Genomic DNA, 60948 nt, shown 5'->3' with positions numbered 1-60948 from the left:
TGGGTTCTTAGGAGAGTCGCATCTGTCGTGATATGTGGTATGGTCTATGTAGTCTTGTTTGTTGTGTATGATTAATACAATGCTCCATTTATCGTGCTATGTAATGGAGTCTGTATAGACATCACATATTCTTTGTGATTATTATGAGACTTTGCCTGCCTTTTATTGGGCTCATGTGAACGAGGTGATTTGTATGAACCCGTGAAATTTTTCAATCATATATCAAAACTTATTTTATTCAAAGAATGCTTATTTAAAAAATATATATTTTATTTTATTTTATTTCAACGTGTATAAACACACCACCATGCCCCATCATACGTGTGTTGCGTATAGCCATGCATTTTGTCGCGCGCCGCATTGGGCACGAACAGCCACCGCATCTGTGGGTTCTAGTTTCAATGCTTAAACAAGTAGAAAGTGTTGTTTATATATTACTTTTGAATAAAAATAAAAAATTAAAAATAAATATATATCTTTTGATGTATGATAAAAAAACATCTATCAAAAATTTAAAAAAATCTATAAGTCATTTTTAGGATAAAGAATGATATCGTACATAAAGATGGGGAGATCGAAATATTAAAAAGTTGAAAAATTTTAGTAATCTCTCAATAATTGAAGCTCGAGAGAGTATTACGATCTTTTAAAAATTGAAGGTCAAGAGATGATAACCTTGCACGTGAATATTTTGAATATTGTGAAAACTCATTTTATGAATGGGGTTTTATAATATTAAAATATTTTGATTAGTTGTATATTTATATTAATATTTAAGTGTAGATATAGAGATGTGTCTAATCATCTTTTATTTATAAAAGGAGGAAAACAAAGCAAGAAACACTTTATTTAGTCAAAACAAATAAATAAATATAAATATCTATGCATATATATATGTTTATTGGAATGATTCATGCATCATGCATGAGTATAGACTTTTATATATATATGTATATATATATATATGGTCATAGTAGACATGAACACATTTATTTTTATAATTAATAGAATAGTTTTATCATCATAATATAATATAATTTTTATACTATTTAGGATCATCTTAAGAATATTTGTGGGACTAAATAAAAATTATTTTAATAATCCCTTAATAATCTAAATAAATATTAAAAATTATTTAAAATTTACTTTCTGACATACAAAATCACTAATTAAACTTATATATTCAAATTTAAAAAGTAAATATTTTTTAATTGACAATATAGACAAAAGAAAAATATCTAAAAACATAAAAGTTGAATAAGTAAAAAAATGTAGAGAGTCCAAGTTAATCTTGTAAATTAAAAAATCATCGATTTATTTTTATTTTTTTTAATGCACATATCAGTGTAGATTCCCTAAATGAAATTTTCACCGTCTAAATAATTGTTTTATCAAATTGTCCTCTTAAAACAACGTCATTTTTTATTTTATTTTCGTTGCGTTACTAATTTAGATCTTACTATTTATTATCCAATATTAAAAAAAGATACATAGACTTGGGAGTCTCCTCGTTTAAATGACACTTCACTATTTATTATTTGATATTAAAAATAATCCATAAACTTAAGGAGTTAGGGAGATTCCTCGTCTTAATGACATTTTACTATTCATTGCTAACATTAGAAAACGATATGTTAACTTTGGGAATTCGGGAGCCTTCTCACTCAAATAGAACAAAATAAACAAAATATGAATTCAAACAAAAAACTATTATGAAATAAAATTAATAATTTTAAATATCCAAAAATAAAAAAAGTAAATTTTAAATAATTAATTATCAAAGTTAATGATTTTGGGCCCCTAGTTTTTGAGGGCCATAAGGCATGGCCTATGCCTTAAGCTGACACTAATACTATATTTAATTTTGGTGTTATAAAATTTTCTTAAAATGTAAATTGTAACAGTCAAATATCACATGATGAATTTTCATTTAAATTTTCATTATACGTGTAAAACACGGTCCATCTCTCTAGAGTAAATTATACTTAGGTTTCATGAAAATGAAAATAAAAAATTGATACGATACAAAACGCAAATGAGAAAATAATATTTTTCAAAAAAAAAAGTAGGAAACGAAAATGCAAGGGAAACTCCTAAATAAAAAGTTTTTTTTTGTAAATATAATTTTTAATATAAGAAAATTTTAAAAATAATTATTCGATCTAAAAATAAGCATAAATTTCATAATGCATTTAAACAAATTCTAATAATAAATTTTAAAAAAATTAAAATTTTTGAGTTAGAGATGAAAAAAAATCATGTCTCTAAAATTCCATCTCTAAGCTCTTTATGGATGGAAATTCGTTTTCGATACTTTCTTAATGTTACGAAAAAGTCCCAAAATATTTTCAAAATTGTAGTAACAGTTTGATTTTTTTTTTCTTTTTTGCTTTTTTGGCATTTTGAAACAGAAATGTCGAAATGGCACCCCCAATACGTTTCTAGCACCATAGAATTACACCAATAGTTATTTAATTATATATTTCTAAATTTTTATCATAATAGCCACTAAATTTTAATTTTTCATTTTTGAGTTTTCATCAAATTTTGTTAAAAAGAACTCACATGGTATACATGAACTTTAAAATCTATTGATTGTGATGTTCATATTAATTTTAACATTAAGTGACTATTAAATTTATATTATTGTATATAACCTTTCGTTAACAAAATTTGTTAAAGAAACTTAAAAAAAGAGATTAAATTCTTGTAAGGCTAAACCCATATTTTTTCTCGTGAACTTTAAATGAAAAGCCTATCATCCACTTAAACTTCAAATCTAATATATTAAATACTTATTTTTTATAATTTACACCTATTGACTATCTTACCTGATTTAAAATAATGTATGAGTTACATAAGTTACAAGTGAGGTGAAATAGAAAGAAGAAAAATAGACGAAAGGAAAAACAGAAGAAAAACTGATTGAATCAATCATTTCTTTTATCTTTTGCCATCATCTTTGCTCTCATCTCTCATTGATCCGAACAGAAGAATCAAGTCTCCCATCAATTGTCGTTGCCTCAACTAATCTTGATAGTAACACATGAAGTGAGTTGGAAAGAAAATGAATCGACTAAACCGATCCTTCATTTAGCCTTCCCTTTCACTTTAGGTCATCGTCTTTGCTCGTATCTTCCATTTCTTGTTGACTTGAATGGAATAACCTAGTCTCTCGTCAAGTGTTGCAGTTTCTACCAAACCCGACCCTTCCTCCTTACTTCAACCAATGACCCAAGAGTCGTGACCAACCCACCATTCCCTTTCTCTGACCGACGACCCTTGATCAACCCACATTTCCCTTTCATTTTTCTTTTGACCGACTACCCATGACCAATCTACCATTCCTTGTCATCTTTGCTTCGATCAATGACTCGCAAGTCGTAATTGATCCACCATTCCCTATTCTCTTTGCTCTGATCGATTACTCGTGATTGTAATACGACAATCCCTAAGCATGAAATTTTGTTGCTTTGTTTTTCATGCTTAATGACATGTCTATTATAAAGATTAAGCTGAGCATATCTCACTTTTTCTTTGATATACTTAATGCGAATTAGATAATTAGGTATTCAATAAGTGTAAATTATAAATATTAAGTATTCAATAAGTAGGGTAATAGACTTTTGATGTAAAGTTCAAGAGAAAAATTATATGTTTGGCCTTATAATAAAAATCAAAGTATAATCATCACTATGATAACAAACATTAAAAACAGTTCAGATTTATAGTATAATTTACACTAATATATATTCACAATTCAAACTTATAATAAAAATTATTATAAAATATAATAGAAGACACAATATTCTTAATACCAACTAATAAAAGTGTTTGGAAGTTAAAAATACTATATAATAATTATGTCTTATCTTAAAACAAAGTATATTTAATCTGGTGAATGAGTGACATTTGGGCATTTGTTAAAAGAGTAATATTAACCATTGCATATTTATTGTACCTCCTTTATAAGCGTAAACATTTTTTATTGATTGGTTTCATTATAATAAATAATAATAAATGTATTTAATTTAGCACATACCAATAAAAAATATTTAGACTTAAAAATCCATTTTCTAAAAAACAAGTATATTGAATGATTTATAAAGTAACTTTTTTTTTTTTTTTGTAATGTGAGAAACTTGAGGGGTCCAATACACATATAACATTTGACCCGAACTATCTCATTTATTTTTAAAATTCACGATCTATTTGCGAGACTACCAAGAGAAAATAATTTGCACCTTGCCTTTTATATGTCTTGCTTAATAAAAAAATTAATTATATTAATAAAATTTAAAATTATAATCTCTAAATAATAATTAATTTTTTAAACTATTTTTCTTACGTGCATAACACGATTCACCCCTCTAGTAATTTACGAATGTAATCTTATCACGAACACATAACATTATGTAGTTGGTTTGGGGCCCAATTTTTTTATTTGAAAATCCTAAATTCATAAATAAATTTAATAAATAATTCTCATAAACTTATAAAATTTATAATAATTTTGTTAAAAATTAATAATAATTTTATCTAAAATTAATAATGGGTCATACAATGAATTATTATTAAATTTAAGTAAAATTATTTTAAATTTTTGACATGACATTAAATTGTGACGTTTATTTGTCAAGCTTATTGGTACACCAAGAGGGAGGGAGTAGGAGGGGATCAACCGCAGGGAATAATATCTCCCCAAAGTTAGTGATCTGTTGATAGCTGGCGCAAGGTTGATTCGCTACCAACCGGTGGTCACCCACACGTGTGACGAAGAGAAAGTGATATGCTGCTTCGCGCAAACCACTCTGTTGGGGGGCCTCCCAGATTGAAGGAAAATTTGGGCCCGCAAGTGTGGATCTATAAAATTAATAAACATTTATAAAATATTTTCCCTAAAAATCTTTTAAAATTGGATAATGGTACTTTCTATTTTTTTTATAAAATAAATATTAATTAAAAGATAAGATGAATATTTTAATAAGCATTTTACAAATTATGCGTATACAATATTATAAATAAATATCAGATTTTTGTATCATAAAATCGTGTCAATAAAATATTTTTTTAAAATATTTTAATAAGCATTTTTTTTAAAGATAAGATGAATTTTTAAAGTATTTCTTTACATCAAAGTTTATTTTATTTAAAAAAAATAAAATTTAAACAATTACTATCAAACATCACCCAATAAAATTTGGCTTAAAATGTCTTAATTCTTTTTTAAATGTGGGTGGTAGTACGGATCACCCACCCACCCCTGTTTGCAGTTATAGGTCTACTGGTAGAATGAGATAAAAAGAAAAAGGGAAATTATTAAAAAAAATTGACTCTTTAATGTTTTTAGATTTGAGTTTTTATTTTTTTCAATAACCACAATCAGTTTATTTTTTATTTGCGTAACGCACTAATGCTTGTCCTCTTAAATGATCTGATGGCGGGTTGATGAATTGTCTAAAAATTTTTGGTTTTTGTATAAATTCACAAAACTCTAATGAGAAATTTTAAATGTCATAAGAGGTTTGTGGTGCCAACATTGGATTTAGAGGCAAATTTTTATATGGATTTAGTCTCCTTAAATGAAAACGACTTTGTTTAATTTACAAAAACGACTTAAGTTTAAAAATGACTTAGTTTAATAAAAACCCTAATTTGCTAAAACATTTTGATTCCATGAATTTAACCAATTTCATTTTTTCTTACTCACCCCTAAAAGATATTTGACTCTCCATTTTGGCTTGTCAATCAAGCTCAACAAGTCCCGACCAACTTGTATAATTTTGCATCTAGTAAGCCCTTCCAACAATATTTTCAAAAACTAAGATCCTCGATCCTCAAATGTTGCAAAAAAAATTATATAATCAACCAAAATAACTCGAAAACATAAAACGGAGAGTCAAATTATATAATCAACCAAATTACATAATGTTCTAGAGATTATAAGCACCCTTCAAGCAAAGTCAAAATTGGCCTACACCCTAACTCAAAACATAAAACATAAGGAAGATCAAATTTCGACTAAAATTGGGTACCACAATAATCGAAAGCTTTAATTCGACTCTTTTTAAGTACACAAAATCCAAATTGGACATAATTTCTCTAAAAGGTTAATAATATTATACAATAACACTGCCCCAAATCAGAAATCTTCAAAAGAAATGAAATAAGGAAAAAAAATAGAGAATGGTAACTTATTGTCCATGTTTCCTGTGTTGTTGCCTTGAAATATAGAATGGGAAGAGAGTACAACCATTTCCTTCTTTTCTTGGCCAGGGCGTAGTCAACAACTACATATAGCCAAATCAGGTGACGACAGCCTACAATCAAACTACTGGCTAAAGAATTATGCTGAATTATATGAGGAAAACATATGTTAATGTACACTCTACCTCTGGTGGGAATCAATCCCCAGCGGTGGTGGCGGCAGCAGACGAGGATACAGTGCTCTGCTCCTACCGACCATACGAGCGTGATGGCGGTGGCGGATTCCTACCTGCGCCCCTATCTAATGCTGAAAATTGATTGCCAAACTGTTGGGGACGGCCATACCCTCTCCCAACACCCTGGTTACTACTTACCTGAGGAGTGTAGCCTCCTGCATTATGATTGTAATAACCGGTAGACCCATAAGGTTGGTAGCTCCCATAGTTGTTGTATCCATCCTGTTGCTGAAAATGGGCACCCCCTCCGGGAATGGGAGGAGTTTGAACCGTGTGACGAGGGGGGCCGTGGGCTGCGTACCTGTTTCCGCCATTTTGTTGGAATTCAGGTTGGTAGTAACCATGAGTGGTGTAGTCCCTATTACGGGCAGCATATTGGTCATTCCTGTCTTGCCGAGAATGGGGTCTATTGTAGGGATCCTGCTCGAGCCTAGGATCTGACCTACTGTATGAATCACGGCCAGCATATGAAGAATATGCTTGGTGGTAACTGTGGTCGTATTGGTTTTGAACAGCAACTGGATTTGATGGCTGGTGGTGACGTTGGCTAGTTTGAGCAGGATAGCCTGTTCTTGATAGCGATGCCATCCCGTTGCGGTCCTGCTCGTTGTATCTATTACTTTGCCCAGAGGGATGGCGATATGCAACACCATAGGAAGGGGGAGGTATGTGCATCTGCTCGGAAAAACTCTTTTGATCTGTCCTTGCATGCAAACTATTGATAACAAGTCGATGTGCAGCCTCGCCAAGCTGCCGACCAGAAATGGATCCCGAGGTGTCATGCCTGAAGGCAGAAACCACCAAGAAAAAAAAAAAAAATTGACATCAGAGTGAGGCACAACAATAATCGTCAAGAGTTTGACACGCAAAGGAAATTGAATTATTCTGCACACCTTCCGTTTTCCCATTGCCTCCTAGAAGAATCCTCGCGCCTTTCCCATGGCTTCCTTCCAGAATCCTCATGCCACAAAGGAGGATCAGGCTTCAGATCCCCAAGCGTGACAGACTGAAAGAAATAGGCAGTACATGAGTTCACATAGCTTAAGGTAGTTAAGTTGAAAAGAGGGTCGGCCCTTCATGAACTTCATGATAAAATACAAATAATAGCCTAGATTCCCACTTAACAACGTAACATACATATGCATGTTGTTTGCTAAAAGATTCTTCAGAGAGCTGGAACCCACATTTATACTTCTTCCATACACCGTGAATATGCCAAAAGAAGCAAACCTCAAGGCCCAGAAACAGAAAGCTGGGTGCGAGTTGCAAATTTTCGGAGTATGCTTACTTTTTTAGCTTATTTTAAATCTCAAACTAAATCCCAGTAAGTAATTTAAGTATTCAAGATGAAAGCCCACTACCAGCACCATATTACATCGCCTTGATGCCTTTTGTCATTGACACAACTAAAGCACTTTAAAAAAAGTAAAGAAGATTCACCCGTCTAAAAGTTCCCAGGTTGAAGGTCCGTTTGCTCCGTTCAAACCTGTCTTGACTTTATATCTTAGGTTATTGATTATCACTTCTCTTTTTCGTTGATAGGCATTCACTTTTTTTAAGTATTAGTATAACCGTGTCAACAATGTAACAATCAAAAAAGCATGCAACACTCTAAAGGCAAATATAGAGAAGGCATCTGGGAGTTAGCTGCCCTATAGATCCATTTGTGAACAAAAAGAATCCTTATGACAAGCCCAAAGGTCCAAGATTACCTTCTTTGGTAATATAACTCCTATTGGTGGTCGAGTGACATGTTTGTGAGGATCTGGAAGTCTGTATATAGCACATCTGCATATTGAGGAAAAAGTAAGCATGATGCAACAACTCTAAAATTAATGCCAAATTCAATATAACACTCAGTTATGTAAATTACATGTAAGCTTACATGACTTGGTTGTCCATAATATCATCCAATCCTGCAACTGGTGACCTGAAAACTGGCGGGCAAGGATCTCCAGCACAAAGGGATATATAACCATTCATCCCACCACTGCATGTAGACTTAAATAAAATCAGAAAATAGTTGAAACATATCTGAAATTTCTTATTATTAGCATGGAGAAGTTTCTGCACAAAAAAGATTCAAACTGCAACAGCTATAGTTTCTGGGAATAAGATTCAGCAATGGCATTATGGCAAAAGGAATCAAAATCTAGTAATAATGTTGAGAGGATACGGACTCAAACTCCATTATTGCCACAGAAAATGGTGAGATGCTAACATATAAGCTGGTTCGGAATTTAGCTTATGCCCACTAAATGAGGTCAACATTGGACATCGCGAGATGGAGTGCATGTAAAATGTTCAAGACTGTCAACTCTCTTCTTAGCACAATTACAAACCTATAAGCATAGAACAAACCATTGTCTGGGATAATTACAACCTTGATACTCGTTAAGATACTAGGACAATGACAACAAGCATTAATCCTACTAGATGGGGTCAGCTAACTCGTGAAGATGCTAGGATAAAAGAAAAAATAATTTTATAAACAAAATGAAGGCTATGATAACCAGAGAGAGAGAGTTAAATAATGCATTCTTGTCTAAGAACTCTGATAATTGAAGCTCATCTTCTAATGTTCAGAACTTTGCCAGTATGTTTATGTGCACCACTTCATAATCAAAAGTAAATAGTTAATTGCACTATCACCATAACCAGAAAGAAGTTACATAAACATTAACAATCAAAAGACACCCTCAAATGACAAAGCACCTAATTCTCAAGACTTCAATTAAGACTAACAAATGAGAACAACACAAACCTGGCCCTAGGATCAAGTTGCTCTTTGACTTCAGTGCGTTCAATACCTGTTAACTGCTTACACCTAGCATCAAGAGAAAATATATAGGGAGATAGAGGGTGAGACATTGCCACAAAAAGCATGTCAAACATCACGCTATTTCTTCGAGCTTGTTCCTCCTGCAGAAAAACAAGGCAATTAATAAGCAACTCATCATGCAAACGAAGTAAAAAGCAAGGCAAACCTCAGAGGCTAACTTCAATCTGGCATTACCGTTAAAGTATGTTCAATTTTTGCAACCTCTGCAAGAAGACGAGCTTCATCTATGAAAGGCAACTTGGCCACACCCTAGAAAAAATAATGTGCAGGAAAATATCAGAAGATAAAATAAATCAAGTAGTAGTTCCCCAAGGTGTTGTTTTCCACAAGGAAACAACACCCATATAACAACACAGACCTGCCAAGCAAACCGCTTTCCATTCATGTCCACCTCAAAATCTGCAAACAAGAAGGAAATTAGAACTAGAATGGTTCCAACTCAAGTATAAAGAACTCACTCCATCCACAATCATTATATTATACCAGTTGGATAAAAATCTATGATAGGTGAATTTGGATCGGTCATCAGTCTTCTATAATGCTCAGGAAGTGCATGAGAGCTGTGGTAAATAAGCCATGGTTAGAACCCCGCAGTATGTCAATAAGAACAATTTCTATCAGAATAAAGAGTGGGCAGTGAACCTCGCAGCTGGGAAAACCCCCAATAGCTGATTGAATGGTTTGAATGGAGAACCCAACTGAAAGCTTATGTCCAACTGGCCCAGATCTTTAAGATCAGAAGCAAATGGCGCATAGTGATAAGGATAAAACCTGTCCAAAGATTTTAAGGGAAAAGGAGCATCACGATGCAAGCCAAAAAAGAATAAAATCCAGCATGCTATGAAATAACCATGGTGCAATATTATAAGCACTAGATACTCTTTCTGTAAAAGAAAGCACCTTATTCCACCATAAGGCAACATTTAAGAGTATCATCTGCTTGTGAAGATAAAGAGTGAAAAGGTATTTTTTATTCACATGCAAAGTCCAATGAAAGAACACCTAAAAGTAGTATGTAATCACACATCCAAATAATGAACAGCAAGTAATAGAAATAAGCACACAGAAACCAATAAAGTAGAAAACAAGCTGAAGAGGATAACACCAACTAAAAGAATAGGAAAAGGGGAACAGGATAGCAGAACTGACAATGGAAACTCCAAAAGTGCATCATACAGTTAAAAGGATAAAAGAATACCATTGCCAGGAACAAACCCCTTCATAATAGTAGTGCATAACCCAACATAGGCCTTCTGTGTACCTCAAAACCTACAAAGGGAAGAAAATGGAACTTTTACAAGTCATTCACCAACTAAAAATGTTTCCAGGGAACAAGCTGCTTAATAAACAGATAGATAAGCATCAATATCAAACCCCTTCACAATTCCAGGTCACATCATTAACCTATTCGCCATCGAGGCCAAGTCAGTTGCAACCATTGTGAGAATCGCCTCAGCAAGGGAGATCTGGGTTATATATAAGGAGGAGGATCCCTCTACCTGTCAAGCTGGCTTTTCAAGTTGAAATTCTACCTCTGACTTGTTCACATGGTATCAGAGCCGACCCTACCCTGCCATCATATACGGTCATGTTGCCGTCTTATACAGGCATGTACCAGGTACTGGAAGATGCTTCGACGTTGAAAAGGGAAGGGGGGGGGGGATGTGTGTGAAAATCCCACATCGCCTCAGCAAGGGAGACCTAGGCTATATATAAAGAGGAGGATCCATCCACCTGTCAAACTGGCATTTCATGTTGGAGTTCTATCTCGGATTTGCTCGCACACAATATTTATAGTTTCTAGATAATATCATAAGCCTTCTAGAAAAGTAACTCTGATGCCAACATCCATGGAAAAGAGCTAAGGAGATGAGACTTCTCAACTGTATAAAACTACTACTTTTGTGGACAAAAGCAAATGCAAATTACTAGGAAATAGTGCTCAATTTGGCACTTCCACATGATTTTGGTAATGAGGAACCTCCCCAATGAAGGGTCATATTAGACCTAACCATATAGATTAAACCCTTAATATCTGCAATCACCTACAAGCCACAGCTATGCAGGGATATTATTCCTGGCAAATGCATCAATCCATGCTTGTCCTTGAAATACATTAGAATAAATACAAATGATATCAGAATCTCCCAAAGACCCCTTCCATCAAAGGGAATCAACTAAAGAAGGCACTGGGTAAATGTCCCTTAGCAAGGTGTCCGCCAACAAAACCATGAAACTGTTTGCCCCTTAATTCCCAGATCACATATCTTCCCCTATTTTTATGGCATAGATGTTAAATGAAGTATCAATACATGCAAAATGTAAGTGTAACTATGATCAGGATATCATGGTGAATGTGTGGCAATTCCAAAAAGGACAAAATTAGACTTCACAAACTGCTATGAGGTTTCAGCAAAGGCATCAAACTCAGTGTCATGTGGTCACACTGTACCCTCATATGCCATAAGTGGTAGGAGGTGCTTTGAGCTAGGCTACCATTTTGCATATAAGTTCATTATCTACCTCCCTGTTTCTGGGCTCTATCTTTATCTCTTCCAACTGGTGATGGTGAGGAATCAGAGGATACATTAGATAGAGGACCAAGTGCCATGGCCCTTGATGAAACTTTGATCTCTATCTCCAACTCACAAGTGTGTCACTATCCCAGGGATGGGATTCCTGGACCTGCTGCAGCCTGATCCAATGAAGAATGCCCTCCAAAGATTGATTAATGTTGGCCTTGAGCAAACTTGGTTGGGAGTTTTTGTGTATAGAGCTGATCTCTAGTGCATTGTGTGAATTTTGTCAAACAGATTATCCAAGAATGATTGACCCATTTCTAGGTTCAAGAAAGTAGGAAACTATTTGAGCTACCTCAAGACATGGATTATGCTTGGTTATCCAAATCACCTTGTGAACAGAAAGTATTTTTGGATGAAAGAATGCTTTCATTCAGACAAACTAATTTTCTGTACAGAAATATATAGACAAAAGATCTACAATCGTACCATCTAGAATGTACAACAATCCTAGAAATAGAAAGTTTTGACTTTGAACAATCCCTATAATTACATCTATCAATCCACAATTTACAGCAGCAATCTTGTTTAATATACACCATATCAATTATCCTTAATTCCTGGCATTTCAACACTCCCCCAAAAGCTGGTGAATAGATATCAATTATTCCTAACTTGCTAATCAATACTTCAAAACCTGATTTCAACATTACATTAGTTAGGATATCAGCCTCTTGAACTTGAGTAGGAATGTATGAGAGGGAACTGCTGCTTTTTAAATTTCAGTTTTGATGAAATTTCTGTCAATCCTTACATGTTTCATCCTATCACATTGAATTGGATTGTGAACTATACTGATAGCTAATTTCTGTTGGCCATTCATTCAATCAATTGAGGTATTTTTGTATCTCTTGTCTTTAACATGGTAACAGAGCACTAAGCTCTCATCTTTTCCGCTGTCTCGTTTTGATCTTGCCGGTAGGTTCTCAGTGAGCGAACGGATCGCACAGCACGCTTCTTTGTTCGAAGCGTGCCATTCCTCTTTCTATCAGTTCGCCCATTTTTGTTCAATGGCGACAGTAAATCTGAATTTATCCTCCTCGTCTGTTAGAATGTTGTCTTGAAAAAAAATCCAGAATATAGGCAGTAAGAATGCATCAAAATTAGAGGGTATAAATAGGCGGGTCCCTGCTTGTAATATTAGTTATTAGTGGAGGGGTAAAACCAGTAATATCCAGTTGTTTAAAAGCCTAGGAATTGCCGCCTTATATATTCTATAAATAAGGAGGAGGGCTAGGCATTAGGCGCATATAATTTCAGTTGTTTCTCGAGAAAGCTTTGAGAGAGGGGAAGTTGTGTTTTAGAATAGCTTTTGTAATCTTGAGAGAAGGCTTGTAATCGAGGGGGTGCAACTGATGTTCGATCATTCTTTATGAATCAAAGAAGGCTGCTCTTGGAGGGTTCTTAAGGCTGAATATAGTGCCAATTCAATTGACATGAACCAAGATAATCTCAGTGTCCTTGTGGATGTGTGGTTTGTGTTTCTTGTTTGTTTTAATTGTGTTTCTGTTTATATTTTCTGTTGATTCTATTAAATATGTTCCTAAGATCTAATCCGTGAGTGTGTGAGATCATGTGTGATAGAATTCCTATCCAAAAAAGTAGTTCCAGCGACCCTAGGTATAACATGGTCGATGAGCAATACCGAAGTCAACGATGGATCAAGTCCCTTCTTTTTGCATCATTCTGATAGTCCAGGCCTTCTTTTGGTCTCTTAGTCATTGACAGGGGATAATTACGCCTCTTGGAGCCATTCAATGATGATCGCCTTATCTGTCAAGAACAAGTAAGGGTTTATAGATGGCTCGATCTAGCATCTTTCAGGTGATGATTTCCTTCTCAATGCTTAGATTAGAAATAATAACATGGTTATTTCATAGATTTTTAATTATGTGTCTAAAAAGATCTCAACCAGTGTCATTTACTTTGAATCAGCATGAGACATATGGATTGAACTCAAGGAACGCTATTAGCAAAGCAATGGCCCTAGGATCTTCCAATTGAGGTGAGAATTGATGAACCTTACTCAAGGTTCTTTGTCTATAAATGCATATTTTACCAAGCTTAAGACTATTTGGGATGAACTTGGAAATTTAGGCCTACATGTAATTGTGGCAGTTGTACTTGTGGTGGTATTAGGGCTCTTGCAGACCACCACCAAATGGAATATGTCATGTCATTTTTAATGGGGTTAAATGATTCTTTTGCTCAAGTGAGAGGTCAGTTGTTATTGATAGAACCTCTTCCCCCCATTAACAAAGTTTTTGCCTTAATCTCGCAAGAGGAAAAACAACGAAATGTGGTGGTCAATACGGGAGATCTTGTTCTGTTCAATGTTAAGCATGGCATGAATAAGACTAGCCTCGATAGGTTTTAGAAAAGAGATAGGCAGGCCGATATGCACACACTGTGGATATCATGGTCATACTACTGAGAAATGCTATAAACTACATGGCTATCCCCTAGGGTAAAAGGTTAAACAGAAGAATCCTAATGGACTTAATCTCTTGAATTCTACTAATCACTTAAGCTCCAATATTGCGAGTCAAGTCTTTGAGGGTACTACAAGTACTCAAGGCATGGGGGAATTCATGCAATCCTTGAGCCCTACACAGTATCAATAGCTATTGAGTATGTTGCATAATCACACCTTGGTGCAGCAAAGGCTAGGGCAGAATCTAATGCTCCCATCAAGTATATGTTTTTCAGTTTCGATTAGTCCCTTACTTGGTCATTCAAAGTATTGGATAATAGATTCAGGAGCTACAAGCCATGTTTGCTTTAGTAAATCCTACTTTCATGAGCTGAGACCTGTTAAGGATGTCTTTGCTACTCTCCTAGACCAATCTCGGTTGTCTGTAACTTGTATAGGGATTGTGAGATTAAGTGATTATATGGTGTTAGAAAATGTTTTGTATGTGCCTCAATTCAAGTTTAATTTGATTTCTATGAGTGCACTAGTGAAAAGGAATAATCTAAGCCTCAGTATCTTCTCTAATTCATGTGATATCCAAGTTGTCTATCTTTCAAAGATGATTGGCAGGGTTAGTCTTCACGGAGGCTTGTAAGTGCTTTGACTTGTACTTCTAATTCTAATGCCATTGTGGCTCATGTTGTAAGTAAGCATACTTGGCATAGTAGGCTTGGTCATGTTTTCTTTCAAAAGCTGGACAAACTAAAAACTTTGTTGAGATATAAGGATGATGAAACTGTACCTTGTTCTATATGTCCCTTAGCTAAGCAAAGGAGATTGTCATTTGTCTCTGTTAAAACCGAGCACTAATATGTCTCAAGAATCACTCAATACTCACACCGAAATCAAATACAAGTCAAGTATAAAGCAGAAAACAGATAAGAAATAGAATTGAAAAGAGAACAGAAAGCAAACCACAATGCAATACACCAATTTTACCCTGGTTCATGCCATAAACATGGCACTACATCCAGCACTCCAAGAAGAGAACAATCCACTATGAACGTAGAAATACAGTACAAGAATATCCCTCTCTTGCCTCCTCTTGCCTCTCGAATACAATCCTCTAAATGAAGACTACAAGAACTATCTTATCACAACTCTCTCTCTCTCTCGCTTCTCATTGCATTTGAACACAAGGGAATGAGATGATAAATGATTGATGATCATATCTGGCCTCCACACCCTTCTATTTATAAACTAGAGAGGCGGAACTTTCTAAGGGAAATAACCGACTTACATAAAGTCTAAACTAGCCTTATTAATTATAATTAGTTACATTTAGATCCTGCAAACTAACTGCCACCGATCACCTCTATTCCTTCTTGATTTCTTCCAAAACTCCAGCACACTACAACTTGGGCAAAACAATAACAGTCTCTAATAACCATCTTTCTCAGCATGCTTTTGACTTAATTCACTTTGATAAGTGGGGCCCATATCATGTGCCTACTCATGTTGGTTATAAGTATTTTTTTACATTAGTTGATTGTACACGTTTTACTTGGGTATTCTTGATGAGGCAGAAGTCAAAAGCTAGGGACATTATTCCTAAATATTTCTCTATGGTTGAGACACAATTTAATACAAGGGTGAAGAAGTTTAGGTTAGACAATGCACCTGAATTGCATTTTCATGATTACTTTAGTGCCAAAAGGGTAGTTTATCAATTTTCTTGTGTAGAAAGGCCTTAACAAAATTCGGTGACAGAACGTAAGCATCAGCACCTCCTTACTGTAGCTATGGCATTGTTTTTCCAATCTCGAGTTGCTATTCAATTTTGGGGTGAATGCATCCTCACAGTAGCATTCTTAATAAATAGGACTCCTGCTTCTTTTTTGAAAAACCAATCTCCTTATCAGTTTCTCTACCATTCACTAGTGGATTACTCATCTTTTAGGGTGTTTAGTTGTCTTTGTTTTGCTTCTACCTTGCCTTCCTATAGATCCAAATTTTCTCCTAGAGCCACTGCTTGTGTATTTCTTGGTTATCCCCCTGGTGTGAAAGGCTACAAACTCTATGATATAGCCGCCAAGAAGTTCCTTATTTCTCGGGATATTGTATTTCATGAAGGTGTCTTTCCTTTTCATGCTATTGTTTCCTCCCATGAGGTTGTGGATCATTTTCTTGATTTGGTTATGCCCCAGCCCAATCTTGATGTGCCTTCCCCTACTCTAATTGCATCTGGCTCTACTTCTCTGCTTGAGCCTCTTACCAATTATGTTCCTGGCACTAATGTTTCTAAACCATCATTTCGCAGGTCCACTCGGGTCACTAGGCCTCCTCTTATCTTCAAGATTTTCATTGTCATTTGTTAACCCAAACACTAGCCCCTCCTACAACATCCTCCTATCCCTTGGACCATTATATTTCTTATTCTACATTATCTCCTTCTCACAGACATTTCCTTCTCAAAGTTTCTTCCAATTTTGAGCCTCAGTTCTATTATCATGCAGTGCACTATGCTCACAGGAGGGATTCCATGCACTTGAATAACATTTGGTCTGTCACTACTTTGCCTTGGGACAAGCATGCTATTGGATGGAAGTGAGTGTATAAGATCAAGTATAAGTTAGATGGTTTCATAGAGAGACATAAAGCTCGTATAATGGCTAAGGGGTACAAGATCAAGTATAAGTTAGATGGTTCCATAGAGAGACATAAAGCTCGTATAATGGCTAAGGGGTACACTCAACAAGAGGGCTTGGACTTCTTTTAACACTTTTTCCCCAGTAGCTAAGCTAGTTACAGTCAAGGTTCTCTTAGTTTTAGCTATTGTTCATAATTGGCCTCTTGTCCAACTTAATGTCAATAACGCTTTCCTCAATGGAGATATTTTTGAGGAAGTATATATGACCTTCCACTTGGGCATCAGCCTAGGGTTGCTGCTCCTTCTCAGGGGGAGAGAATGGTGTGCAAACTCCATAAATCTATCTATGGGTTGAAGCAGGCTTCCTAGCAATGGATTGCCAAGTTTTCTAATACCCTGCTTAAATATGGTTTTCTCCGGTCCAAATTTGACTATTCCCTCTTTACTAAGGGTAGTGGTTCCCCTTTTGTGGTTTTGCTTGTCTATGTTGATGACATCATTATCACAGGTTCAGATGTTGCTATTATAGCCTCTCTTAAAAGGTTTCTTCATGGTCAGTTCAAACTTAAAGACCTTGGGTGTCTAAGGTATTTCAATGGCCTTGAGATCGCTCACTCCTCTAAAAGTATTTTCTTGTCTCAACGACACTATACCTTACAGCCTCTTGAGGACACAGGTTTCTTATCTAGCAAACCAGCTATGGTTCCTATGATTCCCAATGTTAAATTGAGTTCCACTGAGGGTGTTTTGGTTGAGGATGTCTCTACCTATAGATGACTAATTAGTCGCTTGCTTTATCTTACTATCTCTCTCCCTAATATCACTTATGTTGTTCATAAGCTTAGCCAATATGTTTCTAAGCCTAGAAAGCCGCATCTTGATGCAATCCACCATTTATTGAGATATCTTAAAACTTCTCCTAGACAAGGATTGTTCTTCTCTGCTTCTTCTTTGCAAATCAAGGCATTCTCAAATGTTGATTAGGGCTCTTGTCTAGATACTAGGTGTTCTATCACTGGCTTTTGCGTATTCCTTGGTGATTCTTTGATTTCTTGGAGGGCTAAGAAGTAAAGTACCGTATCTCGTTCTTCTGCAGAGGCCGAGTACCGGGCCCTTGCTGCTACAACTAGTGAGACTGTATGGCTACATCAGCTTCTTGCCGATTTGCAAGTTTCTCCTATCATTCCTGCTCTCTTATTTTGTGATAATCAGGCTGCAATTCACATTGCATCCAACCCAATTTTTCATGAACGAACCAAGCACATCGAGTTGGATTGTCATTTTGTTCAAGATAAGCTAGAAGCTGGTGTCTTCAAGTTGCTGCCCATTCGTTCTATACATCAATTCGCCGACTTATTTACCAAGCCTTTACCAACTCCTCAAGTGTCTCATCTATTGTCCAAGATGGTTGTTTTGGATATTCACAATCCTTCTTGAGGGGGAGTATTAGCATATAGTGATTTTTATATTCTATTCTTGTATTGGTTTATATAGTATGGGTTGTTGGCATTATGTTCAGACTTGGTTATCCGAGCTTTAACTTTACTCTATTTTGTATTTATATTCTCTGCCTTCTCTGTTGGCAATTCATTGCCAACATTCAATCAATTGAGGTCATAGTTCTGAAAGGCGTGCCTTTGCGAAGCAAGGCGCACCTTTTAGGAAAAAAACTCAAAATCTTGTAAAATCATAAACAACTATCAAATTATCAATAATAACACATTCATATCATTCATGATTCATTATCTTCAAATTCTATAAACTAACAACATCAAAGTTACTTTACAACAAAATTTACATGTGGTGGTATTTCTATCATTAGGATCAGCTTCAAAATAATTCCATGCCGGGTGCGTTTTGGAAGTGGTTGACGACATTTATTGGGCTGTTGCAACACAGTTCCAATTTCCACAAAATTCTCCTAATGATAGAAATAAACTATAAAGAGTTAAAGCAAATTTCAGCAACCAGCTGCCAGCAAAATAAATTAGGCAAAAATGCAAGAAATAAACAAATAAAATACAAGTAAAGAACTTACAATATGAAATTATGAATATAGGAGAAGACGTGGGCAGCCTTAGGCCCTTAGCAGCTTCAACTTGAAGAGCTCAAGAGCAGATGAGAAGAAAGGTGAGGAAGAGAGGAGAAGACCATGGGCAGAGACTGGAGAGGAGGCAGGCGCTGCTGGAGAGTGGAGAGGAAAGGAAGAGGAAGATCAAGGGGTCGCGGCTGGAGAGGAGAGGAAGAGAGGAGGCAGGCGCGACTGGGGCTAGAGAGGAAGAGGAAGATCGAGCAAGCAACGAGCAGGAGAGGAGAGGAAGAGAGGAGGCAGGCGCGGCTAGGGCTAGAGAGAAAGAGGAAGATCGAGCGAGCTGGAGAGGAAGAGAGGAGGGGGTCACAGCTGGAGAGGAGAGGAAGAAGAAGATCGGGCGAGGGCGAGCTGGAGAGAAGAGGAAGAGAGGAGGCAGGCGCGGCTGGGGCTAGAGAGGAAGAGGAAGATCGGGCGAGCTGGAGAGGAAGAGAGGAGGGGGTCGCAGCTAGAGAGGAGAGGAAGAAGAAGATCGGGCGAGGGCGAGCTGGAGAGAAGAGAGGAGGCAGGCGCGACTGGGGCTAGAGAGGAAGAGGAAGATCAGGCAAGCGAGCAGCGAGCTGGAGAGGAGAGGCAAGTGCGGCAGATGCTATAGTCGGGAGGAGTAAGGAGCGAGCAGCGAGCTGGAGAGGAGAGGCAAGCGCGGCTGGATGCAGTCGGGAGGAGAGGCAAGCGCGATTGGGCTGCAAGATTTAGTAGAAGACCTCAGTTTCATGAGGCGCGCCTCACGCCCCAGCGCCTAGGCGCGCAAGGTGAGGGCCTTGCCAAAACCGCCTCGCCTAGGCCCAGGTGAGGCGCCAAACTGGCGCCTTAAGGCGCCTTGCGCCTAGGCGCGCCTTTGATAACTATGATTGAGGTATTTTTGTATCTCTTTCGTCTTTAACAATCTCTAAGTCTTGTAATAGTCTTTCCAACCAAATTAATTCACATATTCCTTGAACAATTGCTTTATATTCTATTTCGGCATTGCTTCTAGCCACCACTAACTGTTTTTTGCTCCTCCAAGTGACTAGGTTACCCCATAACTTGGTGAAGTAACCTATAATAGACTTATTGTCTTCCACTAATCCTACCCAATCTGCATCAGCATAGCATCCAATTTTTCGATTTGTCACATTTTATGAACAATAAACCCTTACCTGATGTACCTTTTGTGTAGGAGCATGCATAAACTGACTTATAACACTCACACTAAAGGCAATATCTGGTCTTATGAGAGAAAGATAGATCAACGTACCTACCAATCTTTGGTATCTAGCCTTATCCACTAGATGATTTGTTTTTGTGCTCCTTGATTTCCAATTTTGTTCCAAATGAGTGCTTGCAGGTCTACAACCTATTTTCCTAGTTTGAAGGTCTAGAGTATATTTCCTCTACTCCTTACTATTCCCATGCCAAGGTAATAGTCAAGTGTTCCAAGGTCTTTAACTTTAAACTCAGCTTATAGACACTCATTTAGCTATTAAATTCCAACGTCATCACCGGTAAGAATTATATCCAAATATACTATTAGAATAGATTTTCTCCTATTTTTTGTTTGCTTGATAAACAAGGTGTGATCAACTTGTCCTTGTTGATACCATGCCCTGAAATTTTATAAACCATGCCCTAGTTGACTTTCTTCAGTTTGCATACTTTACCTAGATTTTCAGCTAATACAAACCCAGGTGGGATTTGCATGTAAACTTTTTCTTCCAACCTTCCATTCAAGAAGGCATTCTTTATGTCCAACTAATGAACTTCCCAATCCAAATTTGCAGCAATAGATAATAACACTCTAATTGAGTTCAACTTAGCTACAAGGGAAAAAGTCTTTTCATAGTATACACAATAGGTTTGTGTAAAACCTTGTGCAACCAACTTTGCCTTGCACCTCTCAATTCTGCCATTAGCATTATACTTCACAGTAAATATCCACTTGCAGCTAACTATTTTCTTGTCTTCAGGTAGCTCCACAATGTCCCAAGTTTGATTGTCAACCAACCTTTATTTCCTCTAACACACCCTCTTTCCACTTATGATTCTCCAAAGCCTTCTAGATATTTGTAGGGATTTCCACATTATCAACTGAAGCAGTGAATGCCCTACACTTTGGAGATATTTTAGCATAACTAAGATAATTTGAGATAGGATGTTTAGTACAAGACATTACTCACTCCCTTATTAACAATAGGCACATCAAGGAGGTCATCCATAGGTGTCGTTTCTTCCAAATTAGAACCTGAATTCAGTTCGAACGATTGGATTTGAGAATAATTTTAGGTCTTCTAGAATAAACGTTAAGAGGCTGATCAATAGATAAAGGATGTTGAGGTAGATCAATAATAGATTCAAATTTTTCTGCTCCCTCTGCACACAATTCTTGGACATTCCCAAATGCAGATTTAAAAGAATCAATAGGTTGAACAGATCGAGAAGGAACAACAGGTAGAACAATAGGAAGAGATATGGACGGACCCCAATACTTCTCTTCTGTAGATATCTCCCCCTGAATAGAAGTAGGGGAATGGTAGGGTTAATGTTCAGGAAAGGAAACATCATGAGACACAAAATCATTTAGCTATAGGAGAATGACATTTGTACCCTAGCTGTGTTGGGGAATAGCCAACAAATACACACTTGAGGCTTTTTAGATCTAGTTTACTGCGATGTAAGGATACAATATTAACAAAAGTAGTGCAGCCAAAAACCATTGGGGTGAGAGAATTAAGAATGCGAAAGTGACGAAAAATGGTCATCAAACAGCTCAACGGGGTTTTGAAATCAAAGGGTTTAGATGGAAGCCTATTGATGAGGTGTACAACGGTCAAAACAACTTTCCCCCATAAAGAGTTAGGAACATTGCTAGAAAACATCATGGACCTAGCAACTTCAAGGTGTTTGCTTTTTTTTCTTTTGGCTACCCCATTTTGTTGTGGGGTGTAAAGGCAAGTGTTTTGATGAAAAATACCTTGATCAGAAAGGTATTTGTTGATATGTTTGCCTCAAGTCATCCTAGAAGATTAGTGAAGACAGCAGTGACTTTATCGGCCAGTGTGTAAATGGACAGTTAGAAACAATACCTAAATGTTATTAGTGTATATTTAGGGGTTAAATTGTAATTGTTTTATCCCAATCGGTTATATTGGGATGTTCGCCCTCTATTTATGGGTAGCCAAGAGAGACACAAAAGAGTTCTCATTTCTATAGTAACGAGTATTGTTGTTCCAAGAGAGAAAGGCTAGTGATTGTCAGATAACTTTGTAATCATGAGGGAATGAAGGCTTGATGTACTCGAGAATAGGAGGGAGGGAACTGGCTATATACTGACTGCACAAACGGAATAAGAAAGCTGCTCAAGGGAGTGTTTTGACTGTTGGATGTAGGGTTGCAATTCTTGCGATCCAAACTAAGATAAAATCAGTGTCTCGTGGTTTGATCTTTCTACTTTATATCTTGAATTGTGATTTCTTTACTTTCTATATTGTTCAATATATGATTACTGATTAATTCAAGAGTGTGGAAGAGTTTTGTGAGAGATTAAATCATCTAAACTCGCCTAAACTGGTAAGTTTAATTCAACAGTATTGGGTGAATTATGGGCCAAAGTATTCCCTCCCATTATCAGATCTGAGAATATGAATAGAAGATTGGAACAAATTTTGTACAAGTTTATAAAACCGAAAGAAAATTGAACTGGCTTCAAACTTGTCTTTCATTAGATAAACCGTTGAGTGATCATCAATAAAGATAATAAACCAACAAGTAACGATTAAGGTTGGAACTCAAGCTGATCCCCAAATATCATTGTGAACAAGATGAAATGGTTTAGAAGGTGTATATATGTGAGAAGGATGAGAGATATGTTTGGCAAGAACACAATGTTCACATTTAAAAGAACGAATGTCTTTATTTCCAAATAATTTGGGGTACAAGGATTTCAAGTAAACAAAGCTAGGATGTACTAATTGCTTGTGCCACAACATGACATCACAATAGAACTGGGACATAAAAATATAATTAAGGGATCTATGAGGAGTGGGACCGGACAAGAAGTAGAGACCATTTTTTCCTTCAACATTGCCAATGATCCTCCCCAAAAACAAGTCCTAAAAAACACATGAAGAAGGGGAGAACTTAACTACACAATGTATATCTCTAGTCAACTTGCCAACATATATCATATTGCAATTAATGTTAGGAACATGCAAAACTACAAAAAAGTTAATCTTGATAGTTTAATATCTCCTCTACCAACTATACTAGTTAAACTACCATCCACTACTGCAACTTTGGCGTTATCACAACACACTTCTTATAGGTAGAAAATAGGGAGGAACAACTGGTCAGGTGATTTGAAGGTCCTAAATCTATAATCCACACATTTTCAGAATTTCGATGAGATAACAAGGATAAGTGAAATTTACCTCGTTGAGCAACTAAGACCGCAACATAAAAGATTGTAGGTTCAAGGTCCTTAGAGACCTTGGATTGGGAAAATAATGTTTTCAAAAACTCCATTTGTTCTATAGTAAATAGAAGAGAACTACCAAGCTTTTCATATCTAGATAAGGATTCAATAGCATAGACCATCTTAAATTGGTCTCTCTGATTTTTTGACTTCCAATTCGCAAGTTTATTGTTGTCTTATTTGTATTAGATTAGATTAAATGTAAACAAGTATTATTGTATTGTTGCATGGTTCATTTCTGTTGTAGGGTTAGAATTAATCTCTCTTCTAGAAGGGGCAGCTGAGCAATTAAGTTAGTTCGATCAGTTGGGCAGTCCATTATACCTTGTAACCCACTCTCCTATATCTTATAAATAGGGGTCGTGGGATAGGGCTAAGGGTAGAGCTTAGTGTGCCGATATCTGGTAAGGATAGTTTATGGATCCTGTCTTGTATTCTGGGATTGAGTGTGAGAGGTAGAGAGTGGCTGGTTAATAGCTTATATTCTCTAGGATCCTAATAGCTTTCAGTGTATATGGGCGAGGGCGATTCCAATTCTCATTGTAATCATCCTATGGATGTTTCAAGATAGTGGATTGTAGAGGTGCCTAGTAGTCCGGATGTAGGTCTTGTTTCCAAGACCGAATCGGGATAAATCCTTATGTTTTCTTGTTATGTGTGTTATCAGTTTATATGTGTCAAGTAGCGGTGTGTTTTTGAGTTTGGTAGTGAGCTAGTTGAGTTGGAATAATCAGTGGAGTGTTGTGAGTTACTCCCAACTGTAACACCCCACTTTCTCGAGCATGTTATAATAATCTTTTTTTTCTATTTAAAACTAATACTAACCCATATCATTCCTCATATCCATCTCAAAATTTTCATACATCTATCTCAAAAGAGAATCATCATACACATTAAATGCGGAAGCTAGAATCGAACCTAACATCTTAACATTAATCATAAACCAATTCTTATATCCTCAATAATCATAAATAAGGTTATACATCATCATTCCTCAAACGTTCGGAATTCGAAATAGCAGAACTTAGGACTACATAACATACATACAATTCATCATACACTTTGCTAAGTGTCATTTCATGCCTCAATCATCCTCGTATTTGCTACAACTCCATCTGGACATTTGAATATTCTAGGGGCAAAACCCAAGTTAGATGAATCATCTAAGTAAGGGTACAAAACATATTTCGTGCATGTATTCAAATTGTTCTTTTCCATTTCATTTCGGTTTGAGCGGACAGTACCTTATTGCTACTCCCCATTTTTTACAGCCTCTTTTCCAGACCGAGATATATGGGTGCACCCTTGGTAGAGCAGCGATCCCGGCTCGTACTCTTAAACCCTTATGCGAATGCATGATCAATAATATCATCGTGTACATATACATATTTCATCATCAAGACATGACAACATGATAAAATCATTTACTTAAAATCAAGTTTTATGGGTCAAACCACTTACAAGCCATCTTCATAAACTAAATCCGATTGAATGGTACCACTTACCTTTAACACGAAGTTCGGAATACCTCAAAAAACGCGTATCGCCTCAATTTACGTGCCAACCTCGAAAATAACGCAAATCGTCAAGATCCTTTAGCCAAATCACTTCCTGGCCAATCATTTCCAAGGAAAATCAATAATCTAATTTTTCCAGACTTTATTATTTTTCCTCTATTTTTCAGTCATAAATTCTTCCAAAATTCAAAATAAATACCTAATCAAGTAATTTTTTCATGAAAATTCCTAAAATAACATTTCTAATCTCCAGAAATTTTTCCAAAAACCTCTTCCTATTTTTTTCTAATTAAGTTTCCTTTCAAAAATTCAAAATAATTATTTCCAAATGGAATTTCCCAAATAAAAATTCATAAAAATAAACTATTCATTTTTCCTGTATTTTGGACATTTTTTCAGAATTTTATCCCTTTTATTTCTGTTTTTACTCTATTTTTCTTTATTTTCAGTATTTAAAAATAATAAAATTACCTTCGATCGTCTTCTCCGGCGCCGGCACGCCAAAAAATCAAACGGCCTATACCAAAAGATGGTCCACCTTGAGTGGATCACCCTGGCTAAATTTAAGCTTGAAACAACACCCCGAAGACCTCCCTCCGGGCAAAAATTAGTCCAGTTCCAGCAAGATTCGATTTTTCCGGCGAAGCCCCGATTACCCCTCAAATGAACTCCAAAATTCCTCAAAATTTCCAGAAATGACACTCACCTCATGGGCAGCAAAAGCCCTATGGTTTGGTGCCTCAATTTGATCAAAAACTTGGTCGATTTGAAGTTTGAAATTTTCGACCACTTTGGATCTCTATTTATATACAAATTCAAACCATAAAACGACTAACCTCGCACAACTCAAGGCCATTAGGGTCCTCTCGTGCCCTAAATCGGTCCAAAATGCAACAAAAGTAGCCCTAAAAGCCGATTTATAGTGAAAAAATTATTGGTCACTTTCAATCGATTTTTGTCCATTTTAATCATCTTTGTCGACCATAAATCGCTCTAAGCCAAGCTCCGGTGTCCTTTAACCCTTTACCACGAGCTTTTTGTGGCCAAAAGTGGCGTTTGAGTGGATGGCTGAAAGCTTGGTCAGCAATGGCAGACAAGCTTTTTCCAAAAATTACACTTTCACCCCCCTAAACTTTGAAATGCATTTTGGCCCTATCAATAAGGCCTCTGAGTTTTACAAAACTTATGTTAAGACCCTCATGATCTAAACTTCTCATTTGACCTCCAGGAGTTTCGGAAAAATCTAATTTCGACCCCTCTCAAAAATTTTCAAAAATTACACTTTGGTCTGAATCTTTATTTTTTGGTCGTCTCTTTTGTTTCTTCCTGAAACCACTGAAAGGTTGTTCCTTATGTAGTATCTGACTTCTATGAAAGTTTCATTGTCTTTTCGGAAGCCTTTTACAACAATTCGATTTTCTAAGTCAATCCAAAGTTGTACCGAAAATAGTTCTTTCGGTTCCTCCCGACACTAAAAATCTTGTCTTTTTATGCTCGCTATGGATATCTCATTCTTTTAAGTCATGTGTATCCCAAGGTGTTCCCCCCCTATCGATTCGGCTATTCAATACACCTAAACTCTCCCCTAGATTTCATTATTGCCATCAAATATGCAACATTTCATGAAATAATTGCATAATTAATCATTTTTTAGATTCGGGACATTACATTCTCCCCTCCTTACAAAAATTTCGTCCTCGAAATTTTTTTCATCCTACATCCATTCTATCTACTAATTCTTCAAAAAAATCTAGGAGACAGTTCAGGCCACGGGAAGCTCGTGGTAAAGGGCTAAAGGACACCAGAGCTTGCCCTAGTAAAGGGCTGAAGGACACCAGAGCTTGCCCTAGAGCAATCTATGGCAGACAAAGATGATTAAAATGGCCAATAATTTCCCCACTGTAAATCAGCTTTTGGGGCTACTTTCGGTACATTTTGGACCAATCTAGGGCACGAGAGGACCCTAATGGTCTTGGGTTGTACGAGGTTAGTCGTTTTATGGTTTAAATTTGTGTATAAATAAAGATCCAAAGTGGCCAAGAATTTCATAATTTCAAGCTTCAAATCAACAAAATTTTTGATCAAATTGAGGCACCAAACCATAGGGCTTTTATTGTCCATGAGGTGAGGGTCGTTTCTGAAAATTTTGAAAAATTTTGGAGTTCATTTGAGTGGTGATCGAAGCTTCGCCGAAAAAATCGAATCTCACTAAAGCAGGACTGATTTTTGCCCAGAGGGAGGTCTTCGGGGTGTTGTTTCGAGCTCAAATTTGGCCAGGGTGATCGAATCAAGGTGGGCCATCTCATGGTATAGGTCGTTTGATTTTCTGGTGTGCCGACACCGAAGAAGACAACCGGAGGAAATTTTTATTATTTTTAAATACTGAAAATAAAGGAAAATAGAGTAAAAATAGAAATAAGAGGGATAAAATTCTGGAAAAATGTCCATAAATACAGAAAAAATGAATAGTTTATTTTTATGAATTTTTATTTGGGAAATTCCCTAAGGAAATAATTATTTTGAATTTTTGAAAGGAAACTTAATTAGAAAAAAATAGGAAAAGGTTTTGAAAAATTTCCAGAAAATTTCTGGAGATTAGAAATGTTATTTTAGGAATTTTCATGAAGAAAAATTGAAGAAATTACTTGATTAGGTATTTATTTTGAATTTTGAAAAAATTTATGACCATGAAAAATAGAGAAAAAAATAAGAAAAAGTCTGAAAAAATTAGATTATTGATTTTCCTTGGAAATGATTGGCCAAAAAGTGATTTGGATCTTGACGATTTGCATTATTTTCGAGGTTGGCACGCAAATCAAGACGATGCGCATTTTTTGAGATATTCCGAACTTCGTGACTAAAGGTAAGTGGTACCATTCAATCAGATTTAGCTTATGAAAATGGCTTGTAAGTGGTTTGACCCCAAAACCTAAATTTAAGTAAATGATATTATTCATGTTGCTATGTCTTGATGTGAATATATTCATGTAGATTGCATTTACATGTATTGATGATGAAATATGCATATGTACACGATGATATTGTTGATCATGCATTCACATAAGAGTTTGAGAGTATGGGTCGGGACCGCTACTTTTCCAATGGTGCACCCATACACCTCAGCCTAAAAATGAGGCTATAAAAATGGAGAGTAGTAATAAGATACGGTTAGCTCAAACCGAAATGAAATGGAAAATGACATTTTTGCATTCATGCACGAAATATTTTGTGTACCCTACTTAGATGATTCATCATCTAGCCTGGACTTTGCCCCTAGAATATTCAAACGTTCCAGATGTTATTGTAGCTGATGCAAATGTGGATGAGGCATGCGATGACACTTGTTAAGTGCATAAAGTATTTGATTTTGAAAGTGATGTATTTAAATTTCTGCTACTTGAACTCTAAACAATTTGAAAGTCCATGGTGTAAGAACTAATGTATGATGAATGTTGAAATGTTAGGTTCGATCTTTGCTTCCGCTATTTAAGAATGCCTAGTCTAGCTTATTTGATGTATAATGTTTTCCATGCTAGATAGATAAGTGGAAATTTCGGGAATTATATTATGTTGAGACATATATCTATGTATATATATAAGAAAAAAAATCCCAAGATTCCCTGGTTATAACATGCCCAAGAAAGTGGGGTGTTACAGTTAGTATTAACATTTATCATGAAGTTTCCAACAAGTCTCCCTAGTGTGATTAGGTTTATTGCAATAATCACACGAGGTATTTATCTTTATTCTTTTGAGGTTTCTAGTGGAGTGGACCATTTTGATGTACAACCAAGGCAGAATTTTGAATACCTATTTCTGGAATCTAAGGACATGAGTTGGTAAGCATCACCTTCTTGTAACTTTCCTCTCTTCTAGTTTCAGCAAAGGCCTCACGAATAGAAGGAAAGGATTTAGAGCCTAGGAGCCGGCTGCGTACATCATCTATGTCCCTGTTGAGTCCATGAAAGAAGTTAAACACTTGCTCCTTCTAAAGCATCTTGGCATATTTGGCACCATCCTCACAACAGTGCCAGTTTGTCATAAAACAAATCTATTTCCTGCCACAATTCAGCTAAAACATTGTAGTATTCCGTAACTGACATAGTACCTTGTCAAGTAGTCCTGATTGTAGATCGAATCTCAAAGCATTGTGAGGTGTTTTCTAGGTCTAAATAAATTTCTTCCATAGCAGTCCACATATCCATTGCAATTTTGTAAAATAGGTCTGTTCTTACTATCTTTGGCTCCATGGAAGTGATGAACCATGCTGTCACAATCGAATTCTCGGCATCCCAAGATGAGTAGTGAGGTGTTGTTGTTGGAGGTATGGGAAGTGAACCATCGAGATAACCTACCTTTCCTTTGCCCTCATAACCAGCAATATTGATTGAAACCATTCCCAAAAATTAATCCCATTCAATCTGTGTTGGTTGGATTTCAAGGGAATGGAAATCAAGATTCGAGGGGATGGAAGAAGTGGGTTGAGATGGAATATAGAGATCAAAGAATTGGTAGAGGGGTTGCCATAGGAGGTGGTGTTGTCCTCCATAAGAAAAGGGAACCAATAAGTGTAGACGCCTTAACCAGACGGGAGGAAATCAAACCAGTTGTGCTGCTGGCTCTGATACCATAAACAAAAAGTATTTTTGGACGAAAGAATGATTTCATTCATATGGACTAATCTGCTGTACAGAAATATATAGACAAAAGATCTACAATCTTACCATCTAGAATGTACAACAATCAAGGAATTAGACAATCCTAGAAATAGAAAGTTTTGACTTTGCACAATCTCTATGCTTACTGCAATCAATCATCTATCATTCCATAATTTACAGCTGCAATCTTGTTTAATATACACCCTATCAATTATCCTTAATTCTCAGCATTCAGATAACCTTTAGTGATTTGCATTATGTGGGGGATTGCCACATCCCATCCAGTACATGTGTACCCACAACCTTCAAATTAGAAATGGTCAGTAAAACCATGTAACATTCATGTCAGGATTTAATGGACATAAATTCTGGTCCAATTAGAAATGCTCAGTACAACCATGTAGCCATTCCCGTCGGGGTTTATTTTGTGTGTGTGTGTGTGTGGGTGGGTGGTGGGGGAGCATAATGTGTGCAGTACAAAAAGCCTACACAACTCCTCAGTGAAGAAGATGTAGTAGTGCTGGAAAAATGTCACGTGTATCAAAGAAGAACAGTGTAGCAGAGATAAAAGATTTTTAGGTTAAATTTGTGCGCTGGGAACAGGTCCTGTGTCCATTTTTCCCTGACACAGGGAAGTCCTCTTTCCCCTGATGGAAATGGACTCTTACTCTGCTCTCACCTGTTCAGAGCAATCATTTTATGAGGGTTTTTTTCTAATTTTGACAGCTTGACGGAATATTTGAAATCAGTGCAAAGTATGAGCAGTAGTCAGATCTGGCCTCTGGATGGATCCCCTTGGTCCGTGGGGGATAGCTTTAAAAGCATCTTTTTTCTTTTTCTTTTTTGAAAAGGTTACGTGTTTTTTTCTTTCCAAACCAAAAAATGTATGCAAAATTTAGCAAGTATATGGGTTTCATGGATTTACTAACTTATGTGCATGGATACATTATGAGGTCTAGATCTTGCGAGAATCCACCTATTATTGGGTATATCAATTCATATCCTTCACAAGCTGCAAGGACAATATTCTTGCCCGGCAAATTCTTTGTTACCTAGATCCACTTCAACCATTTTCATATTTCATAACAACCAAGGGATCAAAAATGTTTTTTCTGTACACGACCAAGAAAATAAGAAATTCTTTTAGGTGGCATAGAGATGTTAATTAAAATAGAAGCATAAATGGAGTCATTCAAGCAATTCAAATTGGAAAAGGGAATCAGCGTTCTGTAATAATTCATAATATTCTAGAAAATATCAAACGTACTGGCAATTTATTTTTTTCTCAATTGACACAGGAAAAAAAGAGCAATTATGATTCCATCAGGAAGAAAGCTCCACTTTAAGTCAAACATCAAAGTCGATCAGTTCGATAACTTACAACATCTTTCCGTATCATCTCAAGTTCCTCGGGACTTTTGACACGAAACTTTTCTTCATAATATCTATCTTTCCATCCTCGCTCCCCTAATTTGACCTAACAAAAAAGACACAAATCCTAATGAATCATAAGAGGTATCATAAGGGATGTGCTGCATGGAACATTATGCAATCATCATAAATACATTCATATTACAAAAAAGAAGCTTACTACCCAAAAGAAAAGGCTATTATAGAACAAAGCTGATTCACTTCACATTTTCACATGATATCAGAGCGCTTGCAGATAATGACAGGCAAGTGTTAGTTACATACACGGTACCTTCCCCAAGTTACAAAGTATTTCATGGTACCATGCAGTATGACATTTCTTAGTGCCTCTGAATTTAAAATGTCAATATGACACTTCAACATCAAAAACCACTCTAAATTACTACAACCTTTATCCCCAGATATCCTTGTGTCATGAAAATAATATTTCACCAGATAAAAATAGGGAAAAACAAAACTAAATAGCATATAACAGATGTCATTATGAAATTCCAACTAGCTTTAACTGTTGATAATTAACTTGAATTGTAAAGGAGCAAACGAAGCTAGTTGTTAACAGTGCATCCAAATAAAGAGGCATGCACCAATTGCATTAACAATTGCATGCAGCATATGATGCAAGTATATGGATCCAATTCACATGCATCCTTATGATCAAACCTTGTCTTCCTCGGGATTTTCAGAGTTGAAAACGTCAGACCTCTCTCGAAGCAACTCCTTCAGTTTTGTTTTCAAGTCTTCTTTATTTTCACGTGCCTAAGAACCAAGAGGGAGAAAAGGTAGCCCAATAAGTAGTATTTCAACTTTGAGTTCAGTGACTGACAAGATGATGAAGATACCACTGATGACTTTTATTGATCTTCCAAAAGTAAGACAACAGTATGATAGTAATTGAAGAACAAAATCAATAAATGATAAAGAACAAAATTAATAAATGATAAAGTACACTCCATCACAGCCGGCAACAAAAATCCATAACCACCAAAACTAAATCCATTGAAGATTAAAATGACAGCATGAAAGAATAATGACCATTTGGAGCTGCATATTAGTGCTAATGCAGGAAAATATACCTCAATTTCAAGACTATTCTCTGCTTCTACAATAGCAGCACCCAAAGTGGACCCAGAAGACATACGTGCAATTTTCTGTGATCTTAGACCATTATGTAGTTCAGTCTGCTGAAATGGCGAAGGTGAAGGACCTGCCGCAAGACGAGAGCCATGATACCGAGCAACAGGGACAACAAAATCAGGTTTAACTTGAGGTTCTATATCATCTCCTCTTTTTGCTTGCGTTTTTTCCCGCTTGATTCTATCTGCTTGCCTCTGATCAATAAAAGAATCACAAAACCATATAACATTTGAATGGGAAGGAGGTGGGGGCAGGGGCACAAGCATGGTTTCCCTGTCTCACTGTCACATTTTATACAAAGCCTCAGGGGCACCTCAAAAAAGTTGGATATGAAGGCAAAGAAATCATGATATCAAAGGCATTTTCCCAGATATAAAGCATGTATCTTCACTATAATAGACATCCACAAGAAGACGATCATGAATAGAAGAATCAAACCTGATGCAACCGAGCTCTTTTCTGGAATATTTTGTCCTCGTATGAACCCACAGCCTGAATGAAGTGCTCCACCCTACTCAGATTAGGCTGGAAAATAACATGGATTAAGGATAATTCTACAAATGTATACAAATCAAAGCTAATAATAAACAAATGAACTATAGCCTTGACTAAAGAAGTAAACTCATACCTTGCTTGCATCAGTCAAATAGCCACCCAATGCACTAAATTCTTTCTTATATACAGCCAAAAGCAAGTTGATTGCGCCCTAATCCAACCAGAATATAGAACACAGAAAACAATATAAGAAGAAATAATCTTTCCACTGCCTTTAAGCTTGGCAAGAATGACATTCATGGCATCTAAGTACATAAAAAAGACCAGAACTATGTGTTATGTCTATCAATGCTGGCACATCCATGTGGTATATTCTGTGTAAATTACCTTTAAAAATTTATATTACCATTTAAACAACATATCCATGAGAAAAGGAGCAAAAATGTGAACTATAATTTTATAACTACCAACATATTTACAGTTTCATTCTTCCAAAATCCAGCTAGTTACCTCCTCAAGCTCACTTTTCCCTTTTATTCATACCAGATTTTGCAATTTAACTTGGTGGGTGATATGAATTCAGAGGAGAATTATATTCAAAAGCTAGTTACCTCCTCAAACTTGCATTTCCCTTTTACTCATACCAGATTTTGCAATTTAACTTTGTGGGTGATATGAATTCAAAGGAAAATTATATTCAAGTGTTGGCATTGTTGTCAAACTTACAAGTTGACTTGTACGAGTTTATGTGTCAAGAACCTCTAAACAAGTCAACTCAGTGGTAAAATTGAAATTATATTGAATCAGAGTTGAGTCGCGAGTCAACTTAGTAGACTCAGTGTTAAACTCGAAAAACTTTGTAGTAAACTTGATAGAATCTTATAATGGACTTAATATTTAGAAATTTCATATTATGTAGTATTTTTTAAATTGATAGATAAAGTTATTTTGAAATAGGTACATGTACTTTATTCATAAAGAATAAAGTTGTAATAATTATGTTATTAAGCAACATTAATTTATTTTTTATAAAATTATGTCATTATAAACATATATTTACATACATTAAAGGGTATTTTTAATTATCTCTAAAATTTTACGATTTTATGATCTGAGTTTATGATTCAATTTTATAAACCCTCATTTGATCTCACTGTAAAATCTCGACTTTAACAACCTTAAGGATTGGCAATCTTCATAACCATTTTACACAAGTGCCCGAAAGTTTTTTTAATTTTTTCTTGGTACTAATGAATTTTCCTAGCTGTATTATTTGAAGTGTTGATGAATGTGTAGTTGAAATGGGTATGTTGTGAAAGAAAAAAGGTATTAGTGTAAACTAGATCAGAGCATTATAAGTTTATTTTCACTTGCTTTCTTTTCTGTTTATCTCTTAATGCTAGCACATAGGTACAAGAAATAAACCACATCAGAAATTAGTTTCATACTTATTCAGTTCAATTTAAAATTACAGAAGTCAGCAAGCTCGATATTATTAGAATCCAGTCAGATTTTTGTGAAGTTAAATTGCACTAACGATAAAATTATAATAGAAAAAACGATGTGTGAGAACAGCCAAAAACAGTTACCGCAACTCATTTTCTACACACAAGGACATCAACACTAACGAAGATATGACAGATAACCATTAAGCCCTTTGCACATAATGATAGAAGCTCAGATGTTCAACATTTCATAGGTCAGAAACACATTGATGATTTCAAATGTTAGATGCTACACAAAGCATAATTGATCAACCATAAATTTAAGATATATAAACGTTATCAACCATTTTTTTTCTCCCCTTATTGTTTGGTTTAATCAAATTCCCTCATTTGTGTGGCAATACAAAGCCAATATAGATGTGCACTCCTCCAATTTAATTATCCACACTTCAATATCTTATTTCAATATGATATGACGGGTATAAGCATCAACAGCCACTTATCAAAAGATATATATAAGCATTTACAGCCATTTCCCTAAATTTGCACTTTTATGAGCCATATGGCACAGTGCATCATATTAATTTCTATTTCAATATCTTCAAAGTAAAATACTTATTCATATATAAACATTTGCCTGTCTAGATGCAAACTACTTAATAAATAAAATCAACTCCAATCAAAAGTCTGAAGCAAACTAAATGCCCAAAAAATTTGCATGCACCAACCTAATTAATCATATAAGTTATTCAAGTAAATCACAAATGATATTTATGAATTATCCAATAAGTAAAATAAACTTGCATCAATAATCTTACACCAGTTAGCTGCTTCAAAAGCCTAAGCATGCACTAACTTAATTAAGCATATAAGATATTCAAGTCAATAACAAATGATATTTGCAGGGTTAACCAAGCCAGAGTGAACATATCTAAATAGGCTTGATTTGATTCTGTCAATACACATGCAGATGGTGCATATCTCCATGACACAGAAATCCAACAGAATCATAAAATATAAGGGACTAGAAAGGATTAAAAGCATTAAACACACCTCACGAATCTCCAGGGTGGGCATATGGGGTAAAAAGTCATTGCCGACAAAGAAACACATAAAGATGAAATCGTCAACAATACACTCAAAATCAATCTCGAAAGGAACATTAGGAATCCTCATTTCATATTCCAAATACTCTCTAAGAGTCCAAATGTTGAGAAACTGCAAAATGTGAAAAACATTAGCAAACCAGGACCAAAACAACCAATGGAAAGATAATTTCCTAAATGTTACTTTGTTTAATAAAACAAACCTGGTAAGGCTTTTTTGGCACAATAACAGCATCACCTTTCTCATCAAATTCTCCTGCTTTTCTCTTTGCCTTTCCTTCACAATCTGCTGCTAAATGGCCCACTTGACCACATATGAAACACTTGTCTTGTCCAGGAGTGAACACCACCTGACAAGTGAAGTGGGGTATACATGTTTTGCTCATAGAAAGTTAAGTGAAACAATAATGTCTTAGATAAGCCCTATTGTGTTCCTAATTTTTGCCAAACATAAATATCATCATGAACAATCAGTCAGAAAAATAAATTATGGCTGAATAAAGTTAAAATCGCAGCTGACTTTCTTTATGACATTTTCCCTCCTGTATACTTCTTCCGAGACATGACAACATTTTCCTTAACTCAAAAATAAAAGATAAAAAATAAACATGCACAATGAGAATAAAACACAACAAAGACTTTGAAGTTATACAGCACTAACCTCCCTAAGTATTGAGAAGTGAACTTCATGTGTAGCTAAAGCCAACATGATTAGATCTGCATCCTGTTATGTGTCAAACAGTTAAAAAGTTCAAACAATAGAAAGGAGTTAAAGGAGGAGGCACAAACAGGAAAAACATATTCAAAAGATTCACAAGCATGCTTAAGAGAGAATGCTTACCAGACCATACAAGCAATGGCGTGTATTCGGGTCATAGCCAGGAAGATTCCTTTGAAGTCGAATGTATGACATAACTTTGTGTTCCCCTTCACCAGGAACATTTGCATCAGAAAGGATAACCTTCAAAACAACAGAATAATAAGTAAAACCTAGAGCATTCATACTTCAATATGGCACTTGTCAAAAGATATACACCATTACAATGGCAAAAGAAGTAAAACGCAATGGTGTAGAGCATTGACATAGGCAATACCTTAACGGATTTCCATCCAGGATCATTGTTAAGTCTAAGATGGATATAGTACTGCAAAGCTATTGACAAAACATCCATAAATTCAGTTCCAGGAGTGATAACATTAGAATCAACAAGTTGTGATTCCTCCTTTTGGGGAAGATTTCTGCCTTCCCTCTCAAACTCCTGGCGCAACCTTTCTTCTTCAGCTGCCTATGAATTAAGAGGTCACAGAGTGAATCATCATGCTTGAGGTTTTACCATTTTAGGCAGTTGTACCAAGTAATACATGCAAAAGACACATTACCGCATCTGCTGCATCTTTAGCAGCTCTAAAACGCCTAGATCGTTGTTGATTCATTTTTGCTCTTGGGGCAACACCATCTGCCATACATCTATAGTTGATCAGTATTACACAACAAATATGAACTTCTGTAAACTCAAAGTTCAGAGATAAGGTATTTTTCAACCTTGTTACCCACCAATAGCCATATATAGTAGCTTTCGGGGCCGCACCATCACGAAAAGTCTATCTATGTAGTCAAATATGCACTGAAACACCTCATCAAAAGTGGTAGGAGATGGCTGCAAGGTTAAAAAGGACATTGAAGCATGTTTCTCCATTTCTAGTCTTAAAAATAAACTAGAAATTAAAGAAAACAGAAAACTATCCATGTAATCAAAACACACATATATTAGCTAAAAAATAAAATAAAAAAATCATAGAAGCACTTTAAATTATAACAATTTGATAACAGAAAATGGGGAGTCATAACATAAGCAACAATAACTACACCCCCAGAGGGTCAAGGAGGATCAAGGAGACCTCTCTTCTGTTTGCCGCCACAAAATGGGGAAGGGAGGGAAGAAATTTCTGAAACTTTCAAATGCATTACCTCATTGGCTGCCCTGTAGCATGCTGAAGTACCAACAACAAAAAAAGGAAAATCATAATGTCTCCCGTGAGAAAAGCAGAATTTTCAAAAGCTCTCCTTTTTTTTTTTTCTCTCCCTCCAAATATTGCACATAATACAAGAAGTAAAGAAACCAAAAAATCTCATGTACTTAATAGGACAAGTCCGACACCAAGTACAGACTCAACCCATCCCCAACAAGTAGGGACCCTAATTCCTGAACCCATTGATTTCAACGCTCATTGAAATTCCACAAACTTATGCAACATGTACAATCCCCTAAGCAACTTTTCCAAACTTGCGCTGACAAAAGATAAAGTCCAGTAATCAATTGCAAGTTGACTGAGACCCTTGCTATCGCCACCCGCCCCGCCTGGGGAGAGACTGGAATTTGGAAGAATCACATGATAACTACACCACATCCAGTTCAGATTAGCACCATTCTAAGTGAAAATTTTCAGTCAACCTAAAAAAGCTCAGAAAAAGAAAATAACCTGCCCTTTCCTTCTAAAAGCTACATTTAGTCCTCGTTTGTGCTATAACCATGTAGTACTCTTTTTGCCTTCAATTGGATTCAAAACCCTCGTTCACATTACTCAATTTAAACTTTTTCCTTCAATGGTGCAAGCCCCTTAATTGAACTTACAGGTGTCTTTCAGTTGTGGGTAATAGAATATAAATCCTTCACAAAAATATGTTAGAGAGTCATGAATCTTCACAGATAAAAAGGTAGGAAAAAATCAAAAAGCACAAAAAAACCTTCCACCCCAACAAGTTTTCAAGAGGAAACAGTCTGGGCTCTAGGACGGAAGCCAATAAGAGAAAATGCTACCTCCATGCGCGCAATTAAAGTTGCCTTCCAGTAACATAAACCCAATTTTTCCCTGAATTATTTTAGTAAATTTTCTATTTCTGCAATCCGCTGGTTCAAATCTCCCTTCCACGTTAATTTATTTGAACCACCACGAAGCTAACACAGTAAACACCCGCACCAAATTTTTCTATTTCACAACAACACGCACACACAACTAATACAGCCACCTAGAATTAATCAAACTAACAACAATACAAAATGGACAGAAAAGACACTTACCCGGTCTTCAGGATGAAAACAGGGGTGTATAATCCCGTTCATGTCCAGATACAGGTTGTCGAATTCGAGGTTGTTAGGGTTCGGCTTGCTGGTGTCGACCGGAATTTTGACACCTTCAATGACCACAGGTTCTTCCTCGATTACATCCACCACCACCATCGGATACTTCTCCGCCAGCCACCGGTAGAACGCCGGGACACCCATTGCAGAAATCTCTCGCCGATCTCTATCCTTGTTCACTCAGATCTCTCACGAATCCAAACAAACAATATACAGGTACCAAATCCACGTACAAACCTGCAATTAAACAGACGACGAGGAAATTGAAAAGTAAACCCTAACCCTAACGAAAACTCAGGAAGATACTTTCACAGAGAGAGAGAGGGAAGGGGGGGCGGAGAAAATATCCGAATAAAAGGAAGCCGCGATACGACATTGGGAGCGAGCTGACTCACTAGGAAGCAGAACTAGGGCACGGAATTACATATATGGACGGAAATGCCCCCGCCTGATTTTAAGGGAAATATAGGAATCGGGTGAGTTTCGAGTGTGAATTGGGGTGGTTTATGTCTTTATACACGGTGGGTCGGTTTGAGTTTGACCATTGACCCGGGTTTCACCTTGCACGCGGACGATTCAATCAACGGATAATTTTAGATATTTCTGAGCTCCGTAACGTCCGTTCAAACGGCGGATCTATCCGTTGCGGCATGGGCCCTTTGATGAGCCTTACTATGCCCGAAGCCCAATATCCATAGGGTTTGGATCAAACTAAGTTTCCGTTCTGATGTCCTAAGAATCATTTAAATATATTTTTATTTAGTTATACAATAAAATTATTTTTAAAATATATAATTTAGGTTGTCTTCTCTTTATTTTTCAATTTTTAGTTTTAAATTTTGAATTCGTTTTCAGTTTTTTGTTTTAATAGTCTATTTTTAAAAAATTAAAAACGCGTTCTTTTTATTATTTTGAAAAATTATTTCTCAAAATAAAAAATTAGAAAACGTGTTCTGTTTAAAATTTTTAAAATAATATTTTAATAATATTTTATTTAATAAATTTAATTATTCAGTAAATTAAAAATATTTAATGTTAATATATTATTAAAAAATATATACATTTTAAAGTTAATGAATTTTATAATATTTTTCCTATTACAATAATAAAATATTAATAAATAAACATATTTTAAGTTTAGAGTTTGTTTTAGATGAAAATATCCAAAATAACTTTTTGTTGTTTTGAGTTTTCTTTAAAAAAAAATTATTTTCAAAAATATATTTTTAAAAACAGTAAAGAGAACGTATTTTCATTACTTTAAAAAATCGAAAACTAAAAATAACTTGAAAATAACAAAAAGAACGCAACCTTATTTTACGTTCTCTTTACTTTTTAATTTTCAATTTTGAATTTTGAATTCATTTTCAGTTTTCTGTTTTAATAGTCTATTTTTAAAAAATTGAAAACACGTTCTTTTTATTATTTTAAAAAATTATTTCTCAAAACATAAAATTAGAAAACGCATTCTCTTTGAAATTTTAAAAATTATTTTAAAATTATATTTTATTCAATAAATTTGATTATTCAGTAAATTAAAAATATTTAATGTTAATATAATATAAAAAAAATTATACATTTTAAAGTTAATAAATTTTGTAATATTTTTTTCATTACAATAATAAAATATAAATAAATAAATATTGTAAGCACCCCCGCCCGGATATCCCAACCACCCGGTCAATCCGAACGAAAGCACTTACATAAGAGAAGAAAATTAAACACAAGACAAAAATTACCCTGGCATGCATATTCAATAAATAAAACAACGGAAGCAAGGCTAATACACATGCACGCCCAAAAGTACCCCACCGAAACAACGGTCACGGAGTATATAAATATATATAGACACCTGTGCCAGCAAATAAAAATACAAGGAACGACCCGGCATAGTAAAAAGTAAGAAACATAATCTTGACAAAATACCAGAGACAATGGGGGCAAGTCAAATGTACACCCTACCGACACGGCTAGCTGTTAGGTAGAATGATCCTCGCCCTCGGACTTTGCTTTACCCTTACTTGGAATGATGAAAAGCAAGATGAGTCGCAAGACTCAGCAAGTTATAAGAAAAGGAAGGCTATACAGTAAATAAAGGAGAAGGTCGCCCCAAACCGTCCCACACATACACACAAACCATGAGACGCAACAATACAATAGTGCAGCATAATAAAAGCACATACCTGTCCTTGGGACCCACATAATACACCTGACACCCAAGTCTCATACCAACCTACCGCTACTCTGAAAGGCAACATAGATCTCCAACAAACTCGCGCGCGTTGTCCCGGGTCGGCACTCCCATCATCCGTATCCATGTCGGTACTCCCGACACCCGAGCTATAGGCTCCCTCGGAATGGTACTCCCGTCCGAGAACTAAATACTACCAGTAACCATACAATGCACATAACAATGCAATGGCGTAATGAGCATCAATGTGATACACTAGCACTCATACATCCAGGCATCAGGTCATGCTCCGCCCATATAGTAAACCACACGCAATGCATATGCTCGTGCCGGATGCATCATAACCAAGCTAGGATGTCTGTGACCAAGCATAATCAGATCATGAAAATCCCAACATGCAGCCCCGTACCCATGTGCACACCAAAACATGCAACAAGAAATAAATGATACCAGTCATGCTATAATCACGTAAGATAGACCGGCCGACGACCTAAGATAGATCGTACGACAGTCACTCCGTCACCGAACAGCCGATCCTTACCCCCACTGCCCAACTGTTCTAACCTATAAACAACCAAAATCCATAATAATGCCCGAACATCTAAGAACCTAGCCCCGAGTGAGTACGACATCATTCCCACAGGCTTGGGGGTGGCACAAACCCCCATAGGCAACCAACGAATAAAATCATCGAGACTAGTTTAATAAATTAAATTTTACAACAAACCGTTTAAAATTCCATAATTTATTAACAGCCGAAACAAACGAATGGAGGTCAAATAAATTGACAACGAAAGAATCGACGAGGAGGGTATAAAGAACTTGCCATTACGAAGATATCCTTAGGCTTGATTTGACCCAACACGGTCAAAATTATACAAATTGTAACACCCCAATAATTTGCCAAAATTAACAAAATTGGACTTTAAACGAAATTTTGACCGTACAGAATATTAATTACTGGCTTCTCTACATACCTGGCAAATTAAATCTTCAATTTAACTGAATTTAATCTGAATTTCAGCCCCAAAATCTCCCAATTTCACGATCGCATGTGCACTGAAATTTCCCACTTTATTTGCTACTTCTATAGTAGCAAAAGCGCTCGAAATTGGGGTTAAATTCGTGCAAAAAGAAGCGGACGAGAGGGCGCCACGAGGCAGCACTGGAGCAGCTGTTGGGGAGGCCATCGCCTCACCGAAACGGCGTCGTTTCAGACGCATTTGGCTGATTAAAATCAGCCAAAAATCTAGCCCTCGCGCGCGCCCCTGCCGCGAATCGAACCCGCGACCTCGCCCGCGTGCCACCCGCGCTAGCCAGCTCCCTCAACCTTATAATGCGGCCTAATAAATTTAAAGGGATCTTCGGTCCCTTTTACGGAAATGCACCAGCCCTCAACTTCCATTATTCACATACCCTCCCTTAATTAATTACACTAACGCCCAAAACTTCTAAAAATCCCACAATTTAATTTATTTTAATTTTGTTTTATTCTAGAAATACTCTAAAATAATTAATTAATTACCTTAATTTCTTATTTCCTTAAAACCACATAATTTATTATTATTTATAACAACAAGTTATATTAATATTTCTTTTAAATTAAATTACCCCAATAACGAATAATTAAATTAAATTTCTATTTACGGGGCGTTACAAATATGTTTTGAATTTAGAGTTTGTTTTGATTGAAAACACTCAAAATAATTTTTTATTGTTTTGAGTTTTCTTTACAAAATTTTGTTGTTTTTAAAAATACATTTTTAAAAACAGTAAGAAGAACACGTTTTCATTATTTTAAAAAATTAAAAATTAAAAATGACTTGAAAACAGTAAAGAGAACGCAGGCTTAATGTTTACAAAATCAACTCAAATTTGTTCCAAAAAAAACCTCCCCCATCATTGGTTTGGCCTAAAAGGCTAAAAGTGACGGTACTTCAAAGGTTTTAAAAATAATAATGATATTTTAATTTATAAATTTTATCGCACTATTCCATAAGTTATTTTCTACTTTCTCCCTTATTTTCCACACAACCATTTCTTTGTCCATTTTCTTACATCAACAAAGATAATGGTAGTATCAATGACTTTTTTTTTATATTATATTGTTTTGATATTTTTGTCTTCTCCTCATTAATACGCTAAACTCAAGTGAAGTTTGTCTTCTTTTATCTCTAAGAACAAGTTAGAATTGCTTAATATGTCTATTTGCCTTATCTTTTAATTCTCCACTAACTCACAAGAGATGTAAGCCAACATCAATTGAGTGTAATGAACCCATTGACGATGGTAATAATCAATCGAGCATCATTAGTCTTTTTTTTCCCTCCTTTTATCTCTTTCCATACTCTTAAATTCCATGGAACTCAACGTTAATGGCGGTAGTCAATTAAGGAATTAGGACGACAACAAGAATAAAGGAGAGAAAAATAAAAAATAAAATAATTATTTTATCTCTTTTTTTATAATATGAAATAGGAGGTCTTTATTTTTTATAAACACGAGACATATTTTTTATAATTAGAATAAATTTCAATGATGATTATTAAAATATATTCGGAATGTTTTTTTTATTGACTCAAAATAGTTTTATTGTTAATATAAAATGTTCTGAAAATGGGATAAGAGTGTCTTTATATATATAAAAGTAAGATAGTGATTACACATAATTGACTCACACAGTTTTTCGCCTAAACTGTGCTAATTTTTTTTTTAAGCTATTACTCTGCCTACATTAAATTTATTAAATATAATAAATTTGAATGCATCAAAAAAAAAAAAATTATTCAATTTATTGAATACAGCAGTTCTAATACATCAAAAAATGAATTATTCAATTTATTGAATATAGCATGTAAATATTTAGAAATTAAAAAATAAAAAATATATATATTAGACACATTAAACTGTGATGAAAAGCTTTTGAAATTTATTCAGCTTGATAAGCATGATTAATGATGGTTTCAATGTTAATTATTCAAACAAATAAATATTATCGAATGAGCAACTATCAATTAAAAATAGGAAGACAAAGACTTAATAAGTTGACAGCGACATAAGACATGCATTTATTTGTGAATTTGTGCTAATATTTTTTTTTTCCTAAGCTATTAATCTACCTACAATAATATTGAATACAACAGGTTCCAATGCATCAAAAAATGAATTATTCAATTTATTGAATACAGTTATACAGTAGATAAATATTTAGAATAAAAAAATATTTATTGAATACAACAGATAAATATTTAGGAATTAAAAAATATTTATTCAATACAGCAGGTAGGTTTCAATACATGAAAAGATGAATTATTCAATCTTTATATATATAAAAATAAGATAGTCATTGCACATTATCGAAGCGAGTTATTGGGGTTCAGCGCAATCGTTGAGAAATCTATTCGCAACATTGTTGGTATTGATTATTTGTCAAGACCTGAATATGTTTAGGAACAATGCTGATTGTTACTGTTTGACGATATCCTTTACAAACAACGATGTGTTCTAGCTCATGAAGGTACTCTGTGATTTTTTACGAATCAATGATCATAATATCACTTAACATGTTGATGAAAATTTTTATATTTATTTTTTCCATCCAAAACTAATATCACAAATTACTTATGCAAAAATTAGTTCGTATTGATTTTGTATGTCGTCCAAGTTTTACTTATATGTTTCAAATTTATAACTATTTATTTGATTATTTTAAATAACCACAGATTTGGAATTGAGTGAAAAAGAACTGAAAAATTATGTTATTTTGGAGATTGAAAATATACTACATAGTAGAGGAAAGAGTCTTCGTGAATTTAAATCAATGCCATTCCCGTACGAGGTCGACATTTCACTTTCAGAAAATAGGCTTATCCATGATGAGATGCAATATGATAGAAGGTCTATTGTCAAAGATCACAACTTGTATGTTTCTAAATTGACATATGAGCAAAGAAGTGTTTATGATGCGATAATGAGTGATGTTCAGTCTGATCAATGTGGTGTATTCTTTTTATACGGATGCGGTGGCACGAGGAAAACATTTGTATGGAAAACCCTTTCTGTAGGTTTGTGATCAAAATGGAAAATTGTCTTAGATGTGGCATCAAGTGGAATTGCATATTTACTCTTTCCCGGTGGTAGAACAACCCATTCAAGATTTGCGATCCTTCTCAATCCGACCGAATACTCTATGTGCAACATTAAACACGGGAGTCCATTAGCTAAAATGATATTAAAGACAAAGCTTATTATTTGGGATGAAGCCCCTATGATGCACATATACTGCTTCAAGGCACTTGACAGAAGTCTGTGAGATATTATGAGATTCAAAAATCCATCAAGTTTAAACCAGCCACTTGAGGAAAAACTGTGGTGTTTGGTGGGGATTTCAAGCAGATTTTACTAGTCATACTAAAAGGTAGTAAGCAGGATATTATGCATGCAACAATTAATTCGTCTTATTTGTGGCGACACTACAAGGTGTTGAAATTGACAAAAAATACGAGACTCCAAAATTTCATTGATAATGATCATAGTGCTTACTTGAAAGAATAAACTAAATGGATATCAAGCATTAATAATGGAATTTTAGGTGGCCGAAATGGACATTGAACTGTGGAAATACCATATGATATTTTGATACATGGGTTCAATAGTATAATTGAATCGATTGTTGAGACCACTTACCCTTCGTTTTCAAACAACATTGGTAATACATTCTAATTGCAAGGTAGGTGTAACACCCTACTTTTTCATGCATGTTATAACTTAAGAAATTTCGGTTATATTTAAAAAAAAAAATAATCTCAACATCTTATAAATTCCCAAAATTTCTCATTTACCTACCTAGCATGAGAATCATCATACATTGTAAATGCTAGGCTAGGTATTCACCAATAACAGAAGCATGAATCGAACCATATTAATATTACATGATCGTTTCAAACATAATCCATAATACAAGACTATTTATCAATAGAACATAAGTTTCTCAACATGACTTGAAACATAACATAATCAGAACATATTTAGTTCTTCATGAAGAAGAAAAATGCAGTGAAATATTTTTATCAAAATCATAATAGCTTAATTTTAGATATAAGCCCTTAAGACCAGTTCTAGTGACACAATATGGCTTAATCTTGTAATTCTTTAAACACTATTTAATGACAAGTTTTATGTTTAATTTAAATTGCAATATGGTTTGAATTGAACATACAAATATCCTTTAGTATAATAAGGAGTGGATACCATTCTTAATTGTTAAGAATAATCGAGACGGATAATCCACAATTCGTTATACCATAAATATGTTCCTGGCCATAGAGTTCATAATCTGGATAATTAGTAACTCGCAAAGGCCGGCACATCGTCTTCCTCCTTGTTCGGTATAAGATACTAAAAGACAAGATTAGAGAGTCTCGTACCACTCTGTATAAGATACAGAAGGAAAACGAGTGGGTGCTTGTTATAGGAACGAGTTCACTGAACGTGACTGTTAATATTGAATCACATGGGTTTTATCTCAGGGTCAATGATTCAATATTAACTACGGATTTGCATTAGTCCTTAGATTTGAGATGACATGAATATCTGTGTGTTGGTGGATAAGGATATCAACGATATTATATGGTTGTCCTAATCAGGGATAGCCGTACATATCTATATGCCTAGTTCAGTGACACACGAGATATGTGTGCATCAGACATGGAATCTATCACCTCAAGATATACGAGGAGGATATCCTATGCGATCTAGTGGTCACTTGACGATAAATCCTTGGTCGAGGTAACATGACGACGAAATTTGGATTCCGTAGAAGTTGTGTCATATTAGTCAAGTATGATTATTGGATTTGGTCATATGACGAGATCGAGAGATTTGACCTGCTGACCGTGATCTCATATCTCGTCGGGATATAGTATGATAGAGGGACTATATTGCAGGGCATCGTAGTGTAAGGTTCACATTCCCGCTTTACATTAAATTGGGTAATCATGACATATTACTAGATGTCACTCATGATTTACAATAATTAATAATTGATTAATTCCCGTTGTCAATTTAATTGTGAACTTAGAAAGTCCCACTCAATAGAAATCGTTTTAAAAGAAAAATGGGCAAATTTAATAATTATGGAATTACTAAATTATAAGTGCAATTATTTAAGAAATAAGAATAATTAAATAAGTAGTATGATTATTTATTTAATTATTAATTTGGATTGGGCTTTTTGCTAGCACCTAAAGCCCGGCCCAATAGCACTTAGGGTTTATTGTCTATAAATATAAATTAGTTGGATCAAAACGGAAATTTTAGAGAAAATTTTCGTGTCCCTTTTTCTCTCAAGTCTATTGGAGTCTTGACGATTTCGGGTGGACTGACTCGGCATCTCACACGTGGGAGATATTAGGTGGGTTATCGGTTACGAAATCAGATTTCGTTTCGAGATAACTTTTCGTTTTATATCTTCAATTTAACCGTAAGATTTGAAAAACGTGATACCAATAAAATCAGATTTATTTTCCGCTGTGTATGATCAGATCATGTTTTCTAACACTTAAATCTCTACATCTCATCCATTTTTGTGCCTTCACTGCAAATCTCAATTGTAACGTTTAAATGTTCTAGGGGCATAACCCATGTTAAATGCTGAATCATATAAGTAAGGGTACATCATTCATATCTCATGCGTGCATGCAATGCAACATAACATTATTCTTTCCATTTGAATCGACTGCACCCAACTCCTACTCTATATTTTTACATCCTTCTTATCAGACTGAGGTGTATGGGGGCACCCTTGGCAGAGTAGTGGCGTCAGCCTTTAATCCCAAACCTATGCGATGTATGACAAAAAGTATCATTGTGTACATATGCATATTTCATCATCAATACATGAAAATGCATTCCAAATGATGTACAACATAGCAAGGCATAACAATATGATAAAAATCGTTTATATAAAAACTAAAATTTGTTTGGTAGGACTACTCACGCAAAACTTGGTTTAAACCACTTACCTTCTCAACCTTATCGAGCTACCTCGATATTCATGTCTTGCCTCAAAATATGTGCCCGGGTATATTTTATGGCAAAAAAATTCTTAAACATCAACAAAACAATATTTCCTATTTTTCTATAATTTTTCAGAATTTTTTTATTTTTTTTATATTTTTCTTATTTTTTTCTTTCTTATTTATTACTTGACTCGCGTATGCAACACACGGAATGCACGCATCTTCCCCAGCAGCTCTGTTCGCCGCCGTTAACCTGCAACTCTTCAATTTCTCTCGCTTTCTTCTTCACCCACAACCTATTCAACCTTCTGAATCCACTAGAAGCACCCCCAGCTCGAACCACCTGCCAAATCACCGTTAAAATAGCCGATTTAAACTCAGCTCCGGCTAGGGGTGAGCAAAAGTTCGGTTAAACCGAACTAACCGAAAAGTTCGATCGATTTGGTTCATTTTTTCATAAAAAATGGTTTGGTTCGGTTATATTTTTCTTTAAAAATTGGTTATTCGGTTCGGTTCGGTTCGGTTATTTTGATAAAAATACTCAAAAACTGAACCGAACCGGACGTGTAGCAAATAGGCAAACCGAACCGGCCATACTATCCCTTCCCACGAACCGAACTAACCACCCCCTCACGCACGCGGGCGCGACACCCCATTTCGTCTTCTCTTCGTTCTTCTATCTCTCTGTTTTTCTCTCGCGTCTTCTCTTCTCTTCGAGTTCTGGCGATGGTGAAGACGAAGAGTTCGAGTCTTCAAGTTTTGGCGATGACGAAGATGAAGACTTTCTTTGAGTTCGAGTCTTTGAGTTCTAGCGATGGCGAATATGAAGACTCTCTTCGAGTTCGAGTCTTCATAGATCTGGCGATGGCGAAGACGAAGAGGAAGGCTCTTCGATGGCGATGTCAAAAACAAAGGCTCTTGCCTCTTCGATGCTTCGTAGATCAGTACTGGCCGCCTACAGATCTTGTGATGGTGAAGACGAAGGCCTTTCGATGCTTCATAGATCAGCACTGGCCGAAGGCTCTTCGTCTTCATCTCTTCTCTCTCCTTCCACCATCTGTTGTCATCGCCGATGGCAAAGAAGAAGATAAATGCAGGAGACAAAGACGAAGACGACGTTAATGATTTTTTAGTAAGTTTTGTAGCTACTTCTCTTTTATATTGAAAGTTTGAAACTTAGATATACTAAAATCCAACCATTAAATGCTTTTAATTTTTGGGTATGTGGGTCATCGTGGTTGGGGGAATCTGATGATTGGTTCTGATCACCAGAATCGCCAGGCGGCTAGGTGGCCGGCAGCAACAGCAAGGCTGTTCTCTTGGTTATTTTGTGTTCCAGTTCGGTTATTCGGTTTGGTTCGGTTAGCACAGTTTAGGTTTCGGTTAGTTCGGTTTGTTGAAATTAGTCGGTCGGGTCGGTTCGGCTCATAATTTTTGGCCGGTTCGGTTCGGTTATAACCGATTGCTCACCCCTAGCTTCGGCGACCTCGACTTTTGGCCAAACCCTATAACCCACTAAAAACTACACCAAAACGCTCCAAAACTTCCAGAAAAGATCCTTGCACCCGTAGGAACAAAAACCCTCTATTCATTTCTCTCAATTCTTCCCAAAACCAACGATCCAATACCCAATTTTTTTAAAAGAAAACTCGGTCACACCCGACTATTTATCGTTGTTTCCAATCAGTTTTTTGACCAATCAGGTCACCCCACATCGTCGGACCTACTATTTAGGTCATGATGGCCAACCTACCACTGAGAACGACGATAGGACGCCAACGGTCGGCGGCCGACCGGCTTTCCCGATTTTCTGGCATGTTTTGATGCCCAAATTGCAGTTTGGTCCTTTCTCTTTCACCCCTATCACTTTGGCCCTTTGCTCTCAAGTCCTTAAGTTTTTTGAAAATTATACTTAGCCAATTGACTATGAAAAATTACACTTTTTATTCTAAAATAATTACACTTAAACCCACAAATTTACATTTAATCATGAATCTTTTTGATTTACCCTGAACCCATTTTAGGATTGCTTCTTATGCAACACTTAAACTCTCTCGGGATTTTGTTGCCTTTTCAGAAGTCCCCTTAGGACTATTCGGTTCTCTATGCTGTATCAAAGTTGTACCGAAAACAGTATCAGATTTGGTTTCTTTCAGCGCAAAAAATCATGCTTTAAATCACTTATCATAGATATGCCTTTCTTTTTTGGTATTTAAATCACTTATCATAGATATGCCTTTCTTGTAACTTGTTAACAATTACATGGTTTCTATTAGTGATTGTGAAGGAACAACATACTTCAGTTCAGATACAATTTATAGGTTAGATACAGATGTTGATTTGTTAGAAGATTTTCACTTCACATAATTTTTAAACAGTATCAAATGTTATGGTGTCCTTAACCACGAGTTGGGATTAAAGATTGGTATTTCGGTTATGTTGTTGAGGAACATTGATCATACTACTGGACTTTGCAATGAGACTATGCTAATTGTTACAAGACTTGGAAGTCACGTCTTGGAGGCTACAATATTGTCAGATACTAATACAAGGCATAAAGTGTTTATTCCAAGAATGTTGTTGACTCCGTCCGATACAAAGTTATCCTTCAAATTTCGACAAAGACAATGTCCCATGATTGTTTCGTACGCCATGACTACCAGTAAGAGTCAAGGCTAGTCTTTGACCCATGTAAATCTTTTTTTGACGAAACATGTGTGTAGTCATGAGCAACTGTACGTTTCAATATCAAAAGTCACAAGTCGTAGTGGGTTGAAGATATTAATATGTGATCAAGAGGGTGAACAAAAAATTTCAACCACAAATATTGTATACAAATAAGTTTTTCAAAATTTACTTTAATCACAATGAAATAAAATTGTTATTTCTTCACTAATTCATGTAGTATATTAAATTTGTTGTAATGTGCATTCAATTTTTTGAACTACTATTTTATACATGTTTTTGTTAGTATTATATGTATTTCTCGTACCATTCCTTATGGGCTAGACTCAGTCCAGTGGCCCCGCTCAATCGCCTAGAGCCCAGAAGATCTAAGTGACATCGTCAAAGAAAGCTCATACACCCCTAAAATCCTAGCTCATATCGCGGAACCAAGCAAGCTCTCAGCGAGCTCTTGGTAAGGCTTCCAACGAGCTCCCAACGATCGATTTAATGAGCTCTCAATAAAGTCCCTAGTTCACTGGCTCAATCATTCAGTTCGCATGGACAACAAGGCTGGTGAACAGTTAGAGGCAAGGATCCACTTACTTTATCTGAGGCGAACCATACTTCTCGTAATGAGGATCTTTACTCTCGATTTTATGCAGAAGATAAAGACTGTTTGTCCCCCATTATATCATCTTTATATTTTTATATCTTATGCAAATTGTAAAAACCCCTTATTATAAATAGGAGTCAGAAACATCATAAGGGGGAAAAAACAAAAAGAATAATTGGGGTATATTCATGGAGTAAGCATCGTTCTGGCCGAACCACGTAAAAATTCCTCGTGTTCACTCATATCTGTTATTTTTGTTTTCTTCCTCTTGGTATTTCGGATTTACTCACTGCGGCCCAAAACGAATCACGATCGGCCAAAATTGAACGTCGACAATTGGATATTGTATCCTGTGCATTGGGTCGAGAATTAATTGAACTATAAGGAGGATGACTGCACTCTCACCCTGCAATTAAAACATAATAAGAACAAATCATAATAAAACTTTTATATTTTTTTTATTTTAGTGAGAGGTTTATACTCGCCAGTGTACGAGTGCAGTTGTAGTCCAAATTTAAATTTATATTTTCTGAATGAATCCAAGTCGTCCACTGAGAGATTTATTTATGGCAAAAGAAAAAGAATGTCACACACACGCACACGCATTTTGACAAATTGGCAACAAGGTTTTTTTATGAGTTTTTTTTAGACAACAGATACTAGAAAATAAAGTAAGGTAGAAATTGAAATAAACATTAAACGTAAAAATATGAATTTGGATAGTGCTTGAGTTAAGACAATTTCAGTACCAACCCGTTGATTCCCAAATTTTAGCATAAAAAATTAGCAACATTAATTTAATTTCAGATATGAGGGTTTGTTATTAAATGCAATTAGAGATGATGATAGTTCTAGGTTAAGCAATCCCCATACATGATATGCGAGATTCTAATTTAAGCAACCACCATAAATCCAATTGTAATTAATACACAAAACAACTAAATTAATCATCTGGGTTTAGGTATGATAGCGTTTCCAGTTCTAGTAACTCTCATACATGGCATGAAAGCTCTAAGTTAGGCTTACGCTCCAATCCAAACCTAGTGATTTTTTAATAATTAATACACACTCATACTGAAATTTAAATTAATGTTACTTATTTAAAGCGCAACTTTCTTTGGGAATCATTGGCGTTAGACACTGTCATTGCCTTAACCCAAGATTAGATTTAACTACTCATTTTTATTTGAAAGTTAATTGACATAAATTTAAATGACGTAATTTAAATAACATAATTTAAATGACAAGAAATTTAAAGGCATAAATTAACCGGCCATTTAGGCGGTGGATAATTAAATGACAGGAATTAAAATTGCAGAAATTTAAAGGCATAAACTAACCGGCCATTTAGGCGGTGAATAATTAAATGACAAGAATTAAAATTGCAGAAATTTAAAGGCACAAATTAACCGGCCATTTAGGCGGTGAATAATAAAGTAATAATAAATGACATAAGAATTTAAAAGAAGAAAGAAAAAAAGTAAGATTATAAGAGAAAGTACTAAAGAAAATGAGAAAGAACAAAAACAATTCTCAAAGAGAGAATTATAAGGAAACAACTAAACTTTTATTCAAGAATAATAATCACACTTACAAATGCAATCAAGTGATCTATTTATAGGCCACAAGATGCAATACAAACCACACAATTTCAATTATTCAACTAGACATAATTATATCTAATGGGCACTCATACACTTAAAGTTAAATGGATTTTAGCTATAATACACACCTAATATTAAATGGATTTTAGCTAAAATACATACCTAATAAAGCACTCATAAAGTTAAATGGATTTTAGTTATAATATCCACCTAATAGTTAAATGGATTTTAGCTAAAAAACACACCTAATAAAGCTCTCACATAAAAAATAAAAATAGATTTCTATAAATTGGTTTTTAATCTTCATTAGGATTAAAAATAATCCTTGGGCCTTCTCCAAATAATATCTTCCATGGGTTGCTCAAATTTAGCCTTAATTCTTCATGGGCTTGAATTCTTCATGGACTTTAATTTTTCATGGGCTTGATTTCTTCATAGGTTTGATTTCTTCATGGACTTTAAGTCTTCATGGGCTTGAATTCTTCATGCCTAAAAAAAATAAAAATAATTTAATGTTATTAATAAATTATATATTATATATATGTATTACACATGGCACATATATATTAGATTATATTATATATATATATATATATTACATGCATGCATATGATGTATATGTATTATATATAATTTTATATATTATTATTATTATTATTATTAAATTTTACTTTAAAATTTCATTTCATTCATTTTTCAATTTAAACTTGCATATAACCATAAAATATATATTAATATCTAATTTAAACCATTTTTAAGATCAAAAGAAGGGTATAATTATAACAAATTTTTACAAAATTAACCACTAATAAGAGGATAGCTTTTACACTTCATTGGTTAGATTATAATATATGTTTATAAAATAAATATTTATTAATTACAATTATTATATAAAACTTTGAAATTTTTTTTTATCATATAACATTTAATAGATTAAAAGTATATTAAGATACATTAATTATTCTACAATTACAAAATTTATACAACAATATCACAAAAGTTTATGATAAAAATCAAATAAAACTCCTGGTCAAATATTTAAATTAAAAATATAAGTTTAAACAAAAAAATTACCTATATATTATCAAAATAATATATAATATTCAAAATAGTAGACAACTAATTTTAAATATCTTAAATTATTATTGTATTTTTAATATTTACAAATAAAAGATAAAATAAAAAATAAAAAATTTAATAGTTCAGTTAGTTCACCGATCCAACCACAGTTCTTGAAAGTAATCGATCCATCTTTTAACAAGTAATTTTTTATTGAGGATAATTTTATTAAAATAGTTTTATTTTTATTTATTGTTCATAACAAATGTTTCAATTTTTTACCATTTGAATCAGTTGACCAACTGATTTGTTTTTCTTTCTTACGAGCTATATTGAGGCCAATTTGTTTGAATATTTAAATAATTGAATCCTATGAATTTAATACAACATTAACATAAACAAAAGATGACATATCTGTAATCATCAAATATTGCATCAAAACTGATATTTGAAGATTTTATTTCCACTATTTTATAGACAGATAATCATTTATTAGGACAAATATACAAAATAATAACTCAAAATTATTATTTAAAATAGTAAAGTATATGAGATATAGTCATAAATAAAATATTGAACTAATAACCCTATCATATGGGTAATTAATTAGATAATGACCTATACTTTATCTTAAGTCTCACTTAAATTCAAAAAAATCAGTACGTGCATTCATAGACAATTAGTTATACCATCAGTAATGAAAATATATTGCACGTCTCATACAAAATAATCAATCACATTATCAACCCGTTTTTAATAAAATAAAATTATTAACAATTAATAGCAGCACACACAAAATATTTTCAACATAAATTACATTATTAATTTTTATTTTGTATTTGGTAACAGCCTGTAAGTGTATTTTAAATTTTCTGATCGTATCTATTTAATTCTTATTATAATTTATTTATCAAATTTCGTTAATAAAAAATGATGGGATATATATTAATATAAATTTAAAAATCACTTACTTATATACATCATATTAGTTTTTATTAACAAAATTTGACTACAAATTGAAAGAATAACCACTCGTATGGTAATTTATTTAGTATTCAATACAAAATTATGTTCCGACCGAGTTAAACTGAAAATTAATTTTGTCAAAATTTTGAGACAAATGCCTACTTAAATTTATTTAGTCTTAAACTAAATTGGACCTTTCAAAATTAATCCAATATAATTTTTTAGTATGAACTACAATTTAAATACTCATACATATACTCAAAATTTTCCTTTAGTTTATTAAAAAACAATTGTTATTGATAAGTTACAATGATCAATTTATTTGTAGTGAGAGAGCGTATTGATTAGGGTCTGCGAGTAACCTACAAGAAAATAATCGGTTAAGGGTGTGGGTAATCTCTTGTGCAGGACTTTCAATGCTTAAGTATCTAGATGAGTGTATATAATGCAAATAAAGAATAATTACAATAAGCGTAAAATTTCGAGCATACACTTGATAAAGGGGAGTATCTTATTTATAAAGATAAATTAGACTAATAGGCGGAGGAAAATCCACAATCTATATCGGCATATCGAACCGTTTATTAAATTTGTAGGTGATCATCTCAAATGTATGATAGTCTTCGTTATTTACAATCTAATTATTCCAGAAAAATCTCCGCATGATTGTGAGATAGGCTTATGGGTCAAAGTGGCCCATAAAAATCTCTTGAAAGTCGAGAGAGAGACTCTCTCGTAAAATCACTTGATTATCTCTTGATCTTATTTATTCAATTTTGGTCATTCCATCAATATCTCTTGAATCTCTTAGTCATTTAATAATTTTATGTACCAATAACTTATTTATTCAGATTTTTTATTCTGATAGATTTTTTGGGCCTCTTTCTTTCTTTGGGTTTATACTCACCTTATTTGATACAATAACAATAATTGTTTATTTTTTATATGAAAAAATAACATTTTTATATTCTATCTATTTGATTTGTAATCCATGTCTACCCCTCACGTGTTGCAATACGTAACATAATAGATTTATCCGCTTACACATGAGATCCGTAGCGATGAAGGAATAAAATATATGAAAAGCAGAAACCGTGGAAAATCGAGAAAGCATATTCACTACACGTAGGTGGTTTAACGTTAATTATTGTTTTTAAAATAAATATTAAAATTTAATAAATATTTTTTATTTTTAAATAATATATTATTTTTAATTTTAAAATAATTTTATTAATTGATTATAAATGTATTGTATTTTTTAATATTTTACTAACTAATAAAATTATTTTTAATTAAAAATAATATATTTTATCTAAAAATAAGTGCATTTGTTAAAATTTGATAATAATTAGCACTGCCTTATATTATGTATCCCAGGTTACTCGTATATTTAATTTATTTTGTTTTTAATATTTTAAATTAATAATATATTTTAAAATATGATACATTTATTTTATTTAATTTAATATTTAAATAATTTTATTAATTAATTAAATAGTTCAAAATATAAAATCCATTAATCATCAACTAATAGAATTGTTTGACCCTTAAAAAAAATTAAATAATATAAATGATCATTAAATTTTATATTAAGATATAAAAATATTATTAAATTTTATTTTGATAAATAATCTATAATTATCATTAATTATTTTTAGAAGAGATTAATGAAATATTGATATTTTTATATTTTAGTATAAAATTTAGTAATTATTTGTGATATTTAATTATTTATATTATTAATAATGTTAATATAATATATTAATATAAGAATGGCAGAGTAACTTTTTTTTATAATAAATAAGATTGTACAATTATGTATATTATAAATCGGTGAAAAGGAGAGAAAAAAGGAGCCACGTGCTCAAAGGGCGGGCGGGGAGAGGAACGTGTGGTGGTCTTTCTTTTCAGTGGCAACTTTCATAATTCACAGCCAAAGAGAAAGCAAGAATGTCAGCCAAATACAGAGGCCGAGTTTCAATCCCCCAAATTCGGCTCATCTCTGCATCTTCCTCCACAAGCACGAAGAACACCAACAGAAAATCAGAGTCAAAATGTCCTTCACGATTCGACTTCAGTTCACCACAACCCATCTAAGCCCCAACGGCAGTCCGGAAGCCCGAAGAAAACCCCACCAGAAAGCGAAACCCATCTACCATTCCAATCAGTTGGCCAAGTCTCTGGTTGTCCGGAGAATGTGCTCCGTTGGGTCGTCGTCCGGCGGCGCCTTGGCTGCGCGGAGCTCGCTGATAGACCCCGACGGCGGCGCGCTGGTGGAGCTGGTGGTGCCGGAGGGCGAGAGAGGGCTGAAGGCTCGGGAGGCGGAGGCAATGGCGAAGGTGAGGTTGACGAGGATTGATCTGGAGTGGGTCCACGTGCTTAGCGAGGGTTGGGCGAGCCCATTGAAGGGTTTCATGAGGGAGAAAGAGTATTTGCAGAGCCTGCATTTCAATTGTTTGAGAATGGGAGATGGGTCTCTCGTGAACATGTCGTTGCCGATTGTTCTCGCCATTGACGACGAGGACAAGGAGAGAATTGGGGCGTCTGTTGATGTTGCGCTGGTCGGACCCGACGGCGATTTAGTTGGTGTTCTTAGAAGGTTCGAATAACGTTAACCAAATTGATATTCGTTATAAATGCCTTACAGAAGATAAGATGTTATAATTCATCGTAAGGAATGGGACTTGTCCCACATGAAAGTGTAGGCTCTTGCTGTGGGGTTTATAATCTCTTGTCACTCTGCTTTTGAGGGTGAGTTAGTGTAACAGTTGTATGAGAGCTAGCCTCATGTCTGCTAATTGCAATCGCACGGTGACAAAGGTGACGCTGGCATTGCAGTGTTCGTCCGGGACTAGCCGTGGCTAGTGCACAACCTGTCGTTGTGGGTGCCGGACTGCGGAGTGTGGTGTTATGTTATGGTCTAAGGTATGAGACTTGTCTCACATTGAAAGTTTAGGTTCTTGGTGTGGGATTTATAATCTCTTGGGCACTATCCTCTTGACAACTAACTTTTGAGGGTGAGTTCTACTCAAGGGGTGTAACAAAAGACCATATATAGAAATGACGGGAGGGGTAGAATTGCACGTAGTGGTATAAGGGCTTGTATATTTTTGCGTTGTTTTAATGCTTTTAATGGGTTGATGAGTTCGTTCTGGCTTTGCATGTTGTTTGCTAGTGTATGTGTTGATTGTCTGGATGAATATGGAAGAAAACACTAGACGAACCTCTAGATGCTAACTTTCACTCTGTAAGTTGCATGGATATGTTTGGATGGATAAATATGATGAATTAACTCACTTTGTCTAATAAGCCACTTAATTCTTTGTATTGGCATTGTTTGCCGTAAATGAATGGAGATCAACCAGTTCACCCTGTTGTGAGCTAAACTTAGGAATATATTTTTCTAACACGGTTGTTCTTGGTTTGTTAGCAATAAATTTCCCATCGGGCTAAGGAAAAAACAACTGTTTGGCCAGAATACTGGATAGTGATTGATTTTTTAAAATCTGCCTTAGTGAATTTTGAATTTCACGATCTATCATACTGTGGTATGATATTGAGTATTTTGCAGAACAGCTCTCACAATGAGCACATGCTTGTTAACTATCTTTATATTCGGGCAAGTTGACTGCTTGTTTTACGTTCTGACTAATTATTGTTGAAATTTTGGGGTATATACACTTAAATTAAATTACATGAATAGCTTGATGTTCCCTGTGCTATTTAGAATATATTCTGACTAGAAAACTGTTTGGCAGCATTGAAATATACAAGCATAACAAAGAAGAAAGAATAGCAAGAACTTGGGGAACAACTGCTCCAGGGTTACCCTATGTAGAGGAGACAATCACTCCAGCTGGGAATTGGCTTGTTGGTGGTGATCTTGAAGTGTTAAATCCTATCAAATATAATGATGGTCTTGACAACTATAGGCTATCACCCAAACAACTCCGAAATGAATTTGACAAGCGCCAAGCTGATGCAGTTTTTGCTTTTCAGCTGAGGAATCCCGTGCACAATGGTCACGCTTTGCTGATGAACGATACACGCAGGAGGCTGTTGGAAATGGGGTATAAGAATCCAATTCTACTACTTCATCCATTGGGAGGTTTTACAAAGGCTGATGATGTCCCTTTGGATGTTCGTATGGAACAACATAGCAAGGTAATTTTCCAATTTTACACAACTAACTAGTAACAATTTTATCTGGGATGATGATGTAATGAGAGATTATATTTTGTTGACACAGGGAACATAAACTCATTGGTCTCTGTTGATGTCACTTCAATGAAACATAGTTTCTTTTAGGCTTAAGCTACATTTTTCAGTAAGGTTGAATGGTCTCAATTGATTCCTAACTGTCCCGCACCTAGGTTTAACTTAGGGTTTTAAGAGGAATTTGAAAGAAATCGGGGGAGATAGATCAGAAAGGGAGGGAGAAAATCACAGAGATTAGGGAGAATTAGAGCAGAAGAACCGAGAGAGAAAGAGAGCAGAGAGAATTGGGAGAGAATCAGAAGAAATTGGGAGAGAGATCAGAGAAGTTGAGAGAGAAATAGATTTCTATTATCTTTCAACAACCATAATTCTCTATTCTAGGCTTTCAGTTATTAGAATAACTGAAAGGTACAAATAGGGAAAACAACAAAGTACAACAAGAAAGTGTTGGTCCATAGCCCATGCCCTAGCAATTGCTTCGTGGGACTACTTGTTTGTGAGGCCTGGGGAGAAGGTTGCACCCATAGTGTGGATAGGGATAAAGAATTGCATCTCTGCTAATAGTTATAGCTTTTGGCACTGTGGTAAGCGCTCAGTCCTGAAGGTTCCTGGTGGGGTTCAACTAATATTAGAGCAGGTCGCAAGTTCGAGTCTCCTCTAGGGTAGTTCTGGGGGAGTGGGGGGGATTTTGGTGATTCGTAGCCCATGGCCCAACGCAGTTCGCGGGGGGGGGGGGGGGGGGGGGGGGAATTGTTGGTCCATAGCCCATGTCCTAGCAATTGCTTCGTTAGACTGTTTGTTTGTGAGGTCTAGGGAGAAGGTTGCACCCATAGTGTGGATAGGGATAAAAAGTTGCGCCTCTGCTAATAGCTATAGCTTTTGGCATAGTGGTAAGCGTTCAGTCTTCAAAGTTCCTAGTGGGGTCCAACAGAAAGAAATACATCTAATATACAATTACTGCTATATCTTTGGGGTCATGACAATGATCGCCTAGATCTAAATTCAGCAATGTGAATCCACCTTAGCAATTGCTGCTAGGAGTCGCCTAGATTTGAATCAGCCTCCTGAATCAATCGATCTAACCTGCCTTCAAATTCTAATCGAAATTAACTGCTAGGCGATAGATCTAAATCAGCCTCCTGATATTGCCTGCTGAAATTGTCTAGATCTACACAATCAATGCTCTGAAACAGTCTCCTGAAATTGATTGACTCTGTTGCAGCTTCTTGAAAATCGCATGTGTTAAGCTTTCGAGGATAGCCTTGCTCTGCTCGGTTCCAATCTGTCTTTGATAGCATTTTTGAGTAAGGTTGAATGGTCTCAATCGATCCCTAACTTGTAACTAAGACCATTTGACTGCCTTTTAACTCGTAATAATTTCGCCAAAACCTTCCTTTCACTAGTATGAGCTTATGTTTTTCTTTCTTTTTTTTTTTTCTGCTTCTTTTTATTTTATTTTCTTTTTTCTTTTTCTTTTTCTTTTTCTTTATTTATTGGCTGTTGGGGTTTAAGGATTTCAATTCCATGATGTTTCCAATATGTAAAGTTAATATAGTTAGGGCTTTCTCAGGTTCTAGAAGATGGAGTTCTTGACCCCGAGACTACTATCGTGGCCATATTTCCGTCACCCATGCATTATGCTGGTCCAACAGAAGTACAATGGCATGCCAAGGCACGAATTAATGCAGGTGCAAATTTCTACATTGTGGGTCGTGATCCAGCGGGGATGGGTCATCCTATAGAGAAGAGGGATTTATATGATCCAGACCATGGGAAGAAAGTGTTAAGCATGGCTCCTGGCTTGGAAAAGCTAAACATATTGCCATTCAGGGTAGGTGTCATAACAGGTCTTTTGCATTAACAATGCACAGCTCACTTTTTTTGATTTTAGCCTTCTTCTCTACTATTATTTCTGTGTTTTTGTTTTCCGCTTACAAGACACGCATTCTGTGGGTAAGTTAAACTCTAATCAGTGTTCCAATTGAGGAATTGATTATACTATAATGATGGTGCCGATCAACTCTTTTTAATGCTGGTTCATCAAATTTATAAAGATATTTTAGTGGTTCACACAACCACAACAACCAAATCTACCCTAAACTTTAAAAAATTATCAAATTGTACGTAACAAGGGCAATTGAAGTGGTGGTCTATTTCTCACAAATTTATTACCAAATATGTGAGTCTAGGTTTAGGTTCCTTATATGTGGAATAATATA

General features: G+C 35.1%; 2 protein-coding genes and 1 long non-coding RNA gene across 7 annotated transcripts in view; 1 reads left to right on the top strand and 2 right to left on the bottom strand.

Moving 5' to 3' along the window:
- Positions 1 to 5878: 5878 nt before the first annotated feature.
- On the bottom strand, positions 5879 to 38747 carry LOC127807657 (5'-3' exoribonuclease 3). 5 transcript variants are annotated; one of them, XR_008024771.1, is made up of 24 exons: positions 38333 to 38745; positions 36808 to 36910; positions 36633 to 36709; positions 36347 to 36538; positions 36094 to 36213; positions 35914 to 35976; positions 35456 to 35602; positions 35200 to 35364; positions 32835 to 32912; positions 32645 to 32731; positions 32146 to 32400; positions 31733 to 31828; positions 31023 to 31118; positions 10484 to 10554; positions 9928 to 10056; positions 9769 to 9845; positions 9644 to 9684; positions 9460 to 9534; positions 9208 to 9365; positions 8329 to 8433; positions 8156 to 8231; positions 7337 to 7449; positions 6393 to 7227; positions 5879 to 6320 (listed from the first exon to the last, which is right to left on the bottom strand). XR_008024771.1 is itself a non-coding variant. In XM_052345682.1 (23 exons), the coding sequence occupies exons 1-23, from the start codon at positions 38534 to 38536 to the stop codon at positions 6456 to 6458; spliced, it is 3300 nt and encodes a 1099-aa protein (XP_052201642.1). In that variant the 5' UTR covers positions 38537 to 38745; the 3' UTR covers positions 5879 to 6455. The 5 variants fall into 5 exon arrangements, 2 of the variants coding, with proteins under 2 accessions (XP_052201642.1, XP_052201643.1); XR_008024772.1 differs by having other exon boundaries at positions 5879 to 6290; XM_052345682.1 differs by having other exon boundaries at positions 5879 to 7227.
- Positions 10562 to 31016, bottom strand: LOC127807658 (uncharacterized). The gene is made up of 3 exons (XR_008024774.1): positions 28834 to 31016; positions 24972 to 25077; positions 10562 to 24808 (listed from the first exon to the last, which is right to left on the bottom strand). It is a non-coding gene; the product is annotated as an uncharacterized LOC127807658 (long non-coding RNA).
- A 17698-nt stretch (positions 38748 to 56445) lies between the features above and the next one.
- The window catches only part of LOC127807656 (ATP sulfurylase 2), a 6031-nt gene continuing 1528 nt past the window's right edge, over positions 56446 to 60948 (top strand). Inside the window, exons 1-3 of the mRNA XM_052345681.1 lie at positions 56446 to 57110; positions 58270 to 58675; positions 60300 to 60560. Coding sequence (XP_052201641.1) covers positions 56566 to 57110; positions 58270 to 58675; positions 60300 to 60560 — 1212 coding nt within the window. The 5' untranslated portion in view covers positions 56446 to 56565. The remainder of the gene's footprint in view (positions 57111 to 58269; positions 58676 to 60299; positions 60561 to 60948) is intronic.

Source organism: Diospyros lotus, chromosome 8, assembly GCF_014633365.1.
Source record: "Diospyros lotus cultivar Yz01 chromosome 8, ASM1463336v1, whole genome shotgun sequence".
NCBI lineage: Eukaryota > Viridiplantae > Streptophyta > Magnoliopsida > Ericales > Ebenaceae > Diospyros > Diospyros lotus.
Note: the sequence above shows the minus strand (reverse complement) of the source record. Positions and strands in the feature narration are given on the sequence as shown.

Bases quoted from the DNA above. Each gene is read 5' to 3' on its own strand.
- LOC127807657 (XM_052345682.1), bottom strand. From the start codon at position 38,536: ATGGGTGTCCCGGCGTTCTACCGGTGGCTGGCGGAGAAGTATCCGATG. The intron at 35,365-35,455 runs GTTTGTTTTATT...CACATTTTGCAG, and splicing joins TGCCAAAAAAGCCTTACCAG to TTTCTCAACATTTGGACTCT. The intron at 9,366-9,459 runs GTAATGCCAGAT...GTTTTTCTGCAG, and splicing joins AAATTGAACATACTTTAACG to GAGGAACAAGCTCGAAGAAA.